Source organism: Pezoporus wallicus, unplaced genomic scaffold (genome assembly GCF_028554395.1).
Source record: "Pezoporus wallicus isolate ANWC-B61680 ecotype Strahan unplaced genomic scaffold, APGP_CSIRO_Pwel_v1 contig_2132, whole genome shotgun sequence".
Classification (NCBI taxonomy): Eukaryota; Metazoa; Chordata; class Aves; order Psittaciformes; family Psittacidae; genus Pezoporus; species Pezoporus wallicus.
In genome coordinates this window covers 525,944-598,032 of record NW_026637551.1, presented here as the reverse complement: position 1 = coordinate 598,032, position 72,089 = coordinate 525,944, and the positions used below count along the sequence as shown (strand labels likewise).

At 38.1% G+C, this 72,089-nt stretch overlaps 1 protein-coding gene and 1 pseudogene across 1 annotated transcript; one reads left to right on the top strand and one right to left on the bottom strand.

Annotated features, from left to right (window-relative positions):
- Nucleotides 1–40,951: 40,951 nt before the first annotated feature.
- LOC130597603 (U2 spliceosomal RNA) lies at nt 40,952–41,081 on the top strand (annotated as a pseudogene).
- Nucleotides 41,082–44,782: 3,701 nt separating this feature from the next.
- LURAP1L (leucine rich adaptor protein 1 like) lies at nt 44,783–66,544 on the bottom strand. Its single transcript, XM_057406237.1, has 2 exons — nt 66,139–66,544; nt 44,783–45,236 (listed from the first exon to the last, which is right to left on the bottom strand). The coding sequence occupies exons 1-2, from the start codon at nt 66,340–66,342 to the stop codon at nt 44,862–44,864; spliced, it is 579 nt and encodes a 192-aa protein (XP_057262220.1). The 5' UTR covers nt 66,343–66,544; the 3' UTR covers nt 44,783–44,861.
- Between the last annotated feature and the right edge of the window lie 5,545 nt (nt 66,545–72,089).

Here is a 72,089-nt window from a genome sequence, read left to right as displayed (position 1 = left end):
CACTCCAGGGTGAAGAACAAACTGAGGGAAATGGGGGGAGAAATATTTTGGCATTCCAAATTTTTCTGCTTTGCTACTTAAGGATTCCTGTAATGCAATAACAGTCAGACTTACTGCTGAATTTAGACTTCTGCCACAAGGGTCTCATGTGTAACATTATCATGATAATGTTCTCATACTGGAAACCTTCTGAAAAGAAGCATTTTATACTCTTAATTAAACTGTCACTTAAACATGAGTCAGAATCTTATTTGAGCTTATTTTTCTTTTACAGATATTAGAAATTGAGTTTTAAGTGAGTTTTTACAGCAAATATTGCTGAGAAAATCACAAAAGCATAAATGAAAGTAACCAGAGGCTGTAGACATCATGTTCTTAGGAAAGACAGAGTGAGTTCTCTGTTGTGAAAATTGTGAAATAGGTTTAATTTTGTCACTAGGGGTAAATAACTAGGCCTTATTTAAGATTAGTTTCTTTTCTTTTTTTGTGTGTTTTAAGAGTGAAACATCAAAGTTCAAAAATAGTCATTGTCTCTGGATTCTGCAAGTTAGTTGTGGAAAGTACTTTAAAGAACCATCTGTAAGAGAAGCTGTAAACTAATATCACAGTCTGTCTCCAGTAAAAAGAGCTGTACAATGAGTAACTGCACTTCTGTTTTCCAGATTAGACACAGCCTTCCTTAATTTTAGATCCTGTTTCCTATAGGAAAACAGCTGAACACCAGTCACCCTGTAGCAAAATGTAATGAGAAAAAACATGCTGATTTTCCAACAGTTTAAGGCTAGGAAACATGCTGTGTCTTTCAACTATTCAAAGTACTTCAGGTGGTTAAGTAGTAATTGATATTTAAGTACTCAACCACTTTTACAAAATTACTTTGATGAATTAGGTGTTGTTTTTTTAGTTTATTTTTACCTCGATACAGCAATAAGATCCCTACCACATACTTGATTGTTATTTTTTATGCCAAAAGGAAGACAATGCTTCTTGCTGCTCTTGGTCACTTCCCTAAAGTAAAAATAAAACAAAAGGAAACAAAATTTCTAAGTGATTTGTTAGATATTTCAGCACTAGGCTTATTGTCTGCTGGCACAATTGGCAGCAGAAAACTAATGAAGATCCAGCTCAGTCTGGTGATATATCTGGCAGGGTGAAAAGCATTAATGCAAAGGAAGACAGCACACCCATGAAGTAGATTGGCATCTTTTATGGATGCATTCTTTGTTCAAGGTACTTATACCTATTAATGTCATTACTGGCATTTGGTGATATAGATTGATGGATTTAGTGATACAGTGCAGAAAATCTTGGTTTAAGACCCCAAAAGAGAGAATGAACTGCATTAAGCTGTTTTCCAAGAGATCTAGCTGCAGGTAAGGCTAGTAGCCTTAACTAAGGCCGTTGCTGAGGTAATAAACCTATATTTTACACATAAATCTGTCATGTGTTTCCTTCTTGTAAGGGTAGGGAAAGAACAAAAGGTACAGTAAGCACTGAACTTATTGTCTTTTCTTGAAATATTCTCTAGGTAGATGAATTGCATTTGCTAGCCTTTCTTTTTTATTTTCTAACCTGAAATCTGAGTTAAAAAGATGATTACTTCTGGAGTTGAGTTGGTCTTATAATAGCACAGAAAAAATATAATACATGGTTTTATATGGAAATGTGAAAATCATCTCCATGATGATTTGAAGTATTTGAGGAGGAACGTATTTTGCCATTGGAAACCAAACTTCAAAATATTAGGCTTTACTCCAAATTGGGTGCAAGGTACTGGCAGGTATAACAATTTAAGAAGTCATCTCTTCCACATGCTTTGCTCTTGACAGACTTTACATAGGATTCGGACAGTCAGATCACATCTAGTAAAGGATCTGGGGAGACAGCCAGAATATAAAGACGAAACAAATCTGTTTGGCCAGGTAAACTTCACCTTTAATTACATTTGTCTGAATTTGTATTAACTGCACTCATATGGGATTTAGTTTAAATTTACATTCGTATAACCCATGGCAGAGCTTGAGTCCAAATGCCCAAAGTAAATAAATAAAGACATTGCATTTTAATGGAGAAGGCTTTGTCCCATGTATACCATAAGCAACCAGTGAATATTATGTTAACTTACAACAGCTGCTTATCCCTTTTTTGGTGCTTATTATCAGCATATAAGTTTCTATAATTATTTAAATACTTTAGCTTCCATGGAACTTCCAGTGACTGTACATCCTATTGCAGAGGGGAATATGAAATATGTTGTTGGCTCTGAGGATAGAGAAAATCTTAAGTTCATGAATGTTCTGATTTTTCATTAAACATGTCTGAGAACTAGAGCAAGAAAAAATGTAGAGTTCTAATTCCATTCCACTCTAGAGGCTTAATTCATGTCATTATGACATCAGTAATGCATCAGTAATGGTGTAGGTCAGTCTTTCCAGCTGTGGGGACATAGGCAGAACCACAGATATATGTGTCAACACTATTGACACTACTGACCCTTTAGGTTTGTGAACAGATGTCTCACTATGCTTTACTTCTCTATAAAATGGCATGATACATATTACTTTACAAGGAAAACGTGCAAAATCTAGCAGGCTGAAATCCATTTCTTGTTAGTGGGCTTACTGATAAAGAGTGGTTATTTAGGTTTCAGTCTTCAACTACCCATGACTGTGATCATCTTTTTATTTTTCAGTAAGCTTAACTAAGCTTGGCCTGTTTCAGACCAAGTTTTCGTTTGGGCTCAGACAATGATTTTTCTTCCTTTGTTTTAGAGAACTGCAAGCTCTGAAGTCTTCTGTCTTTTGATGGTAAGTGGAATTCTACATGTGACTATATTAGTTCCATTTTTTACTTGTCTTGTCTGTACCTTATACTATATTCAATTCATAATTAAGCTTTATGTATACATTTAATATACAAATTATAAATCACATTTGTCTTTTCCCTCCACTGAGGTCCACTACCAGGAGCCATATTTGTCCAACTCCTACTTCTTACCCAAGAACAGATTTGCAAAATGCAGTTCACAGGAGAACAAAACAACTGCAAACTATCTGTATATAAGGCTAAGCAAGGCTCAGGATTATTTTTTACAAAACAGGATTTATATACCACAGTAGCTGCCTGTGAACAGTTTTTGAAGATATGATAAATGCATCACAAGAAAAAATCTGTATGTTAAAAGTTCCCATCACAGTTTCTGGTCTTTCCAACAAAGGAAAATATAGTTGTCTTCCTGTTTACCCTTGGACATCCTGAGACTGTTTTCTAAGACAACTTATACAGAATCAACTTTAGACTTCTTTGTGCTGTGAAGTTTGATATGTTGGTGATTATATTTCTGAGTGTGGGATCCTTTGTCTGCCATCACAAGTATGTCAGTGTCCTGGGTGAAACCAAAGCAACAGGCTCAGTTCTATGTTTACTGGATGAGAGATTATGCTATGTTGCATGTAGTGAAAATCTATCTTCCACATACACAGTGAACCAGGGAAAGTGCATTTGGAGACTTTTCATCTGACTGCTTGTATCAATCTGTGAACAGTGGTCTCTTGGTTTCTAGGAAAGCATAAGAGGGGTATACTTATAAAATGAAAAATTATTTGTAATCATAGAATCATGGATTCATAGAATGGTTTGGGTTGGAAGGGACCTTAAAGATCAGCTAGTTCCAACCCCTCTGCCATGGACACCTTCCACTAGATGAGGTTGCTCAAAGCCCTGTCCAATCTGACCTTGAACACTACCAGGTGTGAAGCAGCCACAACTTCTGTGGGCAATTTGTTCTCACAATAAAGAACTTCTTCCTAGTATCTAAGCTAAATCTAACTTGTTTCAGCTTAAAGCTGTTACACCTTGTCCTATCCCTTCATGACCTCATAAAAAGTCCCTCTCCAAATTTCTTGTCAGCCTCATTTAGGTATTAAAAGACTACTGTAAAGTCTTCCCTGAGCCCTCTCTTCTCTGGGTTGAAAACCCCCTGCTCTCTCATCCTGTTTTCACAGGAGAAGGTGCTCCATTCCTCTCATCATCTTTGTGGCCTCCTTTGGACTCTCTCAAGCATGTTCACATCCCTCTTGTGTTGGGGCTTCCAGAGCTGGATGAATATTGAGGTAGGGTCTCATGAGAGTGGAGGAGAGGGGGAGAATCACTTCATCCACCTAATGGTCACACTGCTTTTGATGCAGCCTAGGACATGGTTGAATTCCTGTGCTGCAAGTATGCACTGCCCGGTCATGTTGAACTTCTCATCAACAAACACCCCCAAATGCTTCTCCTCAAGGCTGCAATGTTTAATGCTTTCTTTTGTTTCTCCCAAGAAACCACTCTGTATTTGATATTTGCAGTCCTTTATTCTCTCACATTTCTCTGGCTCACTTAAGCTTTTTAAAGGAAAGGACTGTCATCTGATTAAGCAGCACTAAACAACGGAATTCAAGCTGATTCAATCAGTACCTGGTTAACTAGGCTCAAAAGAGAAAAGCATGAGTTTTACTAATTTTGGACCAGCACTTTATTTTATATGAGTCATACAGACTATATTTTCTGAAGCAGCTTTGTTGTCTATAGTTAAAATGCATGAGTAAAATTATGTGACTGAACAGTTTCTGTCTAGAAAAGTATGAATTCCTTCTCCCTATCCTCTCCTGCTATCCTCACCTCCTTGCCATGCCTTGTCTCCAAGAAATAAATTAATACTGGTTAATAGCCACTCATGACTAAAATAATGGAAGTAGAATAGCAATATAATGCTTTTATGCAGGACTGAACCTAGATTTCTTCACTCTACACATAGTCTTTGGAAGGCATATGTTTAACTAGCTTTGATTATGTTAGCACCCTTTCCTCCCCACCACATCATTAAAATTTGAAGGGCGGAGGGGGAAATGCTTCCTCTGTCATTTGCTGTTCCATTATTTTAAGAGCTTTCTAGTGTAATGATTAGAAAGTGAATAACTTAAATTCATTTAGCCTAAAATTGCATGTCTGTGCTTCAGTGCTAAGGCCCTTAATATGTGTTTCATGTAACTCTATTCTATACTGATAGATAAATATCAGATAAATAGACAGAGAGACTGAGATACAGGCATGGCATTTGTGTGGTCTCATAGATGTCATGTATATGTAAGTATATGTTTGTGTATGTATATGTGTAGGTATGTATATATCTCTGTATCTAGATATCTAGAAATATAGATAGATAGATAGATAGATAGATAGATAGATAGATAGATAGATAGATAGATAAAATGACATAAATCATAGAATCATAGGATCATAGAATCATTAGGGTTGGAAAGCACCTTAAGATCTTTCCAACCCCCCTGCCATGGGCAGGGACACCTCACAGTAAACCATGTCATAGAATCATAGAATTGTTAGGGTTGGAAAGAACCTTAAGATCATCTAGTTCCAACACCCCTGCTGTGGGCAGGGACACCTTACGCTAAATCGTATCACCCGAGGCCTCGTCCAACCTGGTCTTGAACACTGCCAGGGATGGAGCATTCACAACCTCCCTGGACAACCTATTCCAGTGCCTCACCACCCTAACAGGAAAGAATTTCCTTCTTATATCCAACCTAAACTTCCCCTGTTTAAGTTTTAACCCGTTACCCCTTGTCCTGTCACTACAGTCTCTAATGAAGAGTCCCTCCCCAGCATCCCTATAGGCCCCCTTCAGATACTGGAAGGCTGCTATGAGGTCTCCACGCAGCCTTCTCTTCTCCAGGTTGAACACCCCCAACTTCCTCAGCCTGCCTTCATACCCAGGATTCCATCCAACCTGGCCTTGAACACTGCCAGGGATAGAGCATTTATCACGTCTCTGGACAACCTGTTCCAGTGCTTCGCCACCCTCACAGTAAAGAACTTCTTTCTTACCTCTAACCGGAACTTCCCCTGTTTAAGTTTTAACCCATTACCCCTTGTCCTATCACTGCAGTCCCTAATGAAGAGTCCCTCCGCAGGATCCCTGTTGGCCCCTTTCAGATACTTGTAGCCTGCTATGAGGTCTCCACACAACTTCTCTTCCCCAGGCTGAACACCCCCAACTTTCTCAGCCTGTCCTCATACAGCAGGTGCTCCAGTTCCCTGATCATCCTTGTGGCCCTCCTCTGGACTTGTTCCAACAGTTCCGTGTCCTTTTTATGTTGAAGGCACCAGAACTCCACACAATACTCCAAATGAGGTCTCACAAGACCAGAATAGAGAGGCAGGACCACCTCCTTTGACCTGCTGGTCACATTTCTTTTGATGAAGCCCAGGTCACAGTTGGCTTTCTCGGCTGTGAGTGCCAAATATACAAGACCAAAACATAAATCAGATGAGCTAGCTCCTTTTTCTTCACCAACTATCAGAAACAGAATAAACAGTTTCGCTAATGTAGATTTTCACACATTCATGCAGGCTGTCAGAGAATCATGGAAAGTTTTAACTTTCCTGTTTGCCAGAATAAGTCTATGATGTCAAGCTTGATGCTGCCTTGCAAATGCAGCATATGCTTTGCCCTTAGGTTGTTCTATTAACTCACAAATTATATCCTGATAATCAGGTATTATTAATGTTAGCAGTCTAGACACAGATCAACTCAAAAGTAAGACAATTAGCCAAGAGTGTAGCCATATGATCCGATAAATACGGACAATCACTCACTTCAGGTTGAATGAAAATTGTGTACTCTGCAATGAAGAAGTGCTTTACACAGTTTCAGATCAGAGCATCAGTAAACACTGCATAACCACTTGTCTTCTAAAAAGCTAACTTTTTTTGTGCTACGTAGATGTGCCTTGCTGGTTTTCAAGGTCTCCTGACACACAGCACTGAAAGAAAAGGTGAGTTGCAATTAAGATTTAATATAAATTTTACTGCAGAGGCATTCAGTCATTTTGAAGGCTTAAACCAAAGCTTTACATGTTGAAGGTCAGAAGAACTATCAAGAACTTTCCTCCAGTGACTTTTATATCTCTTATACAGTGCAATTTGAGAAACAAAGCGTCATGTTCTGTTTGTTCTTGTGAGCCTTTCTGTTTGGTAGCCTCCCTTCAGTGCATGTTCTCCATTCTTGATAATATAATGCTTGCACATTAAGTTTCTGAAGGGAGGGAAGGCAGTCAGCAGGCAGCTCTGGAGGGAATAGATTGATTACACCCTAATAATGACACAAATGCTTCAGAGGTCTGAAGTAATGAGAACCCAAGGGCTGATGCTAAAAAATCATGTGGGGGAAACTCTCAAACAAAGCTTGTATTTCATGACTTCCTCACCCACTGATAAAGTAAGATGAGACTCTTAGCCTGGTAGAGTGACCCTTCCATTATGTCATCCTAGAGTTTGCTGTAGCACCAAAGAAGGTCACAGGGCATTTAGGGCCAAAACAAGAGAAGATCTCAATCTAGAAGATGCTGGTGAACAAAATTACTAGTGAGGTGACATAGTTCTCAATTGACATACCTCAATAAGCTACAGAGGAGAAAATCAAACAGACCTTGACCATTACTTCTGTGGGGTATGATAATTCTGCTGCTACAACTTGTTTTTTATCTATGGGTTAGAGTAAGAGTTATGAGGAAGATGGTTGTTGAAGAGGCCAATCGATCAATTTCTCACAACCTTTGAAGTTACTTATTAGGAATTTTCAGGCCTCAATTCCTAATAATGTTTTCTGAGTTATGATGGTGGAGATTAATGAGTTACAGGAATGTCTGTCTGTCTGACAGGAGTGTCAGGATCGGCTTTAGTACCTCCTCAGTGAGTTCATTCAGTTTGACATTTTCATACTTAGTTTAATCACAGATACACGAAGTAGAAAGGAATCATCAGATTGTCCTGAACGATAATTCAAATTACTCAGTATTCTAGCTTACAATTTATGGCTCATTGGAATTATTCCAGATATCAGTAAATAAAATATTTTTACTATAAATATAATTTACTATATTTTTACTCTATTCATTGTAGAAAAGTGATTAATGGGAGGAAATACTTCCTACATAAATAATTTTATGTTCCTCCCCAACTCCGTTAAGCAGGTTTACCATTTCAAGTAAATCTTAGTAAAACCTAAAAAAAAAAAAAAACAAAAACGAGTGACAGCAGGTGATGGACCAGTTGTGACAGAGGATTATTTACAAGTGAGTTGGTAGGACAGAAGAGGGGACATTCCAGCAAGATTACAAATTGGGCTGATTATCAGAAAATTAATTTTTATCTGAAATGTCAGTTGTTACATTTGGCTTGTGGTATAGCATACAGGTTTTCTAATAGCTTGGTCTGTATTACATTAGCTGTCAGTATTAAACTAAAAGTCAGCTAGGAGGATCATTTGTTACAAGAGCTCTTGCAAGAGGCAGTGACCTCTTGTCTGCTGATTTCATAGTCAGCGTTTGTTTTCTTAAGCAGTTCCAATGGCAAAAGAGCTCAATAGTAAATACCAAGAAGCCGCTTACTAAAAGTGCATGTTCCTAAATAAATCAGAATATTTGGAAACACTGATATATGATAGCTGGCCCTAGCATTTTGGTTATGTATTCAAGGCTGATGCTGTTGGCCAGGCCTCTCAGTGCTCAAGACACTGGCATCGTATCTTCCATCATTATTATGGCTTTCTAGTATTTCTAGTGTATGGCTCTTTAAGTCAGTCAGGAAAAGATACTTCTGACATTTAGTTAATTCAAATACTTTTTGTCAAGCACTTGTGAGTAGACTAGCATATTCAAGTCTTAATCTATGAGTAACTGTTTTCCTAGGGTTTTTTCATAGAGCTTTTTTCATTTGTTTTGGTATTCAGAAGGCATTGACTTAAAATATTGAACCTTTCCAGAGCACAGGGAGTTTTGGCAGTGAAGTTTAGCTGGAAGAACATACGTCCATAGTTAACATTTTGAGAGCATAACCCCAGATAAACAAACCGTTGTTCTTTCTACTGAGTCAACCAAAAGGCCTCCTCTCTGCATATATTACAAATGCCAGCTACTTACAATTTGTGTTTATTGCTTTGCTTCTTGCATTCCAAACTCCACATGTAAGACTTTATTGTTGACACATTTTCCTTGTCTGCAGCTGAATCTCTTCAGCGTATTTTTTTTTTTTCTTCTAATTTTTTGGAAAATATGTTTGCTAATCTAAAAATATTTTAGCTGCCAATTGTCAATAGTCTTTTTAAATAAAATCTTATAAAAAGTGATTGATTAAAAAAAAAGTCCACTACATCATTCTGAAATTATTTATCTATTTAACACAGCTCTTCTCTATACTGACAGAAAAAGAGGATCTCCCACTCAGCCTGTTCTCTGTCTGTAAATTGGAGCTGTTCTGCCTTATCTTGGGAATAGTATATTAAGCCTTTGCCTTTCATTGGATCACTGCCACTTCCTTTCTTGACACCAACCAGTCACTCTTATTATGGAAATGAAATCATAACTGGGCAAAACTTATTTCACACTCATCCAAAGTTCAGAGGAAAAAAAACTTTCAGCCCTTATATTTAGGTTGTGAAAATAAACTGATTATCTGTTGCCAGTTTAACTTAAAGGAAAATGGGATTTAGTGCTGAATGGATGCAAGTCCCAGTATTTGGGTCAACACAGGGGTTTGTTTGACTGTAGATACACAGATTCAAAATCTCCATTTAAAAAAAAAAACACAAAACCCAAAAAACAACCTGATGAAAAACTGGAAGTTGTATGTTACTTAAGCTACCATAGCTTACTTCAAGGATGGGTGTACCAGAAGGAGAAACTGTCAGACATAGACTGTTTCATGGAGCTCAATTTACGTTCATTGAGACCTATGTCTCAAAGAAGATCTGCAAAAGTTCTGTAGACCTGTGTTTGTTCTTAACAGTGGAACATTTCCAGGGTGATAAGATACTCTCAGCTGTACCAAACCTTGACATCATTGTGTTGGTTTTCAGAGATAATCACTGAGATTAGCACTTCCTGTGACTGATTTTATCTCAGGCTGGGATTGACTAGGACCCCAAATATGATGTTTGCCAATGATTAAACTGGGAATCTATGCAGGTGCTTAACTTCCTTTTGCACAACTGAACTTGGGTGAGATCAACTCCATCCTTAGTGCAAAGTCTTGGATCTAAGAAATCCAACCTGCTAATGTTTAGGCCTTATAAAATCAACCCACAGGTTGGGATGCAACTGAAGAATATTCAGTACTAACTCCTGGGTATAAATTGTAAATTATGAGTGCTCTATTTAGCCCTATATTAATAAATGGTTTATTATGTATTAACATATGCTTATGTTGCCACATAGCCAGTGCTTAGTTAAGAGGAAAACAATATAGTAGTAATGCAGAGGAAAGACAACCTGGACAGTAAAAATTAAGTGCTAAACCAGAAAACTGCTGGCATCCTTCCTGAACACCTCAGTGCCTGCTCCTTCATTTATTCTTGCTGTTATGTACAAACTGAATGTGGAAGAAAGGGTGGCATCAGAGAAGGCATCGTAGCTCAACACACAGCCTGCATTCAGCTTTGTGAAATGTAAACTTTTTGCCGTAATTTGAAATAAAACTGGATTTAATCATCCTAAAAGATTGATCAGCATCTTATATGATTTTGAGTCTTTATCTGTTGCCAGTTAAACTCAAAGAAAGATGGGATTTAGTGCTGAATGGATGCAGGTCCTGGAATTTTGGTCCTGACATTTGGGTTTTTTTTTGACTCTAGATATGCAGATGTAAATCTCCGTTATTTTCAATAATAAGCAATGGTTCTGGCGATGAGCTTATTGTATCCAAAGGAAAACCTCTTCCTCGGTCATTCAGCTAAGTAAACATGGAGGTAAAGAATGGCGAGATTATTTTGGACAGTCGTATGACAGTTGTGACTGTTTGTTATAAGCCATCAAGTGACCTTGGCCTTCACTGATACAAAATCCAAGAGTTTCTTTATACTGCTGCTAGAAGAAATATTTTTGTTCACAAAGGGCAAAGGCATGTTGCAGCGTTGACTTCAGACATGAGGTCTGTTTGACCCCATGTTTTTTCTTTGCAAAGGTCATCTGACTCTTCTTATGTTTACAACTGTTGACATCAATCAGCCTTTGACTTGCTTGGAAAGGTCAGCCTTAACGGGACTGGATCAAGAGGCATGTCTGAAGCTGTGATGCTTGCTTTCAGGCACAGGTGTCATGCTAGCAGGGACTGTGCTGAAAGGCTTTTGATAGCAACTGTCCTCCTCTCTGCAGGAGGGCTGAACACTGTTTCTACACTGTAAAGACCTGTAATTCAGACATACAGGACAGCAGGGCTACTTACCTTCACTGGTTAGTCTTAATGAAGTTTGTCATCAAAAAATATCAAGACTTGGTACTAGCCAGGTGAAGGATTTAAATATCAGAGAGACCTACTTAAAAGGAAAACTAGTAAGCAAGTTGCTTGTAACTTGTGAGCTATAAGCAACTTCCAGAGGAACAATTAAGCATAATTTCTCAGAGTGTTAAAGGATCCAAAAGAGGATGCCTCAGCTGTGTATCCATGCCACTGAGAGCAGTGCTACTCTGCTACAGCAAGGCTGGTATCTGTTAAAGTTACCAAAGAACTTCTTACACTTAAAGCACAGTTCTGAGCAAAAGTACATCACAAAGATTCAGCAGGTTGCTCAGTTTCACCTTGCACATTTCATGCTTTAGTTAGAAAAGCTGATGGTCTTGTTTGCATGAAACAACTACCCCAACATAACAGTAAGTGAGAGGGGCAAGAGAAAATAACAGCATGTGTTCAGGCTGTAATATGAATTAGGGTTTCTCCTTTATAGCTTTAACTGATTATGTGTCATATATCAAAACATATATATAAAGAAAACCAAATAAATAAGTACATACAGTATATATATGTATGCAGGCTACAGAAAAAAAAGGAAAATGACTTCAAATGAACCTGGTCCTTTCACAATTCTGGAGAAACTAAATTTCCAAACATTTCTTAGTAGAGTCACTGAGACTCTTTAGAAGCACACTGATGAACTAAACTTACAAATTTATCTGAAAAAGCAAGATTTTATATATACCGTGTTCATCGATTTCATGCACTGTAAGACACTGGCACCAGGAAAAGTTGATCACAGATAATATAACTCAATCTTCTTAACTGCAGGGTTGGACACACAAAACATGATCAAACTGTAGCTGTGCTTTCAAAGCTGAGGAATTCAACAAGCAGGGAAAGAAGGAGCAAAAGAAATGTCTTTTTTGGTTAGCCATCTAAACACAGGGCTTCAGGCTATGTTAAAAAATGTTACCAAATCACTGACTACAGTTATCACAGATCCAGGTAAACTGTATGATCACACAGCCCATTCCTTCCTCCTGCCAAATCTGTAACATTTCCTTATTTATATTTACAGATGTTTTACTCTTGCCAGTATTCAAATGTCATGTTCAGGAAATCTTCCCTTCAAATTTAAACCTGGATTCTTTAAGTATAAGATTGTTGTAATATAATAAATTAACATAAAAATGTTAAATATCCAGTCAAGTAGTATTTTAAATGGTCCCATGAATGTTCTTCATGATTTCATAGACAAAAGAATTGACAATTATTATCCCTAAGCTGAAATGCCACAACTCTTTAGCAAAAAATTGCTTCTGACCTCTGCTGGCATGCTGCACGATTGAGGGACAGCTTTCCTACAAAGCTGACTTATAAAGTACACACATCAAATAGCAGGTGGAGAGCATCACAGGTTATTTCAAGTGGATAGAACAAATTCATCTGGATGGAAAGCACTTTTAATAATTAGCACTTTTAATAATCACTACTTTTTATGACTTGCTAATTATATCTAGAAAGAGCAAATGATTCAAGGGGGATCCATTTAAGAAATATTCACCTGTGGCCATGTTCTGTAAAGCAGCAGATTGCTAAGAGTGTAACAGAAAAAGGACTGAAGATTAGACAGCATCATCCCGTGGTGTCCCATCTCCCAGTCTGATCGGAAACCCTGACCTGTGCTGAAGTCAAACTAAGGTAGTCTTCTGAGTGAGCATGAAGAGAGTAAACTAAGACTTCTTCCACTTCCATAAGCAAATTAATTTGGGTATCGGCTGTCACTTCAGCCATAGAGATAAGGTAAGTAGAAGGAAGAACAAAAGGAATGTAATGGAAAATACAAGTGTTTATGCCTAGGGATGTGGACCGCTGAACCATGAATTTCTAAAAAGATACTTTAAAAGACATCTGTAGCTCTAAGGGTAAGAATTCTATTTTCAAATGAACCAACAATTCAAGTCTTTAACAACTTGATCACAACAATTTCTGTGTTAAATCCCTTTAAACCCCTTCAAACACTAGCTTGAGAAGAAATCTAGCGTAAATCTTAATCTCCATATTCTACTGTCAGCCTTCCTGAGAAATGTAGTGAGCAGCTGTACACGTGCAAGCATATATGTAACGATGTGTAATGAACATGCAATACATGATATACACTTATCTATCTGTCTGTCTGTCTGCCCGACTATCTATCTATAATGTCCTTTAAGAAAAAGGCAAAAACTAATATAGCTGGTCCAAATAAAATGAACTCTGAAGGAAGATTATTATCTTCTTTTTCTAAGCAATTCATTGTATGCTGAGCTCCATACTTCCAAAGAAACAGAGGTACTATTAATCAGGATATTCCACAACAGATCACCTTCAGATGTTAAATGAACTGTTGGCAGGGAAAAAAAAATGAAGGGAATATAAACTACCATTGCTTAAATGTTTATTGATCATGCAAAAACTTTTCACTTTTCCTGAAAGAGATCTAATAAATAGCTCTCCGGGACAGCTGAAAAACACTGATAAATGGTAACATTAGCTCTCCTATTTCACCAAATTGAAATCTATATAAATGAGACCAAACTAGAAAGCAAGGTTGCTTTCTTGCCAAGGGTTCTAGAATAAATAACACTGCAGAAGACAGAAATACAGAAACATGAAGAATAGAATGAATGTTCTGCATGTACAGAATTTTTACTCCTTCTGCACTTCTGCAAAAGTTGCATGCTTTGGCACTGAGTATGAAAACTTTAAGCTAGGTAACATCTGTGACTCTAAGGATCCTAAAACCACACTTCCTTATAAAGGATTAAATGATAAAACTGCAAAACCTCAGTGAACATAGACATCCATTGCATTTTCTTACTATACCTGGCAAACTAACTATCATACACCTGTGTTACAAGTATCTAAAGCAGATTGAAGCAAAGGAATGGATTTGTTTTTTCTCTAACATGGTCAGCAGTTAAATGGGCTCATAAATATCTCAGTGAACAGCAACTTCAGCTTTGGTTCCAGATGCTCCATTGTAAAAGAGACGCTAGCAGACTGCACAGCAGCAGAGTGAAGAGGAGAACTGGCAAAGGTCAACTGAAGGTAAAGGTAGACAGTTTTGTTTATATGTATCACCATATATAGTCTTCACTTCACCAAAGTGAAGACTAGAAATAATATTGAAACGGTTAAAGACAAAAATCTACAGATTATGCTACTCTTGTCTTATAGGTAACTTTTTTCCCTCATGGAGCCTTTGCTCCTTCCTCACAAAATCTAGTCCTTAGAGACAATTCCATTCCACATACTTATGAATAAGAGAATGAAGGAAAGGATGAAATATTTTAATTTAGAATATTTTCTGCCCCCAAACTCACCTATATTCACAAGATTTTCTATGACCAAATTGCACTTTACATAGCTTTGATACTCTTCGATTATACTGTGCTTTATTTTGGCTCTCAGGGGTAGCTATCAATGATAATTTCACATGTGACTTACTAATGCTGTGCTCTGGCTCTGTATAAGTGTCTCTGACAGTAATAAACTGAAACAAGATGGAAGTATTTCTCAAATTCACAATAGTTGTGGCCTTGCATTTCGGTAGCCATAACAAAAATACATTCAGTTTTCAGTGTTAACCTCTGCAGTCTTCCTATACATCAGCATTTTAAATAGAGTCTGGGAAAAGAAAGTAAGATTAAATAATAATGGTGCTAATATGAGCAGAATTTCAAGATATGTCTCTATTCTAACTCTCTGGGATTCTAAACCAGAAATGTGTTTAGGTCTTCTGTACCTTTGCATTTGAGAAGACAGAAAATACAAAGTCGTGCGTGTTACGCAAGGAGTAAAGCTGCTTAAATAAGGATATAGATTCAAACTCTTGCTTGTTTCAAGTTGATGGTCATAAGAAATTGTATTAGAAATTGTGGTTTGTTTGTTTGTTTGTTTTTTATTTTTGAAAATCAAATGGTGTCATATTGAAAGTAACAAGATTTTCCTAGCTTTCCTGTATTTGACTACTTACGTTTTATTTCTTGGATGTCAGAAACATTTTCAAGGTCATTCAAAAAAGATCTCTTAGGTTTCTTACATATTCTACTTAGCTACATCCTTTCTGTTCTGTTTATAGCTTCAGTATGCACACTTTGATCTTGAAAGCATCAACAGTCAAAGTACAGAACACATAAAAGGTCAAATATATTGGTAGGAAGGCATCAGTGTTTGCAGACTCACTGTCGCAGAATACTCTCTAAAGAGACAAAATTCTGTGATGAACTTGCTAACAAATAAACATCTAAATTATTCCACTAAAAAAGATCAAGTAGTCACAAATTTAGGTAAATATTCAAAAAAAGTTTTTGTGAGTATGTGCAGAAATCACTGCAGTTGAAGGAATCAAATACAATGGCTTGTACCCGAAATATATGCATTAAACCAGTATCCATTATAATGTGCTTATTAGGTGTGGCATAATTTCATAGGTGGTGGTTTTAGCCTGATAAATATTGCTGCATCACAGTATCTTTATGTCAGTCTTAAGAATAAAATCAGAGGTATCTTAACAGGATCATGTATTAAGACTGTTTTTCTTTATTTTTTTTTTTTTTAGTGTTAAAGATACTTGTATTAGGCCAAGACAGTATAGAGTATTGGATTATTTGGTTTATTGGGAATATTGGGCTAGTGTGCTTGGACTTGGTGGTTCTGTGGATGAGAAAGAACTCCAGATGAATGGAAAATATTTCAGAGAGGTTTTTTTGTTTGTTTTTTTTTTAAATCACAGAAATCTCTCTGGTTCACCAGAATCTGCAGCCCTGTATGTAAAATTAATGTTTCTTTCTACAAGGAGAATGCATAATATAAAATGGAGGGGAACATCTATGTTAAGCAGTATTAAAATTAGTTGCTTTGTGAGCAAAGAAGCAAGATTTCTTCAAGGACGTTTATTCCTGAGAAACTTTAGAGCTTATTTAGACCTTGCTTCTACACAGACTTTTGTTTCTATGTTTGTCCTTTCACTACTGGCTCACATGGAGGCAAAGCATTTCATCCACATCAGTGCTCTTTCAGTACAGTAATTGCACTGTCCTAGATTCTTGTTCTGTTGCTTTCAATGAATGTCCCACTTTTTTTTTTTGTAAGAATGTAAGAAGAAAAGCTCTTTCCTAACAGATGTAAAACTTTGTCTTCTGCCCTTAGTTTTCCAGCTGTGACAGTTGAATATTCTAATGCCCCCAAAGCAGAAACTGGGCTCAGGCACATCACCATTTTTATGCCCTTTAAGTCACTTTTATCCTGACCTCAGTGATTAGTTTTGTGCCACTGAACAGTGAATGCTATGCAGATTAATTGTACATGTAGGCATAATTTTAACTACAATAATTAAAAGTTTATTAATACTGTTTGCATCCTTTAAGCCCAGAATAGGCAAGTACATAGGAAACAAGTTAAACATTTCTGCATGTGAATATTAATAAAAGAATGCTTATGAATGGATATTGATTGTGGAAGTCAGAAAGAATCAGACAAGAAGAATGTTGTATTTTCAAATTGCTGTACAAAATATGAGGTCACAATGCATTGGACTTAATGTATTTATTAGAGGATCAGATGCTTCCCACATATCTTCACCTGAGTTCACCCTAAGGTCTTTCACTCACCAGCTGTCACACAGAAGACCATGATTATTGTGCTTTTTGCTGCAGCACAGAAAGCCAGACCATTTGTGGTAGGTGCCTGTGTTATGTTGCTAGCGCCTCTCCTGCTTCATGGCATCCAAGTCTGAACAAAACAACCTGCGTGTTCCCACAGCATCGTGGTCACTTAGCTTTCTGAAGCCATGGCATTTCAGCTTCTTCTTCCTTGTTTCTTAAATCAAAGGGTATTTTAATGGTTCATGAGCCTCAGACAATTCTTTCAGCTCTGGTTTCAGCTCAGTGCAATACCAAAATACTATGCTGTATGCAACCACAGACTAAACTATTTCTTTTAGACAGACAACTTTGACTGGCAAAAATGAAAAATTCCTTAGCTTATTCTTTTATGTTCTCCTAATACTTTCTCCTTTCTCAGACACTGGAGACATTCCCTTCTTAATCTTAGACTAGCTTCTGAGCTATCTTGACAGTTTGCCAATCTTTTCCAGACTTTCAATAATTAGGAAAACTAGAGACCTCTGGCAAACGCTACATTATAAAAATTAGTCATAAAATTCAGGCTTCTTTCAAAGTCACAGTGATGGAGAAACCAACTATGTCACATGCACATCATTTTCAGACTGCAAAAACTCCTTTCTATGTGGAAAATTTTAGATTTTCCTCTCATGTAAACTGACGAATCTGAAACTTAATCTGCTCAGGAGACATAGATGTGCCAAAGAAATGGAAAAGAAAAGGGAAAAAAGTGAAAAGAGAAAAGTTATGAACCTTTCATGGTCTGATTTATTTCACATACATTCCTACTACTTTGACTGCTATTTTAAGAAAGCTGGCATCAAATTGTTTTTCTTCTATCTTCAAATATCTTTGACAAACCAGTCAGACAGACACTATAAAAATCAGAATGGATAAGCCTCTTCAGCAGTGGGATTTCTGATATTTCAGTGTTTACACAGAAAGGAGTTTCAGGACGTGTTATTCAATGGAAAATAGTACCAAGGCTGTCAGACATCTAGTTACCCTCAGTGAACTGAAAGTGTTGGGAATCTAAAGGCAGAAAGTGAAGAAACAACACATTTATCCTAATGACACAAACTGTTTTCCTGTTACATTGTTAAGTCATGAGGGTGGTGCACCTCTAAACAGCTAAACACAGTGGAGCTTTGAAGGAGTCCTTAAAGAAACATCCAGTGAAGATTTACCTTCCTAACACTTGCTCAGTCCTTTTGAACATCATCTGCATTACCGCAAGTTTTGTGGAATGTTGTGCGGCTGTGGGGCTACTAACAAGGGAGAAAATGAGAAAAGTAAATTTGCAAGAGGTGCAGTGAGAGCTCCTTGAAGTCATTGCTTTTGGAACACTTCATGGTGCCATGGTAGGCAGATGGATTTCATGGAGCTGTGAAGGGAAGCTGTTTTGGATGAAGGTTTTTATGTATACATTTAAAAGCAGTTTCAAAATGAAAGGAAACTTTGGATGCTTTACTCTTTCCATCCAATTATTATTCAGTACTTAAAGGACATGCCTACCAGGTGCTTAAATACTCAAAGATGTACCTAAGTGGATAGTGACTTTTTTTAAAAGTGTGCAGCTTCACAAAGGTGTTCAAGATAAACTTGACCTTAATGTGGTCCTTAACTTCACTGACATCTCCTAGAAATGCATAACAAGATGCTTCTCAAACTCTGTAGGTCTGTAGGAATCTTCAGATACCTAGATCCAGTTTAAACCTTTAAATAAATCTACTTGCCTAAAAATTACCTTCCTTTCATATTATTAAAGGTACCAACCATGTGTCGATGTACTAACATGCCAGAAGTAATCCACCTGAATTCCCTATTTGATGACATCAGAGAGAGCCATCTTCTAAGAGAGCCTACAAACATGAGAATCCTGTAGTCCTTGCCACTAGCTCTTGAAATCAGCATGGCCAACCCTGAAGAAATCCAGAGAAACAGAAAAGGTTGAAAAACATTGATACTAAACAATTTCCATTAAGTTTAAACACTCAGTTTGAATCATAATATGGGAACGAAAACCTTATCATTTTTACATACAGATCTACCTGTATATGTATGATAATGAGTTCTGAAACAAATAACTGTTTCTATAGGAGATTTTTTTTTTCCTGTTTATATATTTAATTCTAAAGGGAATATTTCAGTTATTCTTTTCTAGAGGTTTCCTGGGTGAGCTAATATGGGACATCAGTGGTGGCAACATCAACCTGGAAGTTCACAGGTTACTGCAGAAGCAAATGTAATCCTATAGTACTTTAAAGCTAGATGTTCTGCTGGGATTTATGTATAAATGATATGTTGCATTCCACAATAATTGCATTTATTAAATGAGACAAAGCACAGTATGCGTATTGATTCTTGGCAGGACTAGAAAGCAGTAAACTTTATCTGAACTACAGCTAGTGCTTTATAGCATTAGTAATTAGGGCAGTCATCAATTTCCAGTTGCTTTGGTCAGTTTGTTTTCTTCTGGCTCTCCTCCTACCCATTGCTTTCAGAATCATGATAATGACAGAATCATAGAATAGTTAGTGTTGGAAAGGACCTCATTCCCACCTCTAGTTCATCAGACTAAATTTTATGATGTCTAAACCAGCAGGTGAGGGCTATGTTACAAGCGAGTTCAAGGTGTGCCATACTTTGAAAAGAATATGCTCTGGATCAACGATTTCAAAAATGTACTTAATCTGATGCTAGCTAATCACCAGTGACAGTCCAGATGCAAGAAAACCTGGAAAGTGCTGTACAAAGTTCTGTTACATGAGAGCTGCAGTTAGCTTACACTACTTTATGGCCTGTAGAAAATACAGCTAACTGGTAACAGGTTCTCCTGTGTTAAAGGCAGAGACTTTCATTATGCAACACGTCAAAATTATTCTCATGCATACTATTACTCATTTTAGATGGAGAAAAATAGAAGTGACATTTGACAAATACCGAACTTCACAGATTACAAAAATGAAAATCAGCTAGGAATGCAAGTTGCTGTTTACAAGTCTGAATTCACAAAATCTATTGCAACAAAAAAAAACCAAAAAGACATTTTTCAGAGGAAAAAAAGCCAGCCAGCAATCTTTCCTGGGGGCTGAAATTACATTTGTAAGAAAGGTCCCTGTTGAAAACCAGGATTTTATGTCACAGTCAAAACATGGTCTGTGATTTCTTTATTTTGAAGCACAGCCCATTTGACTCTGACTCATTGCTAAAGCACAGGTCAAAGTATATGTACTCTTCCTGTAGAGAACTGTGGGGCCACACCTTCATACTACACTTAACTCATTTACTTTCTGAGTCTAGTGACCCAGGAATTGTGATCTAAGAAACTGCAGATGATAGAAGCTGATAATGAAAAATCAAAGTGTGGTGGACAGGAAAACAACCTTGTGTTGCCTTGAGATGGCTGACTAACTTTTCTTACATTTAAAGTCATTCATCATGTTATTACATATTGTTTAAATGTTGCACAGGATAAAATATTATTCAGGTTCAGTTCCACTCTTAGTTCACAAGGATTTCATGTTACAGTTCATTAGTCTACTCAATCTATTTTTAATTAAAACTACTTGCTGCCCTAGGTTTAGGCTAATCTCTGTGAATTATAGACACAAACAGATATATAAACCAGAAAAAAAGAAAATAGTTACTGACAGCTTCTCATGGAGAACAAATCTGGGCTCTTCAGGTTATTATGTGTGAGTTTCAGAAGTGAGGATTCACACACAGGTGGCATCTAAGATTTTGTTTCATCTTGTAATAAAGTAATCTTGAAGCATGAAGATCTGCAGTTTCTCACTCATCTTGATTTAAATAGATACAGCAAATCAATACAAGGGAGTAAGGTGAGGTGAGAGGCAGTGGAGAAAGGAGGAAGAAAAAGAGAGGAAAGGAGGGAAGGAAACTCACTTAGCAGCCTGTTTATGTCTTTGCAATTTCCTTCATTAAACATGCCTGAGCCTTCCTCCTTCAGTATAAACAGTCCTGTTTCTCTTCAGGGCTGGTGTAGTTTGCAGTGAGGCAGGCAGACAGACAGGGACCATTCTGGTAGCATGTTTCATGAATTTTTAAGTAATAATGGTTTCAGTTTTTTGTTTTCTTCTTGCAGATAGCACAAAAAAATGCCAGGTAAAATATCTATTAAGTCTAAATTGTATTTACTTCATCGATGTTGTAAATTAAAATGGGTCTTCTTGCTTTTTTCTTATTTTGGGGTGGGGACAGCCAAGATATGTAGCATTATCTCAACCTAAGGTTGACTTTAAAATCCTCATGTCACCTAGGCTAGGTGTGTACCATGAGAACCAAAAGATGAGATGAATCACAGATATGAGGTAATGTTGAGCTCATCTAGATGTACACAGTGTTTTGCTCCCCAAGGATTCTCATGGTGACAGTTAACATGCACAAATAACTTCAGTGTGTAAAAGATGGAAAGAAAGACCTAAATTCATGCTATTAAATGATAACAGGATCACTTATTGAGACAGGGCTTTTTTCATACTTTTGAGCTAGCATAAAATGAAAACACCACGCATATTTATAAGGATATTTAAAAAACATACCTGCTGCTGCCAGTAGAACACAGAGCAGGGAAGAAACTGTTTATGAGAGCATGACTGCTTCCTTTCTTATCTTCTCAAGCTACTGTTGAAGAAGGCATTTTAGACAGGTAGCTGGTAAATGATGTGAGAAATGGCGTTGTACTTTCTTCTTTATTAGATGGTTATCAAGGAGAAGCTTTTCCATCAGTAAATAACTTTGGATTCTCCACTGATTAAGATGAATGGTTTCCATAAGATGTTGTCTAAAAAAAAAGTTCTTTATCTGATCCCAAGTATATGGATTAAAATTGGAACAAATTGTCAGCAAAATTTTTGTTGTTCCTTGCCAACGTGTTGGCAGAAAACAGAAACATTTGTCACATCAACATTTGGCTTATGGAAGCCAAAGAAGCTGCTAAAATGAAGAATTATTCCTATACTGTTTATCATCTCTCTCTGAGTAAGACCTCTTTTTTTTTTTTTAATAGAAAATAAAGACAAAGTAACTGTGACATCAAACCAATTAAGAGAAACAGAGAGAAAAGATAAACCTTGAAAAAAGAAACAGGTACCTTAAACTTCCCACTCTAAAGTAACCTTGCTTAAAATAATGACTTTCAAAAAGTTCCTGGCTTAGGATATTGGAATGCGATGCACCTGATTTGTTTAGCTCCTTCACCAGCCACTAGGATGCCAAAGTTTGATAACCGTATGTTATTATTTGGTGGAAAAGTCTTCCTACTGCTTCCTGATGAAAAGTTGTGATAGCAGCCTCATGAGATCACTGTTCTCTGTCAGTCTCCCCTTTCTTGTCTCCATGTTATTTTGTCAATAAAGATTTAGTGTACCGACTTGAATAATTGTGCCTTCAATTTCATGTATCAAAGCAATTTACAAGCAAGCATTCATTAATATGGAACAAATGAATAGGGAATTAAATATTATAGTTTATTAGTTTTTAGCATCCTTATTACTCATTTGGAATACTAAGCCAACACAAGCACATTTGAAGCCACAGTCAAATAGAAATACAGTATGAATTCACCATATATGTTATTCATTCCTTCACTTTCCACCATATAATTAAAATTATGCATGGACATACTGTAACAATAATTCAGTAATTCTTACTTGTTTGGAACATTTTACTGTCTTCTAGCTCAAACTGTTACAAAGATAAAATCTTGTATTATAAACACACCAAAAAAAAAGAATTAGGAGCATGAAATTTTAAGTAACAAATACTTCAAAAAGGAAGAGATACCACATTTTTTTTTAGATATGCCTTGGCTATGGAACAGTCTTTCAGAGCATTTTGATTTCTCTTACAATAGAGTTATTTAGAAAGACTATCAGGAAACAGATTTAAAAGTCTATTTAAAATTGATTTACTGAGATTAGTTGTCTAAATAATCTGTATGTACCAAATGTACACTGAATAGCTGAAGAAGACTATTACAGAGTAGCATCTTAGTCTTCCTAACTTGAGACATAATACTTATGATCTCTAGGCTCTCCACCAATAAACAGGTGATTTCTAACAGGTGATAGAGCAGTTATTCTTGTAAGAGTTATGGAGGTTTGTTTAACATCAAAAATGTCTTAATTGTTGAAAGAAAGACTGATGATAAATCCTTCTGGAAGCCACTAAGGAGCCTAAAGCTATTCAAAAGGTTAAGACATAACAAGAAGCTATCCATTGCTGGGGAAATGAATAGCAGTTTGGAAAAAACACAAACCCTGGGATACAACACTGCTGCTGCTGCTACTACATAAATCATGTTTTTTTAAAGTTCAGAGAAGCTTTTCCACAATTTCACCTCCATTATCTCTGCTTTGAGGAATAGAAGCCTGAATGACTTGAGAGCTTATTCCTGAGGCTGTCTCCAGTTCAAGAGATCAAATCCCATGTGATGTCTTAGTACTTAGAATAATTTCCTATAACTTGACCAGTCCCTACTTCAAAACTGAAGAACTGCCTACTAGGTAACATGCAAGAAGCAAAGTGACCCCTGTCAGTGTTAGCTTGTTGATATCAGAAACATCAGTATCCACAGCACAGATGTACAGGACTTCTGGCCTGTGGCTTTCTGACTCCTTAGAGGTATCATACCAAAAGTAAAGAAATCTTAGCCACAAGTAGTGCAACAGGCTAAGCTCTGGAAAACAACCTGAAACTTTCCCAGTCTGCACAGAAGAAATTAAGTTCTGAACAACTGCATAACAGTCGTGGGTTTGCAGTAAACCCATAATTTCTGTTTGAATTATAGTGTATCTTTTGAAAAGACAGCTTGTATTGATTTAATAGTTTAAGGTGGCTTGAAAACCACTCCACTGTTAATGAAGTGCTTTATTTTTAGTTTGCATTCACCTCTACCAGCTTGCTTCTCTTGATCTCTTTATGCTTTTTTTTTTTACTGCTAAAATCCATAAATCTCTCCTATGTAGGTATTTTAAAAATGAGATCAAGCCACCGGATAACCTCCTGTTGGATTATTTGATGGATTGATACCTTAAATCTCCCACAGCAGAAGGATCTTAAATCTTACCCTATATAGTCCATTATTCAGACTTCAGACCTTCAGATCTCAGCAGACCTTTTCCAATTTTATATATTACTTTTAAATATGTCTGTCAGACACAGTTAATAGCCTCACTGATGCTATAAAGGGTGAAATTTTGCTCTTCCTCCTAATATTCTCCGCCTGCTTTAAGACTGTATCTGAGGCATGTTTTTCAAGCTTCTTTTTAAATCAAAGGACGCTTTTTTCAAGAAAGATGGACCTTTTAAGAAAGCATGTCATCCATGGATGAGAATTGCCATTTATCTTTTTGACCAAGTTTGCCCATTCAATAGGGTTTATATGGTATGTTTTAAAAATCAGAATGTGTGAACTGAGCCAAAAATATTCTTGGTCTCACTCCTGTACAGTGAAGGTATGTTTCTATTGTGCAGCCCTGTTTTAAGTATTAAAAAATAAGGTCTTAAGTGTATACAGGACCACAGCATACTCTGTAACACTTTCTTCTCAAGCAGGTTATAAATACTTCTTCAACTCTAGACTCATGTGAACCACAGAAAGAAAGATGCAATAGTGTTTGTATCAGAGCTCTGATTAATACACAGGGGACAATCCCTTGAGGTTGAAATGAAAACTGTCCAACCAGCCTCACACTGGTATTCAAACAAATGGGAAAACCAAAACCATGTCAGTAAGCATAGCTAGTGCAGTCGTTCCCTCAAACATCTTTTCTCTCTGCAGGCTAAGAGAAACACAGGACGAAGAGGCTCCTTCCTCTGCCTATCAGACAAAAGCCTCTTGTTGTATGCATTAAAATGTTGCATCCTCCAAGAGGTAGTGCCTCACTGCACACCCAGAACCATGATGAAACACCATGGTGGTTTTCTGAGGCCAAGAAGGGAAAAAGCAATGAGGAAATCTGCATGGAAATACAAAAAAAAAAAGTAAATATATATATATATTTTTTTATCTTGTAGTGCTTTACAAATATACACTTTTAGACATAGATCACCACATTAAAACCTGGAGATGGAACTACTTGTCCAAGATCTGAAAAAAGCTCAAGACAGGGCTGCTTGCAGTAGCATTCAAGCTTCAGGATCTTCCTTTAGGAACTATCAGCAGGATATTAGTAAATTACTCAGATTTAATTCCTTGGGAAAAAGACTGTTGCTCTGGCATATTAGGAAAAGCATCTAACATATTTAGACAAAGAATCACTATGTTTAAATAATATAGTAAACACTCTAAAATCTGTGGCATGCTGTAGAAAATGCAAACCATTTGTTCAGAACAGTGAAGAACTTCGTAAAATGACACTGAGTGATAAAACTCTGGTTTAGAGAAAAATAGATAAGGATACTTCCTTCAGAATTCCTGAACCAGTGTCTATATCTCTCGTGATTTTTTGCTTGGAGATTGAACTTTCCCTACTCTACCTCATTTCAGAATCATAGGCACCAAAGAACATTTTAATGTTATTTATTATTAGGTCTGCTTAAACATTTTCTCTGGAAGAGTTCTGCTGGAAAACACTCTTTTTTAGAACATGAAATATTTTGGTTCTGTGAATTCTTGCTGAGCAAGCAGCAAGCAGCAGACCTTTACCTGTCTTCTGTAGTAAACTACAAGTCACCTTGTTCCCAGTTGTATGCCACAGCTGCAGCCCAAACTAGTGGGGTCTGGTGAAGGAGTCAAGCAAGATTCCAGGGACTTGTTCTGATGTTTGTTTCTATAAGGTGGATTAGTGGTTTTGAAAAATTCTGTTACCAGTCTATCTTGGAAACGGATCTGTTAAAGTATCTAGTGAAAAAAGAGGACATGTGAGATAACAGGATAAAATAATATACAGCAATTTGCTGATCTATAAGGGACAACTCAGACTTTTCCACTGAACAAGTAGGTGTGGAATACTTTCATCAATGTATGTATATATTGTATATGTATTAATAACAGACTAACATCTAACTATGAGTAATGCCTTTCAAGGAAAGAAGTCTTCACTTTCCTGAAGTCCTTTTTGACATGTTACAGGTTTTTGTCAATATGCATGGCAGCTCATATCAGATTCCATGGTACAAGTTAAGGTTTCAGACCTACAGTTTTTAGAGGTACCACTCCAAGACTTCATTTTCTTTTCTCCTTAAAAAAAAAACAAAACAAACAACAAAAACCTAAACCCCCTTATCCAATAAATCTACCCTTCAAAAATTTAACTTTAAACCATTCTTTCTATTTCTGATGAAAACCATTTGGTATGTTCTTTGCTGATGAAGCAAACATATAGAACATTTTAGGGCACATTTCTCCATTTGTAATAGAGTGTCAAATAAAATATTGTTCACTCTTTACGTAATAGACACCCATCTCATCAGTGGTCCTCCATTAACAACAAAATGAAAACCAGACCTCTACTCAATAAAACTGACACCTTCCCACATTCCAAGTAAAGCTATATCAACCGTCTCTCATTCCTTAAGAAATAACAACTCTTTTCATGGTTATTATTCATCTACAATGTCTTTGCAAGTACTGTTATTAAACTCCTTTTGATGCTTGTGTAGAGTGGTTTTGGGTTTTTGTTTTTTTTTTTTGCATTGCCCCAACCTCCTTTTTCAACAGCACAGTGATTACAGAGCAAATATTTGAAGTAAGCCTTGGAATTAATGTTCCTTTGGACAAATTAAAACTTTCTGAAACATTACTGTTATTTGTATATATGAATGGAAGTTTTTAACTCACTGGAAACATATCTCTATAATAGAAATTGAAGCTTCTTAATTTTTGCTTTTTCCATGACTACTTTTTCAACTGTTCCATTATTTTATTTTAATGAAATCATATTATTGATTCTCTCAAATGATTTTAATTTCTATGAGAGCAATTTAGGACAAAGAATCCTAATTCACTAATATCCTGTAGTGGTTAGGGTCCAAGATAAGTCATAGATTCAGTCTTTTTTCCCCGCGTCCTGCATTTGCATTAGATGGAAGTAATGACAAGTTAATTAAATTTAAAATTTGAAGATTCTTATATACAAAAATAATCCATACATATGAATTCTTACAGTAGCATGCATTGAAACAGTTTTGCCTCTAAGTTCGAAACTCGTTATATTGATCTGAATTTCCATCTTACTAGCTACCAAAGGACAGAAGTTAGGCAAGAATGAGGTACTGATAGCACATACTCACACTTTGCTAAGGGCTCTGGTAAAAATATAAATCAAGAATTAATGCTTTAAGTGACAAAATGGTCAGTAGGAGGGAGAGGTTGGTAGATATAAAAGAGATCCACCTTAATTTTTTTCTCAGTAAACTTGCTTATTGATGAAATAAAAAAAAAATGAGGAATTGGATGTAAATGCTATTTACACATTATGCGGTCTGATGTGCTAAAAGAGGAACATTAAAGCCAGAAGAGAAATTAGAAAGACCAGAGACTTGGGCAGGAAATAAGAAAATGAAGCTCAATCTGGAAAATATGCAAGCTATTGCATCTAGGGGAAAACTAACCCGAAACACAGATATTTAGCAGCAGAGGGGTTCAGCCAAAATCTCTTAGGGTGACACTGAATAGCAAATTATAAGGGAGCTTGCAAAGGAACACAGCAACAAAAACTGCCAGTATAAATTTAGGCTTCACATGTAGAGCTACAATACTGTGAATTAGGGAGAAGATAGCTCCAATCTATGTAGTATAAAGGAGACCTCACCACAGATACTGCTTATGGTTGCAAACACTTTTGTGATAAAAAATATCAGCAAGCTGGAGGGAGTTCAGAGAGAGCAACAGAAATAAACGTGGTTGTAGGGATTCATTTATGAGGAAAGCTCAAATGAAATAAATACCTCGGTTTAGTTAATAGTAATTAGGAGGGGATATATTTACATTCTTCAAACACTTTAGGACAGTTATCATCAAGGAAGAACATAAATATGATGCATAGAAGATCTGGCTCTACATCTTCTTTCATAATGTCTGTGTGCTGGAAAGAACCTTCTGTTCTCTCTTTCAAATGACCACTTTCATCCTTCAAATCCCCCTTAAAATAGATGTGTTAGTATAGAGGTCAAACTGGGGGAGGACGGGGGAATCAAACAAAACAACAACAACAACAACAACAACAAAACCCAACCCCCTCAAAAAAGCCAACCCTCCCCTCCCCCCCCACCCCCCAAAAAAAGAAAAAATCCACAACCAACCAAAACCAACCAACCAAAACCAAATCAACTGACCACACAAAAACAGCAACAGAAAAATTTCAGGTCAAATTAAACAATTTATAAAGCCTGAAATATTGTTTTAACTTTACTTCTCTTTCAGCTTGGTTTAGAGAAGACATTAGGACAAAGTTTAGCTGTTTCATAGAAGAATGCCCTTAGAAGCAAGTGAGGAGGTATTCTGTATATGAGTCCTTCAATTTCTCCTGATAATATGGTTCCAGTTTGTACAAAATACATATACATGTATTAACAGCAGGACTGAAACTCAAATGTTTCAGTTCCCGGGGTATTGATTTTATCTGTCAACGATATCACCCAACAAACAAGTACCTAGAGGCAAAGGAATTGAAGTCAGGGTTAGGATGGATCTGAATCAGATTTTCACATCTGAATAGTAGGCTGAAAAATGGGCTTTAAGAAGAAAAGTCTGTTGTAAGAACTTCTTTCCTATTCATTTAGAATATCAGGATTTGGTCCCCTTTCTAAGGCTGTCTTGGAAACTTGAAACAGAAAGTTCACAAAAAGTCAAAGTTAACTGTCTTGAGATCTCCAAAATAATTCTCCTTTCAGTTCAACCTAAACAGTTAAGTGAATTAGGGCTGGATTTATAAATAGCTTTAATGTGGCAAAATTGGTATTTCTCAATGAAGATGACTTTTAAACAAGACAGGAAGCAATAGATCCCAAACATAAAACTCATTTCAGCTGTATCCAAGTCATATCCACAGCTTAACTGATGCTTATAAAGTCCAAGTTAATTTTGAATTTGATGGAGTTAAATCATTAATGAAGCTGCTTAGTCATGTGCATGGTTAATTGATTAATATGAAGTTAATGGGCATTCTGAACTTAGCTTCACCACTGGGGCTTACAGCTGGTAAAATCAATCTTTCTCAGTGGAAAGACCTTAAATCTGGGTATGAGTCACACAACTTGCCAGAGTTAAATTAAGTAGCCAGTGTCACATTAGTAGGACTCCTCATGAACACAACTGAGTCAAAATATCTTCAAGCTACCAGCATTTTGGTGCCTGTTTATAAGTTTGTTAGAGAGGGTGAAGTTTTTACAATAAAATTATATAAAATAGTAGAAATGATTATGTTTGAGAAATTTATAAATCAGTAGTGAGGTTTTGTATATTAGAAAATGTAACTTTTCAATTTTGTATCACGGCTGTTCTGTAATCAGTGTTGCAATGATATGTGTATGGGTGGATTTAGAAAGGTATGTACTGGAGACTATACCCAAATGGAACCTATGCATAAGGTAGCCAGAAGAGCATACCAGAAGCTGATAAGAAAATGCTAGCGTCCACACAAGGATATCCAAGTAAGGAAAAGGTCCTGAGGAAGACTTCTTACTTCATCTGAGGAAGACTCCTTACTTCATCAGGACAACCACCAGAGGGGGCGACGCAGGCGCAGAAGAGGCTGATGTCGTAATAGATTGATGTAGCAATCTTTGATTCATATGTATTAGTCAATGATGTAATCTGTGTTGAATATGTATTAGTTTTAGTGTATAAATTGCGAACGCGATGTGACGGGAATCGGAACCAGATTTGGGTGCGTACCCCTGGCTCCTGATGCCTCAATAAAGCACCTCATATAACCATTCCGGTGGTTATGTGTTTGTCTCGACGCTAACAAGTTCAAGGACTTCACTGTGTGCACCTCATTTGTGCACTTACCATACATTTCAAGACACAGAGAATTTAATATGTTAATACCTTTCTGCTAAGATGCTGGAAATAACTTTCTGCTAAGTAAAAGTGTAACTGTGATGAGTATGTATTTTCATATTGCTGCTCAATGCTTTGGGAAACTAAACCACTTCCTTGTGTACGAAAATGTGAATTTATTTGCTGAATTTTAGTCTTTATAGTTTTAAGTAGTTGACCTTTATTTTAGGGCAACTCATTCGAGTCTAAGGAAAACTCTCAACAGAATTCAATAAAAGTAGTTAAACTGTATCTCACAATACTGACAAGAACATCGATATTCATCTAGTTCTGTTGGCTGAGGAAGTCAATCAACCATATGAGAGAATCACATTTAAAAAATAATTGACTCTAGCTGCCTGTTTTTTTTAAAGCATCAGGCTACATCCTTGTTATAGGGAAGACATAAATATGAAAACCTCACACACAGAAATATCTCGAAAAAGCAGTACAAAATGTCAAGGACACTTCTATGTCAGATTTTTTTGACAAGAGGGTATAAGAGTTTCTGTTTGCACTTTTTTTTGGCCAAGCAAATTGTGTTTTGTCTATCTACAGTGACACTGTTTATGATTCAGTCCTACACTTCTGTGAGATGCTGGCCCAAAATCTTCCTGATTTCTTCAACAATTATCTGGAAGCCTTTCCTGCGTAATCAGCATGGAACCCCCTGGAGCCATTTTACTCATAGCTTTTCATAGTGAAATGAGTATAAATTGATGTTCTTGTCCTAATGCAATTACAGACATTCCAGCTCTTGTCAGACTAGATCAGGCCCTTGTAAACATTTAGACAATTCTGGAAAAACTTACGCCACCCATATTTTTTTTTGCCACAAAGATATGATCATATTTTGACAAAAATAACTGTCCCTGTCCTGCTTCTTCTTCTCAGTGAAAGCAACAGTCAGATCGGATAATAATTCCAAGGGTTTTCCTTCTATTGTTGGGCTCCAGTGCCTAAACAGAAAAAAAACTTGAAAAGCGCAAACAATTGCATGTGCTTATATGCTTATACCCTGAGGATGCAATCTACTGTAATCATTCTTTTTTCAACAGCCATTGATTTCTTCTGCACTGGTCAATACTTATTTAATTCCACAATTTATTATATAAGTTTTATGGTTCTTGCATTCTATTTGGTGTACACTATTAAATATGATCACACCGACCATTTTTCTGAATGTCCTTGAACTTCTTAATGATATAAACAAACATTCCCTAAACAATCTTGCATTTTGGGTGAAAACAAAACACATACAGAGTCTGGTAAGCATGAATCAACTTTTTAATTAAAATGTGAATTACATGAAAGTAATCAGGATTAATTATCTTGAACTTCCCTTGCAAGATAGTTTTTTATTTAAAATAAAATAACCAATGAATAATAGAAATGGATTTGAGCCACAAAATGCGGGCTTGGGTCTCCTTTCTCTTTTGTAAGAAGAGTGGCAGTTCCAAGCCTGCCGACACCTTCTGGATTTACAGTAATTAGATAATTATGATTTCAGATTAAGGCTTGATTTTGCATACCAGATTTATGATTTTTAGAAGTCACAGCACATGAGTGCAAGGAGGAGACAGAATAACACTAAACTTTGGTATACTGTATGACGTTCGTTGTCACACACAAATCACTTTATCAAATTCCCTGGGAATATTTGGATAAATAAATTCTAGCAAGTGTGTAGCTGTTGACAGAAAGAGGGTTAGTCCTCAAACATTTATGAATGATGTAGTTCATGCAAAGATCTTATTGCTATATTTTCATCTTAAAAGCCAGCTATTCCTATACATTTCTCCTTCCTCATTCCTAGAACTACCAAGACTATTTTCTGCTTACAGGGCCTGGGAAAAAGCATGAAGATAGTTAGGACACATTTAACTTTTTCTTCTAATTTTAAAAGAAAAAAGAAATGTTCTTTTGTTAATCCATACCCAGCTCCAGATATACTGTATCAAAAGTCCAATAGCATGAGCTTTGTGAATAATGATCGCAAGACACATGTAGTCCTCCGCAGTGAAACTGCTTCTTTTGTATATCCCTACTAGAACCTTCTGCTGCGTTTCTCTCCCTTTGTGTGTTATAGTCTCATGACTTCACAGGTTCTCTAGGTCTTTCTCCCATGACTTCTTAGGAGACAATAAAAAAGAAGAGGCTTTTGTTGCTTGTTTTGTGCAGACAAAAATGGAAATCCAGCAGTAAAAGCAGCATTGGCAAAAAAAAAAAAGCACCTTTGCCTACAGTCCAATCTAAGTCACTACCAGTTGACTATTCATGGAATGAGGATATCAGTTAAATATAATAGGGACTTAGCAACAGTATCCATACAGGCAGTTAGAGAATTACAGATAGTTTTATCCTTCCTTCTCCTGCTCTCACTTTTCTGGATTTTAACACCACATGTAATGTCTTCAGGCACAAAACTACACTTATGTTAGTGCACAATTCACAGGAGTACATACTAGCAATGTGAAGGGCAGCTCTTCAGTGAAAGAACTGAGAAGTGCAGTCTACTACTCAGTATGATGAAACAGCTTCTCTTATCCTTTAATAACAATAATAATAGGAAAAAGACAAAGAAAGCTGTTGATACTTTTTTTTTTTTTTTTCCATGGGGCTAATTTGAAGGTATCTGGCAAGCTGACAAAGAAACTAGAACTGTAAAACGTTTTAAGCAGGTGCTATGATGGAAAGTAGTACTGATTTAGGAATGGATGAACAATTAGCATTTTTCCCTACTCCTGGCCAAATAGATCTTTTCCATTTGTTTAGAATGACTGTCTGAAAAATTGGCCTAGATTATCACAACCCTTAAAAGAAATACTGGTTCTTAAAAGAGAAAACTAACTCATACCCTGACTAATAAACCCCCTGCTTTTTGGTTGAACCTTGGTAGGGTCACAATTTCAGTGACAGGGTTATCAGAGAATATTGCTGCATGATGATCTCTGTGAAGATTAAGGAAACATTTGAAAGTTGAACTATCTTCCTAAACTATCTGTGTAATGTGATGATTACACAGGAATTTCAAAGGCAGTGAAAACAATGAACTCTGGATACCAACTGAAGACTGTTTGGCAAAGTTTCATTTGGAAAGCTTCTGCTCTGTGCAGGCTGAAAGGATAACCAGGAAGATTTAGTTCCTGATTCAGACAGGCATTTAGGGACATGAATAGTCCCATTGAAGTTAACGAGATTACTCACTTCCTTGAAGTTAACCACATGCTTAAGTATCTTTCTGAAATGGATGCCTACACTTGTAGAGCAGTTGATGGAAACTGGTTTGCCAGAGACTGGCTACGAATCAGCTTTGTAATGTTTGTTTAGAAAGTCTGTCAGAGCTTTCCCAGGAAAAGGCATATTTCTCCACCCCACTGAGCTGCCAGGATAGCTAGGGGCAAGTAGGTAAAACAGATAAAAGAGTCCTTTGCCTTGTTCTTTAAGAAGATTATGCTGGGGCATAGATTAATCTCCTTCCACTTTGCCTTGTGTGTCAAGAAAGCCAGTTGTTTTCTGGATTTGACTTTCTCATATTTGAATATAAATGAGTGAGCTTATTACTGTACCAAATCGTCGTCCTGGGAAGTACTTCTGAAATGAAATTAAAGAACAAGTGTTGATTGATTTGCAAGATTTTCAAAATGTTATTCATGTCGGTTATTTTTCAAGAAAGCCAGAATATCTCAACAACATTATTCCAGAAGCTTGAAAGGTAGCCCTCTATCACTGTCAACGATCAGCATTGTCAGCTGAAATGAAATTGAAGTCGAAAGTGTGTTGTTCTTTTTTAAATTCAATTAGATCAATAGAAGAGAGAAGCCAATGTCCATGCTTTAGTGTTATGGAAACAAGATGCTCCAAAGAAATAGAGAAGTAATTCATTTAGAACAATTTTAAACACCTGAAACAAGGAGGCACAAAAGTACAAAATGTAATCAGTTCTAAGTAATGTTAAGTTTGATGGCTTTGTAATGGAAAATAACTGCGGTGCTTGAAGGTAGTTGACATAGTTTCAGACCCTCAGGAACTAAGTACAAAAGGTGTGAGAAAAGCAGAACAGAAGGACAAGACCTGGGGATGGGGAGTACCTGGGACTAGCAGATGTCCAGGGTGGGCACAGATAAACTAACTGATGAGTAAAAGGACAGGATGATTGCTATGCTTGAGGTGTTAATAAACCCATTAAGCTGGTGTAAGCATCTACTAGGGAGTAACCCGGACTAGCAGATGTCCAGGATGAGAGCAGTTAAACTAACTGATAAGTAGAAGGCCAGGATGATTGCTATGTCTGTAATGTTAATTAAGCTTGTTGGGAAAAGTAAACGACCCTTAAAGACCACCACATTTTTCTATGCATGCCGGAAACTTTTTGGAAAATGATGTAATATGCTCAGTGACCATATAAGGGTGACCTGTATAGCAATTCGGGGACACACGTTAGCAGGAGCTATCCCCCGTGTCTCCCGGCGCCGCAATAAAGAATACCTGCTTGTCAACTTGAAACTCTGCTGGCGAATTTGTTCCTGGAGTTTTCTCCTAATCACACCAGAAGGACAATGTGGCTGTAAGCAGATCAAAAACCTGCCTAATCTGCAAAATGAGGCTTGCTGTCCAAGAAACAAGTATGACTTATTCATGTGAAAAAAAAAAAAATTTACATGTGAAGGATAAGGAAAAAAAAAACTTAGAAAACATCAAGATTTATACAGTACATCACTTTTTCCTTTAGAGGATGAAAGTCATATGCCAAGGGTTTAAACATAAGCAGGGGAAGTTCAGGTTAGATATTAGAAAGAAATTCTTTACTGTGAGGGTGGTGAGGCACTGGAAGGGGTTGCCCAAAGAAATGGTAAATGCTCCATCCCTGGCAGTGTTCAAGGCCAGGATGGACAAGGCTTTGGGTGACACAGTCTAGTGTGAGGCGTTCCTGCCCATGGCAGGGGGACTGGAACTAGATGATCTTAAGGTCATTTCCAACCCTAACTATTCTATGATTCTATGTTAGAAAGTGAGATACCTACAGCAGAGAATGGTGAATAGGTAAAATGGTAAATAGGAAAAGCTAGTCCTTGATAAAGTTACGTTACTTCAGATACTCTGGGCTTTATTCCAAAATGTACTTTGAACTCCCCTCATGGTAAGGGAAAAGATTCTTTTTTCTTTTTTTTTTTTTTTCCCCCCTAATTTCTTCATGGCAAAGCTCAGTGCTTCTTACCTGCTACTATGATATTTGACACAAAATTTTTCATACAAGCTGCTGAAACATAAACAGAATATAGACTGTTGCTGAATTAGAGAATTACCAAACCTATAAGCTTTGTCCCCTCACCACTACTTTTTGACTAATAAAGCTCTTTTACTGCACTGGTTGACATAAATCAGCATCTGGAAAAGCAGCCTGCAGTGCAGTTCCGAGAAGGGAAGGTTAGTTGACCAGTGGACAATGCTCTCTCTGCTAGGATTCCTTCCCTGAGTGTTAAAAGGTTAAGGTTTCTTCCAGGCTCTTCCCAAGGTGAAAAAGGAAAGTGGTTTGGGACATGATGTAGAAAAGATAAGCAAGCTGTAGTATTTTAATGTGTTTATGAAGTTATCACCTATATGTGTAGAAACAGCCAGTGAAAAAGGACGATGCCTTGTGATTGCCCTGCAAGTGTAAATAGCTATGAGATCTGCAGAGGTGGAAAGAAGATGGATTGGACATTGAAATTTAATTCTTTTGCTGGTTCCTGTCTTTCATGACTGATCCCTCTCTGTCCTGTTGGTTGTCAAGAACCATCTACATGACATCAGCGTCACTTGCTATTGTCTATGTTGTAATCCTTTTCCCTCCTTTGTCTCTAATTCCTAATCTTTCTTGCTGAACAGTTCTCTTCAATATCATACACATGCCAACAGCCTCTGTAGTTTTGCATCAAATAATCTGACACTGATGGAAATGTGTGTTCTTTTTCCAGGCCTGTGAGAAAGCCCAGAAAAGCAAGCCATGATTTTATATCCGAGAACATGGCTTCTCTCCAATAACATGTCAAGTTTGTCATAAGTGTCCAACTGAAGGCCTTTATTATCACACACTGGTGAAATGATTTGCCTGAAGGGGAAACAGAGCATTAATAAATTGAATGAATTGCACATTGTTCATGAAATACTGTAGTGGTACAGTCTTCTGTGTGCTCTGCATTCCAGATACCACCCCAGGTTCTATCTGATTAATATTCATCTGTGTAAAAGAATCAACTTGGGATTGGTTGCACAAATCAGCCGTTCTTAGGATGCCTCACTGAAAGCATTTCCCAAGCTAGATCGTATACCACTTAGTCTTCAACTATGGCAATATATCATGTTTACATTGTCAATGCCTCATCAGTCTGACAACATAGCAAACCTGGCAATTCAGGCTTTAAATATTCCTGTCATAGTATCTAGATCAACATCCACTTAGAAATGAGGAGTAAACTAAACTTGTACTTTTTACTGCCCTAATTGCCACGATAAAGGCTCTGATGAGATGAATGTTGCTTTGCAAGTCTTATGCAATTTTTGAATGCCTTGAGAAAAAAAGACAAGCAGTAAATTTCTCTTTTTAAATGATCCTCACATCTTGATGAAATAAGAAGAGCTTCGCAGTATTGCTAGAATTTCATTGGCAAAAATGGCAAAGGGAAGGGAAAAAAACCCTCTATAATTTATAGTATTACAGACTCAGTATTGCGGAAAAGAGTGCTACAAGAATCAAAGAATTTACATTGTGCAGAAATGTAAGGAAACCTTGGTACAAGCATAACTTCCTCAGTGAATCTGTTTCAAGTTGATTTTCTGCTAAGGAAATTCAAATATATACTAAATTATTTCATGCATACTTATTTAAAGATACAGAAATGTCAGTAAGTTAACAGAAAGCCCAACTCCAGTCATGGTGTTATTTACAGATTAGTATTATTCCATGAATGTTTTACTGGCTCTGACAGCCAAGCACTTGAAAATACAGTTAGAAAAAGGGGAGGAGGTATCTGATTTCCTAAACCATAAGAAACTTTGGTAGAAAAGTACGGTATTTACCTACCATTCAGTAAGGAAAAAAACAACAAAACCAAAAACCATCAAACAACAACAAAACAACGAAAGAACCAAAAAATCCTCAAACCCTGAAAACCACAGCCACCAAACCTTTACCCAGAAGGAAGTCTCTAAAAATACTGTATCAAATTCCCTATCCTTTTCAAGGTTCACCCCTGGAAATCCATTAACGTTTTAATTAGCTTCCAGGACCACTATTAGTGCATACTTCAATGGGATCAGTGGCCTAGTCTGTTATTCAAATTATTCTTTCTGTATTCATTGATTCACTCCTTCATCTGTGTGTTCCATTTCATCACAAAACTACACTCCCTGGAAAGCTTATGTTACCTCTCTTCTGATTTTGAATTCATGTCAGACGAAAAAGTATCATGATAATATTTTCATAACAGTTTTGAGGGGTAGCTTTCTTTTTTTACTTATGCTTCCACAGAAAGGCTCATTAATAAATCACAGTTTTCTTATTACAACCTGAAGCTCCCAGTTCAGCTTTCTTCAGTTGCCAAAGTAATTTAACCTACAGTATGACAAGTGGAATAAGACTGAAATCTTTATGTTTACAATAATTTTTTGAAAAATATTATCTAAAAGCCTTTCTTAACTCTACCTTTGCTGATGGTAGTATTCTGAAGAAGGAATCTGTTCTATGTGAAATTTAATATAAGTTGGTAGCTTGCCATACAGCACTATGACTTATTTTGGATGATATCAGCATGTTGAATACCAGAAAGAAAGTGACCCAGTAATGACTTCGGGTAGCTTCATGGACTGAAGCAAATATTTACATTTCTTCAGGCAACGGGGAGGTGGGGTGCCACAATGAAAGACATATTTGTCCTAAGGATTATGTCACTGTTCCAAACACAGCCTCTCTGTGCAAAAAGTGAGGAACATTTTAATTACCCTTCTCCTCCCTCATCGTCAAAATATTTTTAGGGTTACTTGGCTGTGCAAACTGTGACAGCCAGTTGTCAGGAAACAAAGGGCACAGTATTCCTGAGGGAAAGGGTAGTCTTCAGAGCAATGAAAATTCTCAGGGAGGCACAAAATTTGATAATTTGTGATATCAACTGGGCTGATGATAACTTTGCTGAATTAATTTGATTGTAAAATATATAAATATTGGAAAAGTCTTCTCATGTTCACAGGAAAAATCTGCCTTTTAGAAAAAAAGTCACGTACTATGAGTAAATTATGGCTCTCAAAAAATGGATAGGGGAAAAGTAAATACCAAATACTCCTGTTAAATCGTTTTTCATATATTCATGTACTACTTTAAGACAACTGTAGCACTTTTTCTTCAAACATTTGAGCAGTCCCCTTGAAATCACTGTTTCTTAGGCCTAGAACGAGCAATCTAGGAAGCCAGACTACCAAATGCTAGGCTCATAATTTTTTTTGCTCTGTTTAGCAAACAGTTTTAGGTGGGGTTTGGAAAATGGTTTGCTGTGGAAAATGCAGAGGAGGCATTCAGATTTGTTTTCTGTGTGTAGGACATTTAGGCTGCCTCCTGCAAGCTTGGTCATAGGGTCAGATCTGTCCAAGTACTGAGGTCCACTATCATTTGAACGCACACAGGACTGGATACAGCTACTTTGCTATTGTCTCTCTTCCTTCTCTTCCTAGAGAAATGCTTGTGGCTTTTTTTTTTTTTCTTTCTAAAAAGGCAGCACAGTCTCTTTATTACAAGCACTACTTTGTGCTGTATTGCTTAATTCTGATTTCCCTGATCAGTCATATACTACTTTTTAGACACTTATCTGGTAAAATGATGGGAACATTTCTGATAGTAAAACTTGAACAAAGAATTAACAAATAATTCCCTACAAATACTCTCACATATAGCATTTGTGGTTCTCTTTCTGCAGTGCTGGTTCTTGGAATTTGACTTGAAATGTGAATAAAAAAAGAACTTGAGAGTCAAAAATGAGGGTTTTTACTTTAAAATCAAGTTAGTAGCAATAGCAATATTGCCCAGCAATAGTTAGTTTACAGCTAAAATTTCTAAAGTTTACAATCCATTAACTTAGATGTTTAATGCATTCTTTTAAATAAGGAATTATAACTGCTCTTGCCAATACCTTTGAACAGTTGTGACAAAATCTCAGTATCTCAAAAAAAGTAAACTGCTTTTATTTTCAGGTTGTATAACAAACATTGAAGAGAAACACTGTCTCCAACAACACTGAAGTTGAACAGAGTCTACTACAGTAGAACTAACACAAAAGATTTTTCATTTCATTGTATACTTTTCCTTTGAGTTCATAATTCATAGACCAAAATTTAGGGTGTTATAAAGTTTTCCTTCACAAAATCAAAGCAGTATCCTTTGTAAATAAAAAAAGTTTCAGTGGTCTCAAGTTTTCCAGAAGATGATCAATAAAGTGATCCCATGGAATGATTTTAATGCATTATGTTATAGCCAGTAACTGTAGACCCAGCAATTCTGACAAGTTTGTACTGAGGATAACTGGTTGTTCCACAGGTAAAAGCATGATTTCAGACCTCTGGACTCAATTTGTTGCTATCTAGATTTTAAACAAAAATGGGGGAAAAAAAAAAAAAATTGCTCAGAAATACCAACATAGTTTCTTCAGCCAAAATAAAACCCAAAATGCAACCCAACCAACTCCAAACCCCAAGATAAATTTTGTTACCAATACCTATTTTTACCATTTACATTAACTAAAAGACGTACCTTTCAAATATGTTTCAGGACTGAGCCAATAAAACCAAGCGAGACTACAGTAAATGCTAGTCCTGAAGGACAAACATGTTTGCAGGAAGAATATGCTTTTAAAAAGGCTTCATGAAGGTTGTTTATCTTATTAGTGGCATGCCATAGCATAGAAAATTCCAGGGGAAAGTTCTTTTATTTTCACTCAGGATATACTTACCAGGGAAATTTAATCTCTGAACAATGTACAAGTGGTCAACTGCAGGCAGAATTAACCTCTTGTTTATTTATGTAAGAGAAAACGTTTTATTTGTTTCAGGGCAGGGTGTTCTTATACTGTTTCTATACTAAACTCATAGCTATTCTAACAAAGACAAATAGAGCACATTTAAAGTGAAACAAAGTCTCCTTTGCTGTAGGGTGATGGACGCTTTCTACTGATCTCATGTTTATTGGGTATATGTTAATTCTTTATATCAAAGACATATTTTAGGCTTCATTCAGAAGGAGTATTTGCAACATGAGAAACATTAGCACAGGCTTCTTAGACAGCTAAGTAACTCTTTAAGATTACTAAACAAAACCCCCATAGTTTCATGTGGATTATATAGGGTTATATGAGATACAGCTACACGGTGTATCCAGACATTATTTCATACTGTATTTCACCCACCTTAACTAACCAGTTCTCTTTTTCAAAGGGAAATGCAAAGAAAGATTTTTGAACTTCAAACTTTCAAATATTTTAATAGCACTTTCAGCATTTTATTACTCTTGAAAAGACAGGGCTCGTTTTAACAAAACATACCAGATGTCACTGCCTTTTTAAACCATCCTTTTTCAATTCAGAGGATAATGGTAGTGCATCTTCCTATGGCACAGATGCTATTCTGTCTTCAGTGTCCTAGTACAATGTTTCTGGCCTACTGATGGATCCAAGAGCTCCTGCTTCGTTCTTTATCCTGTCACAGCATTTGTGGAGACACATTTAGGCTACCTTGACATCAAGCAGCTGGCAGGGTATTTCAAAGAATTTTAATTGCTCTTTTGAAAGTGCATCAAAACTTCATAGTGAGACTGTCTTGGCAGGATCTTTAAAGCACCACAGTTTTCACAAGTGAAAATTTGAGTTTCTTTTTTTTCTTTCTCCTTATGAAGTTTGCTTATGAAGCAGAGCACACAATTCACTAGCTGCTTCCTACTATTAGCAGCAAACACTTTTATACAGAAAGCATACTACTCAGCCTTTTGGCTAAGATCAAGTGTAGTACCTGTTCTTATCAGCTTAGCATCTGATGTGTCCTTTGTTGGAGCAAGTCCAGAGAAGGGCCACGAGGATGATCAGGGGACTGGAGCACCTCCCGTATGAAGAGAGGCTGAGAAAGTTGGGGCTGTCCAGCCTGGAGAAGAGAAGGCTGCGTGGAGACCTCATAGCACCCTTCCAGTATCTGAAGGGGGCCTATAAGGATGCTGAGGAGGGACTCTTCGTTACAGACTGTAGTGACAGGACAAGGGGTAACGGGTCAAAACTTAAACAGGGGAAGTTTAGATTGGATATAAAGAGGAAATTCTTTACTGTAAGGGTGGTGAGGCACGGGAATGGGTTGCCCAGAGAAGCTGCGAATGCTCCATCCCTGGTGGTGTTCCAAGGCCAGGTTGGACAGAGCCTTTGCTGACATTGTTTAGTGTGAGGTATCCCTGCCCATGGCAGGGGGTTGGAACTTGATGATCTTATGGTCCTTTCCAACCCTAACTATTCTATGATTCTATGAATATATCTTTTTGGACTGTCCCTTATTGTCTCTGAATTACACAGCTTACATAGTGGAATGTCTTTCAAAGACAAAGCTTCAGCAGTATGGAAATAATGGACTGGCTGTTGCTTATTGGCTACGATTTTGCAAATTATCTTGAAATTGCTTGTCATGTCTGGAAGCAAGCTGAGTGACAGAAGAGCCAAGATGTTAGGAAATGTCAGGGCATACATGATTTATATTTGCTATTTCTCTACTTTTTTTTTCTTCTTTTTATCCATCTGAAACAGACATAGCTTTGTAAAGTGCTTTCATATACTCTGCCCTAGTCTACTGAATATTGATTTTTAGATCTGTAAATCAGAAAAAAATATTACAGGGAAACCCAGGGGAAAACAGAGCACAGCTCTCTAAAATGCCAGAAGAGGGCATCCAGAGCCCCTTTTGGTGGACAAAGATTTTGCAAGACCAAAGTCAAGTCAAGTCAAGAGAAAGCTGGAAGAAATACGTAAAATGTTCAAAAGCAAAACTATTCCTAATGGGAATATACTTTTAAGGAGCATTGAACATTCTCTAAATAGTGAAGTCATAGTTTAATTGTAAGTTACTTATTTTAGGAGATTCTCAAATTTCATGTCTTAAACTAGAAGTCAGAGTAAATTATTATCTTTTCACTATGAATTAATTCAATTAAGGAATCTAAGTCAAACCTAAATCTTTGAAGATTTTATGCTTCTAAACTAAAACTCAAGGTGTTCATGTTCCTGGAGAAACATAACACCTGGAAATTCTTGCTCACTTCTCAGTCTCCTGGAATCTCTGTTTTGTCATTTGTACTTTTTCTCCACCTCCAGTCAGGAACAGAAGCTTCTAATCACATAGCATTTTTATCTCACCACCTCTAGCAGTAAGCTTTTTTTTTTTTTGCCAGGTTTGATTCCCATATAAATGGAGTTTTTAAATCATAACAGGATAAACCTATCATTGATGTAATTGTTATCTAGTATTACAGCTGTGAGTGGGTGGTGACAGCTACAGCCTGTATTTTTCTTGCAGTCGTTTCAGCATAACTTTAGGGGATATTTGAGAAGATACGTTAAGAGGACTTTTGAATTCCCTTCATAGTAGAAAAAATTTATGCGCGTCTTGGCCTACTGCCCAAAGTCTCAGCTGGAGAAGAAAAGGCTGTATATACTGCACGTTCATTACCTTCAGAGGGAGTATACATCCTGATGTCTAACTTCCATGCCAAGCAATAAGGCTAGAAAAACTTTCAAGAGAGTCACAGTTTTATATCAGGGAGTTAGTTCTGCTCCCTAGATTCAAATAATTTAAAGCAATACAACCTATTTTTAATTCAGAGTTGATGTTCTGTTTAATGGTGCACAGAGAAATAATTTTTCCATATTTTTTCCTTGAAGCTTTTTTTTTTTTTTCCAAATTATGTGCAGCAGTCATAAGCTGGGGAAGGAATTAAAAATCCTAAAAATGTTACATCAGCACAGCATTGTCATTTGAGGGTTTGCCTCTGTTTTCCTTCAAGCTATCTGCAGTACCCTGGCTGACCTCAAAAGTCGAATTGAAAAGCCTCATGCTTGGTAGCCCTACAGTTCTCCACTCTCACTGTATTTGAATAAATCATGATGTGCGAAGCAAAATATACATAACTTGGTTTTTAATTCTGAGGGACACACACATCTATTCTGTTGAGAACTAATGGAACTAACCACAAAGCACAAACTGCCACTTTCAATTTCTTTTTATCTTTCTCCACATTTGATACTGATCAAGGCTGGACAAGACAGAGCCATGGCAACGTGGCTTGTAAGAGCAGAACCTTATTGAACTACTACTTTCTCTCAAATTAACCAAACCAACATATGTCGACACCTGCATATACTAGCTTTATTCCTTCAGAATGTGTAAAATATATTTTAAAGAGGAAGCCTGTATTATACTTGGCAAACATTAGTTTCTTTGGTGAGAAATTTCACATTTTACTGCAAGTAGAAATACAGACATGGCAAGACTTTTAGATTATGTGTAAGTATGAACATCTCTTTCACAATCTGTTAGCTGGAAATACGTTCATTAACCTGTTAGTGTCCAGTTCAACGCTATTTCTTTTATTCTTATTTTTTATTCACTGTAGAAGGATAAAAACTTGTTTCTTTTCAATTCTGAAGCAATTAAAAGAAAAATCTGCCTCCTAGTCTTCCGCATGAAAGCATGGGCCACGGAAGCTAAGGACTTTCCACACAGCAGTTGACCTGTTTTTCTGCTTCCAGTATGAATGACTAGATGCAGCTCTCAACTGTACCAGTAGGCACGAAAAGGTTAAAGCAAATTTTTATTTGTAAATCAGGAAACAAAAAGACAGCAGGGCAAGACTTTCTCTTAGCAATAATATTTGGCAAAATCAAAGTAAACTTGTTAAGGAGGAGGGGTGTGCATACAAAAGCAAAACAGGTCATGCCTTCCAGCATGTTGCCTCCTGTAAAATGCTTCACAGGAGCCCTCTATATCCCACAAAACTTCAAGGTAAAAATTCTAATCAAGACTTTATATTACATTTTTTAAACAACTTTGCTGATAAATTTTAGCATCCAATGGATATCCATGAATATTTTTAATGTGGGATGCCTTTTTTTTTTTTTTTACAGATGTAGACTGCACCTATAAAACAGCAGGTTCAATGAAAATGAAAGACATGAAGCACAAAAGTGAAATACACTCTTATGCAGAGCTTCCAGTATTGGAATGCATCACTGCAAGACACCAATGAATCCCAAAATTTAAAACCGTAACTCAAGAAAGATAAGAATATTCAAGAAGAAAGAAACTTCACACAGAAAAGTTTAGGATACTTTGTATTCCAACCGAAGACAGCTTAACAGAATCAAATATCATTGATTATAAAAGGAAAATATATTCTGCAGAGGTATTTTCAAGATTCAGATTTAAGGCTCAATAAGAACAGTGTCACTGGAAAGGCCAAACCTGGTAGTCAAGAAAATTTACCACAATGTATATTTATTAGAAGATATTTTATTGCCAACAAATACAAAATTGTTGATCTCATTCCCTGATGTCTCATTTTAAAGATAAAGCTTTACCTTCACCACTTACAAAGACCTGTAAATATAGTGTTGTAAAAAAATTAAAACAAAAATGAAAAATTGCAACAATAAATTAAGAAAAACAAAAGGAGGAGGAAAGCCCAACTCACCAAGGAGAAAATGTATTAGAAGCAATAGACAAGTTATGAAGTGGAACTGAAGTATCATACTATGTTTTACTTCCAAGAGAAGTTTGCACACAAAATAAAATAGCAGCAAAGAAAAAGGGTAAATACAAGTGCATTTGCGTCCCTCTGGAATGTATTCTCATTAACCGAAACAGTAGTACTCATCCGAATCAATTTTGGGATGCTTATGCAGAGGCTGTGAGTCCTCCATAACGGAAGAATCACTGAACTTGTCCATGTCTGAAGGAGTGTTATGACCCGGGACATCATCCACTAAGGTGTCCAAATAACTCCCCACTGATATTCCATCCAGTCCATCACTACAGTCTTGTAAACTGTTACAGCTGCCGTGGAGGGATGTCTCCTGACTTTCCAGCAAGCTGCACAGGCTGCCACTCAAACTGCTACCTCTGCTCGCAATGGTCTTCTCTTCAATAATCCACTTGATTGATTCAATACTTTCATTGATGATGAGTAGCTGGCGCATAAGCTTCACATCAGTGGCTCGGAGATTAACCTACAAGGCAAAAGTGACTTTAAAAATTACTCATTTTCTTCAAACTGTAAACAGTAAGCTGGAGGCAATAAGTGTGTTAAAAAAAATACACAAAAAATCCACCTTTCACATCTAGGACAAATACATTTAAGTAATTAGGAAAAGAAAAAAAAAACACTATTGCTATACTAATGCTACACTTCCAATGAAGTTGAAGTGGAATCTGATCAGACTACAAAAGCAGTCCATTAACACGAACACTAGTCAATGAGAAGACTTGTACACACACCAACCAGTACAATGCCATTTATATAAGAAACACAGCTGCTATGACAAATCTTGGGGACAGCTTTTTACTATTCAGAGACGATAAACCCCATTTCCATTTACAGCTACACTAGGCTACTCAGCAGATACAGGCAGCTGAGCATTCACCCTAAACTACCCTTATTTTATGTCTATTTGGGCAATCTAAAATTTTCATATGTGCATAATTTGGAAAAAGGTTTGTAGCCTTGCAACTTTTATTCATACTACCCCTCAGTTTAGGTTGCAAACTGCTGTATAAACATCTAAGAGTTGAAATACTGAACTTACTGAAACTGTAAATTTGAAATTATTTAAACCCATTAGCTGAGGATGATGAGTTCACCATCAACCACTTATTACAGATTAACAAAAAAAGCAACAATTTGCAAAAAAACCCCACACCTAAATAAAAAAGACGCATTAAGAACCAAGTCTTACTTTCCAACTTAGTTGTGGTGATGATGCACACACAGAGAAGTGTTAATTTTAATTATAAAGCACAATGCATTACAGTGCTGCATTTCACACACATTGTGAAGTTAACTGCAAGTTTTCCTTAACAGACATTTTATAAGCTATTTTTTTACTCAAATTTCCACAGTGAGATGACACATAAAGGTGATCCCCAAGGGGTTTAGTTCATGATTTTTTCCTTTTCATCTGAAACATCACAAGCTGTGATGTTATCACAGCCTACCACAAGTCAATAAAAATCTGTGTGACCTCCTATTCATCACACAAGTGAAAATACTGAAAATTCAGTCTGAAAAACTGAGGAAGTTTCTGGGTTTGACCAAGTTTGGAGAGCCAGAAGCTACTTCCACCCATGCTGTGAGAAGATGCTGGTTTGTGACCTTTCCAACAGCACCTCAGGACCACTGAATGTTTGACATCACAACACACTTTCAGTCTCATCACTTCCATAGTAAGACCTTTACCTAGATGAACTTTTGCCGCAGTGTCAGCATAGGGCATACGTGCTTAAAACCACTGGAAAAAAGATGCCAGCCATTTCAGATTAACTCACAGGGATACCATATATAGCATGTAATTTGTGTCATATTTTATCTGTGTTCTTACATCTTTTAATTGTACTAATCGAGTATACTCGGTGCAGATATGTCACTCTTAAGCATTTAGAAAATACTTTCCTTTATATGTAATTTGAGTGTATTTTACAAAAATGTGTGCCATTGTATCTAATATGTACATATACACTGCATGCTTTTCTTCCATAGGGCACTAACATCTTACCTTCTAGATTATTAATTCAAAAAAGACAATACAGTATATCAAATATTTGAATATCTTCAGTCAATTGAGAAATAAGGAAGAAGAAAACAATTAAGATCTGTGATGCCAGACAACAGACATTTTATGCTATTCTCTAAGTCCACAACTGTCACACAGAAATATAGCACCTGTACTGTTCATACACAATGGACTAGGATGGAATCACTATTCTCAGGAAGCAAAGACTGCATCTTGTTTTGCCAAGAGTATGATCTGGACATGGTACTTTCCATACACAAACACCATTTTCTCAACATCCTAAATTACACTGACACAGCACAGTTGTTCAAAAAGCTATTTTTATGTATTTTTATTCTGTTAGATATTGCAGAATATTTTATTGGTTCTAGCTGGGATGCTTCATAGCAGCCAGTATGGTGCCATATTCTTTTATCTGTGATTAAAACAGCATTGATAGCATACCACTGTTTCATCTGATGCTGAACAGTGACAGCACAGCATCAAGGACTTTGCTGTTCTTCACGGTGTACACTCATCAAGTAGGCTGGGGCTGGGAAAGATGTCTGGAAAGGACAAAGATGTGGCAGTAGGCCAGAACTGACCAAAGGGATGTTCCCTGCCATATAATGTCGTGCTTAGCAATAAAATCTGTGGGCTTGGTCTTTCCAATGCAAACATTGCTTGGGAGCTGGCTGGACATCAGTCTGTTGGTGGGAGATAGTGCATCACTTTGCATCACTTGTTTTGCTTTTTTTTTTTTTTTTTATTTCCTTCACTTTTTAAACTGATTTTATTACAACCCATAAGTTTTTCTCACTTTTCTTCTTCCAATTCTTTCCCCTATCCCACTGGAGGGAAGAGGGAAATGAGTGAATAGACAGTGGGTGCTTAGTTACCAGCTAGGGTTAACGCAACACTAACACAGTGTCATAAAATTATAGAACAGCTACAGTTGGCGTATTTCAAACTTTTCTAGCAACAGACTGACATACGCATTCACAGTCTCCTTCCCCAGTCCCCAGAATGAGTTCTGAGTTATCCTCAATTTAGTATCACACGATTTAACACAGCCAACCAGGTACTGTGCAGAACAGCTTTACCATTCAGTTTTAACAATACTGTCCATCTGTCATAGTTTCAGATATGAGGTTCTGAAAACAGATTGACCATTTTGTAGCAACTCTTGCTCAAGCTAGTTCCTCTACTCCTATCCATAAATCACTACAAACTATTTGCTCAGCAACTAGACTGCCATGAAAGCAGTAAATTACCCAACTACTCAAATGCAAGTACAGATGTCAGCAACTTGCTTATGCAAGCTCAGAGACAGCAAATTGCCCAAAAGGCTGATTAAGTGTTTAAAAGAGCTAGCACCAACACCTTTCTAATGAAATAGCCCCTTTTAGAGAAAATAGACATATATTTCAGATTCAGTTCACAGGAAGTATTTGTTCTGTTCTTGTTCTAAATACACCCCCAGTTTCAACATTTCTGTGGAACAGCCTTGCTGGGAGTAAATTTTGCATTCCTGTGTACCTGAGTCCTCTTCCTCCAAGCTACCATGTTGTCCTAAGTCTCATATATTAAGATTTTCCTAAAGCAAACATTAAAAAGTAGTTCACCAGGTGTCATCTTTCTTTAATAGGGATTACTTTATCATCTGCTTGATAACACATAAATGTCACTGCAACATTTCTTGCCTCTTATCTGCTTTAGCCCAGACACAATCACATTGGTTCATACGCACTTACGCAGCTGCAACTCATGTAACTGTTGGAGTAAAGAAGTAATTTCCAAGATGGTTCAATTAAACGGACTAACCACAATTAAATCTCATCATGTTTGACAGCTCAATTCCTTATGCACAGGAACAAGTGCATTCCAGAAATAATCTAAACAGAGTGTATCATAGCTAATACAGGTATTTAAGAACAGTTTCTTTTCTGAATGAAGCTGCTTTTTGAGTTAAAGGTAGAGCACCGCACCACCAGAGGGAAGGTGCATGTGAGCATGTATCAGTCCTCAGCACAAACTTGAGGTTTACAGAGGAAACGAACTGTGACAAGAGTGAATAAGAAATTCTGGTTACAGGCGAGCTTTTATATCTTTTTGCTTAGTTTGTACATTCACACTAGCACAGGTCCTCAGGAAGGATCATAAATGCTTAACATCAGCTATTCATGGCAAGAGAAAAGAATTAAATTAAAGCAACGGCATCTTTCAATTGATGCAGTCCGGCAGCACTGGTGGACAGAACAGATCAGCATTTAGACACACCAGACCTTCAGATATGTAACAGGTAACCGGCTTAAACACCTCTCTGTGCCTCCCTCCCTCTCATACTGGTTGTTCTAACAAGGTATTTCTTCCTTACACAGCTAGCCTATGGTCTTCCATTATAACTTGTGCAACACAGTAATAATTTATTCAAGAGAATTTTTATATATACAAACGTATGGACACCTGTGTACATGTATGTATATGCAGATATATACAGATATTCATGGTTTTTATGCTTTTCAAAAAGAACTCGACTAGAATATTGCTTCTAGAATAAAACTCTCAGTGACCTGGGCTGTTAATAAAGATAATTATCACTTCCTGGCAGCCACTGAAAATAGTGCATTAGCTGTCCCTAGCCTAGTCACTTTTATTTTTGGCTTCCAGTCAGCTCCAAACACAGAGGGTCCCCTTCCCCTTTAAAAATGACAAAGCTAAATATTCTGTTCACTATATCATTTTAATCTGTCAAAGATATCTGCAACTCTAGTGCCTTTCTGCAGATTACTTTCTTTTAGATTCCTGAGGTCACATGCTGCTGCTGCTTATTTTAACAAGAAGTCTGCAGGGATTGTACTGATAACCCTAAAATGCGGTCTGAGGAAAAGATACTCCTAGGTTTATTTAAAATATATTAGTTTCATTTTTTTTCCATAGCACCTTGAAGTTGTGTGCTGCAAAGAGCCCACTAGCAAAAGGAAAGGAAATGACAGTCTGAATAATAAGGCATTTCCTTCGAGACACATCTTTTAGCCAGAGCACAGTGAAGTAAGTCTCTACAAGATATAAAATCTTAAACTCATTAAGTTAATGTATTCAGGGTACAATTTAAGTCACTCAGCTCAGAAGTTCTGCTCTGCATAGGATCTTAAGCAGGACTCAAGACACTGATTTAGGGTTGGCAACTATGGAATCCATGTTTCGAAAGCAGTATTATTTTTGATGGATATTCCACAATAAATGGAAGTTGGATGGAAACAGTAGCAAAATATGGTACTGCACTGAAAGACACTCAGAGGTTCAGCACATGAGCAGCATTGCGGAAGAGAATTAGCACATGAAGAGTTAGATGAAATGGACAACAGACAGCTCTACTACCATTTCACAAACAGAATTTTAACCCAGTAGAATCTTTCCCTCATCATCATCATCAGCCAAAGAGATGTTTGTGATTACTACGGTTTAGGAATATTAATGCTACTGCTGTTTTCTAGGGTATGTCAGAGACAGCTTTCCACTTTCCCATTCAATTTCATTTATTTCCTGTGTCATTCAAGATGAACAGATTTATGGTTATTCAGTTATACCTACTTACCCTTTGTTTTATTAAAGGCAGATTACCTCAGGTTTCCATGGAGCAATGAATTCCAGGAACTCACTTGAGATGTAATAAAATCAACCAACCAATCAACCAAACTCCTCTAACAATCAATGTCTAAATAGTAATCTGTTTTGGATTCGGAGAAGTCTCTTTCTTCACAAAAGCTAACCTTATTCTACTTTCTCCTGGTGTTACTTTGCTATTACAAACACCGAGTAATAATTTTTAAAGTAACTGAAAAAAATAGTTCCCAAGGAGAAAGCTGAGAGTATGAAAAATCAAATAAACATTGTCTGGCAATGATGAATTAGTTGAGCCTTATGGAGACTCAAATTTGTAAGCAGATATGAAAGTATATAAAACTCATCAATAAAGCCTCATCAAAAATTTCGGTAGGAGAATATACGTAACATGCTAAAAAGACCATAAGCAACATATTCAAAATCCAAAATTCAGACTATTTTGCAAGCATTATTTAATTGGAGTCACTCAGCTACCACATTACAACAGGGATGAGTGTGATCACACACACAGGCTTTGTTTATTAAGCAACCACCATAAAGCATGCCACTTGAAGGTTAGGAAGCTCAGAATATCATTAAAATAGCTTTTTAGCACCAGTGAGTAAAATAAATGCTTTCTCTTCCATTTAACATGTCTAAAATATAACCACAAATGACAGATGAAGAACAATGTGTGCTCCTTAAACACACAGAATGATTAATAGGCTGTGCTCGAGCTTCACAGTACTTTAATTAGCACATATGCATCATGTTAAACCTCTTCAAGCCTACTTCAAAATTGCCCCACTGATTGAGGATGGTTGCACTGTTTTATTCATGTAATTAAGCCACTTTGGGCAATGTTATTTCAGGATCAAGATGAAAAAGCAGAATACCTAGAATGACTTCTGAATTTGAATGCAATCTTCATCATCACCTGCCAAAAAGCCAAGGAGCTTTTATGCTGCAGAGAGTAAGAGCACAGGTTTACTGCCTGTGCTGGAAGGGATCATGTACGCACAGGTGGATCTGTAACTGCTTGTGGAATGCTCCATGTCCACCTCACTGCAAAGTCAACTAGTTTGGTTTAATTCAGGCACAATGATAATTCAATCTAACCCAATCAACTTTACGCTATATGTGAGGTCTCTCATTTGTTCAATTTCTTCATATGCATAAACAATGGAGGTGGTGACCAAAGTCTGGCAGAGATGAGACTGTCAGTGACTTGAAATAGGTGCTCCAGTGTTTGTCATTATGTCATGTCTGTCTGACTATGGGTTACCTCATTTTATGATATAGGTAAACTAAATTTCAGTCAACAGTGGTATATATATATGTAGATCAACAGGAGTTTTTGTGTATCTGGTTTCTTTCAGCATGGACTTATGGGACATTTTGGAATACTTGCTGGTACATTTTCCCATTTCTTTCCCTTTGTTTTCTAGGCTTGTGGCAATTTTCAAACAAGGGAGTACATACAAAAGCTACAGATACAAAAGCTAAATTTTTGTGAGCCGTGGCTGATTTGCAGTTGCAGTTTGCTGATAGAGCTTATTTCTACAAGTTGAGCACGTCACACTGAACTTTCTCAGCTGTACTTCCATGATGAGTCGCAATAAAAACATTATAGCAGGTTACAGAGGTTATCTTGATTGCTTATTTTCTGCCTTCTTTTACAAAATATATTATTTATATTCTTACTTCTCCGGAAGGCACCAAAACTGTAAAAATCCTCACTGCAGATTTCTAGGCAGCATTCATTACAATCACTGAAGTCCCAGCTGTTCAGAAAGTGAGCAGTCACTAAGACTTCAGCTTCTGTCTGCACCCTTAGAATCATAGAATAGTTAGGGCTGGAAAAGACCTTAAGATCATCTAGTTCCAACCCCCCTGCCATGGGCAGGGACACCTCACACTAAACCATCTCACCCAAGGCTCTGTCCAACATTGCCTTGAACACCGCCAGGGATGGAGCATTCACAACCTCCCTGGGCAACCCATTCCAGTGCCTCACCACCCTTAAGAACTTCCTCCTTATATCCAATCTAAACTTCCCTGTTTTAGTTTTAACCCGTTACCCCTTGTCCTATCACTACAGTCCCTAAGGAAGAGCACCCCTATAGGCCCCCCTTCAGATACTGGAAGGCTGCTAGGAGGTCTCCACACAGCCTTCTCTTCTCCAGGCTGAACAGCCCCAACTTTCTCAGCCTCTCTTCATACGGGAGGTGCTCCAGTCCCCTGCTCATCCTCGTGGCCCTCCTCTGGACTTGTTCCAACAGTTCCATGTCCTTTTTATGTTGAGGACACCAGAACTGCACACAATACTCCAAGTGAGGTCTCATGAGAGCAGAGTAGAGAGGCAGGATCACCTCCTTCGACCTGCTGGTCACACTCCTTTTGATGCAGCCCAGGATATGGTTGGCTTTCTGGGCTGCAAGCGCACACTGAAGCCAGCTCATGTTCATTTTCTCATCGACCAGCACCCCCCCAAGTCCTTCTGCGCAGCACTGCTTGCTCTGAATCTCTTCTCTGTCCAACCTGTAGCTGTGCCTGGGATTGCTCCGACCCAGGTGTAGGACCTTGCATTTGGCATGGTTAAACTTCATAAGGTTGGCATCAGCCCACCTCACAAGCGTGGCGAGGTCCCTCTGGATGGCATTCCTTCCCTCCAGTGTATCAACCGAACCACACAGCTTGGTGTCATTGGCAAACTTGCTGAGGGCACACTCAATCCCACTGTCCATGTCAGCGACAAAGATGTTGAACAAGACTGGTCCCAACACCGATCCCTGAGGGACACTACTCATTACTGGTCTCCAGCTGGACACTGAGCCACTGACCACAACTCTTTGTGTGCAGCCATCCAGCCAGTTCTTTATTCACCACGTGGTCCATCCATCAAATTGATGTCTCTCCAATTTAGAGACAAGGATGTTGTGTGGGACAGTGTCAAATGCTTTACACAAGTCCAGGTAGATGACATCAACTGCTCTACCCTCGTCTATCAGTTCCTTAACCCCACCATAGAAGGCCACCAAATTGGTCAGGCAGGATTTCCCCTTAGTGAAGCCATGCTGGCTGTCACCAAGCACCTCCTTGTTTTTCATGTGCCTTAGCATGCCTTCCAGGAAAAAAAAAAAAAAATAATGGAAAGAAAAAAATAATGGGTCCCTTGACTTTGCTAGTTTAAAAACCACTCACCTACTCATGACCTTGTTTCAACCTGGTGCAGTCCCACCACAATCCTGCACCAAATGCGTACAATAATTATTTCTACACATCCTTCTGTACAATTTGGCAGCAACATAACATAACTTTGTGAACAGTGCTTTCTAACTGTGAAGGAGAAGAAAGAGTGTGATGTCACATCAGCAAGAAAAGGATTCTCCTGTAAGCAGAGCTTACCATTAGCTAAAGCAAGGAAGTGGGCAGATCTGATCTGAGCCACCACCTGAATAATGAGGAGTCAGAGCTACTTTATAAGGGAACAAGTTAGCTCAGTAAGCAACGAATGTAAATACATTAATGAACAGGGCTCAAGGAAATTACTTGCAAGTCTATGAGCAAAATATTATGCCAGTGTGGTTATCTTCTGGTATAGGAAATTACAGTATTGGTGATTTACATTTCTCTTACAACACTCTATTTTAATACATAAATTTTATACATACTAATTGATCTCCTTCAGACTTACCAGGAAAATGCATAACACCAAGCTGTGCAATTGTTTAATTACATTATCTCCATAATAAAATAATGGCTTTCAAGGCCTTTTTCCACCTCCCTAAAATATGGATGATCCTTTTCTTTGGCGTATGTGTGGTCAGCCTCCTGTTTGCATTAATACCTAGTAAAATCTCAATGATTTGGATGAATCATTCACCCAGTAGAGTACAGTCGTGGGGTTTCAGTTTGTGTGTTTTTTAAGATCACACTATTTGAGGTCTCTTGTATGCTTAACTGTAACACAAAATTCTCATGGGGAAATATTTTTTGTTCGTTCATTGTATTTTAATTTTTTGGCCATCCCTTTATTTTACTGTGAAAAATGGCAGTTTAAATACCTACTAAGTAGATATGACAGTCATTATTGGAGAGAAACGTGCTATACATCAGAGAGCAAGGGGCAGGAAAAAAATAAAGGTTAGTTAAGTCCCTATTTCATCACTTCCTGCCCAAATAAAAAATGCTAAATCACCTTTTATATATGGATGCATCATAGAATTCAGAGACAGAAACATCCAGCCTCAGGAGTAAGAATGAATATAAAAGGAAGGTTTATAAAAGGGTCCTGATTATTTTAGAGGTTAGTCGAATGAACAAGAGAGGGAGCAGTGAGGAAATGCTGGGGTTTGAGAAGAGCAAAAAGGTTCTAATACGATGGGAAGTTTTAGGTGCATGCTTCCAAGTATGTCATACTGCTGTCATAAAAGCAGCATCTGACCATAGAAATGTATCTAGTATGACAGAGGTGAAGACGTCCAGAAAAATCCATAGTAGGGACTCACATATGTCGACAGACAAGATAACACCACTGCAAACACTGAGGTGAATATTCAGTGGTAACAATCGGCTATGGGTGTCAGAAAGTGTTACCGTGAATGGATGATCACAGCATCATTCTAATGTGCTCTGGACACCAGCCACAGCACAGAACTGTGTCTTCCCCACAGACATGAGGCAGCACTGGGGCTCAAGAGCAATATTTAGATTTATTTCTTTTTCGCTGGATTTCACTCTCTGCCTTACTTATGCTTCTCTTGACCAAAACATGCTCTTCAGAATACCATGGAAAATAAAACAAAACAGAAAACATACAGGTTAATTTATGAATTAGGTTTGACTAACAGGCACTCCAGACCTGCTCATCTCTTTAAAAATTAATAGAATTTAATACCGGCAGTGTAGGAGTATGTTTAAAAGCCTAGAACTAAAAAGTCAAAGCAGATCCAGTTTGAAAATGTTGCTTTTACCGAGACAACAGTGCTCCTTGCCTCATTATTATTTTTAAAAGGAAAACAAACAAACAAACAAAAAAACCAACCCAACCAAAACCAGAAACAAAGCAACAAAAGAAAATACCAACAAAACCAAACAAACCAAACAAAAAAACAAAACACAACAAAAAACCCAAAACCAAACCAGAACAACTTGTTCCATTAAGTCAGAACTAAGACATGACAATGTTACTACTGGGGACAAATCTGAACTTTCTTGAAATTCAAGCCTGCTTTTGCGATACCAGCTTTATGAAATGAATTCAGAATGGTCACTGTGAGCTACCTCATCTGCCTACGGGGAAAACAGCAGCTGTGCCTCCACTCCATTGCTCCAGTCACAGCAGCTAGTGCTAGGAGTTAACAATGGAACATGCAAATTCCATGGCCAACTGAAGTTGAAGAAAATTACTGTTGCTTTGACATGCTTGTGGTACTGCTCTTTTCTTGCAAAGAAGCTTTCTCCTCTACTGTTGCAGCATTTAGTTTCCTCCTACAAAACCTATAATGGCAGGAACCTGCCACAGGCCACCACTTGAGACTTAAAATATTTCAGTGTATGGCACAATTCTCCCACAACACATGGACAGCCCATTAACTGTGACAGTTGCTGAGGTGACCCTGTGAAAGCAAAATGCATTTGTAGTTACGGATCAGGAAAAATCTAAAAATTATCACTCTGGTTTTGTGCTCACTCCTCATAACTGTATAGTTTTGAGAAGACTAGAACAACAGTCTATATCAGAGACATTGTAAAACTTGAACGACTTCTCCACCTTGACATATTTTTTAGACCCCTCCAAATACTGTTAGTCAGAAAACCTTCCTGACCATGGAAAGGTTTCTTCAGTAACAAACTACATAAAAAAACTACATTGCCACTATTTTATCATTATGTACTTTATACTCAACACACATCATTTGGCTTTGCCCAACAGAGAAAACGGTCTGTATTAGCAGCCAAACTTGCAGAACAAATTCAGGCTTGCAATGTGGCTGGAACAGTCCTTCTCCAGGCATGCTTCCAAACTCACATGTTAAGTCTTATCCCAGGAAGGATGCTAGGTAGTCACTTCATTAGTTTCCTGAAGAAGTGACAAACTGATGAAGATCCTTCTTATATAGAAACGCTTCACAGTTTCCTCCTTGCTGTCAGAACTGTTTTTCCTAGTCATTTATAATTATTTGAAGGGTCAAAGTCGGAATCTCAAGCTTTGTAGACTAACAAAATCTTTTCAGAAAACACTCCGTATAAAGAGAGTCACGTCCAGTGTCTGTTATGTCCCATAACCACACGAGTTACAAAAAGCAGTACAACCATTTCAAATGGAATTTTTCTTTAAACTATGCCTTCCTATAGAAAAAAAATAATACTCAGAAAAATGGAAAGCAACAGAACTGTTCTATCTTTGCTTCCACCTTGGGAGCTTGGAAACACTCAGCACATTTGTTACAATATAATTGGATGAGTGAAGGAGGTTTCATGGCCAATGCAGCAATGCAGTAAAATGACTGTCCTTCCGGAAGCATTTTAGTCATGAATGCAGCTGATATCTAATAACAGTAAAAAAAATTACAAATTAAGCCAGTAGAGTGTTTATAAAATCTGAAATTCCCAGTAGTCAAATAGCAATTTAACACTGATTTATGGGCACTAAATGCTTTAGCTTCACCTGGCATTGCAGTCAGCAGGGCCTTAGAGTATTGAGAAGAGTTTATTTTACACCATGGCAACTGAAACATTCACATAACTTCTCCTAGCAGCTTAGCTAGTTTGTGTTTCCTGTTAATTAACAAATGTGCCATAGCATTCCCCTGACAAAACATAAGTATTAAGAAATGCCAAATTAGTTCAAAGGGAAGAGAAGGATTAGATTGCCAAGGCTAGGGTTGCATAGTTGTGCCAGTACTGCGCATCTCCATGTTCATGGAAGCTCTGGGGAAGGTTGCATACTTTAACAACTGACATATATATACTCCTTAGTGTCCTTTCCTTATCTCCTCTTTCGGAAAGAGGGAAGCCTTCTTTGGTGCAGCTTCAAGGGCAGAATCCTCAGACACATTTTATTCCTGCTCATCCACAGCACTGGAACCCAACACAGGACATTTCTAAAATAACTCACCATCCAAATATGCTTCTAGATTCGAAAACACTTGAGCTGTGTTGTTTATACTTTTCAAAGCTGTAACACAAGGTGGCTTACAGACCCTCTGGATGTATTTTGGTCACTTATTTTGGTCATCCTTCAGGCTAGGGTTCCTTCCAGATGGTTGTCATGAACACTTCCCTAACACAGGCAAGCATTTCTTCATGCTCGCAAAACTGCTCAGGTACATAGCTGAACAGCTTTTCAGAACCCGAAGCTCTTTATGGGACGACTGGTCACTTTGGACAGAACCCAGCTCTCACCACAGACAAAGACAGACTCGGTAAGACACCCACTGACACCTAAGCTGTAAATGACTGGTGACAAAGAGAAAGCATGTTAAAAGCTGTGACAGGGCTTTCAGCAAAAAAGAGTCCCTGCCCATGGCAGGGGTGTTGTATCTAGATGATCTTTAAGGTCCCTTTCAACCCAAACCATCCTGTGATTCTATCCAGTGACAAGGGTATTTCAAAACTGCTTGAAAACAACTACAGTATGTACAAGACCACAGGACAGCACAAGAGAACAGCTCAAGTGACCTGGAAGTTTCTTAACAAGAACATCCAGACTCTCTTTTTCCTGAAAGGCTGAACTAGATGACCTTTTGAGAAACCTTCCAACCTGGGCTGTTCTATGAAAATCATGCTGTTCATCTGATTTAATCAGAAAGTTTGTAACAGATATGTAAGACATATGTAAGTCTTACAGAGGGTGGGTATTTCTTTTTTTTTTCTTTTTGGGGTGGGGTGGATTTGGTTTTGTTTTACCTATCTGTTAACTAATCAGCCCAAACTGGGTAATCCTGCTCTTCAGAATTTCTGTGCTGATGGACACCCTCACACTTCAGTCCAAATTCACTTTTCTCCTGCCTCCTTCTTCAGTTGCTTTTAACAGCTGCCATTAACAGTTTCATCAGCACTGTAAATAATGCAATAGCTTTTTGACAAGCCTGAAAAGAGCAATTTTTGTTTCAGCTATTTTACAGCAATATTTAGTAAAGCTACTTCTGCATCATCACAGTGTCTAAAGTCATCGCTTTCCTATCTATCTCCAGTACAGGAGGTTTGCATTCACAAAAAAAAACATGCTAAAGTTTCACGCACTGCCTGTTACCTGTGTTTCAGTAAGATTTTAAAAATATCTACACAGATAATTACAGACTGTGTGTGGCACAGAACTTCTGACCTGAGATGGTCTTACTATTGCTATCAAAATAGTTACAGACTTCTCAAATTCAGAAACGAAATTACCTGCTGATGCCATCTCAGGCTCCAGTTGCCCTACTAGATGCCAGCTCCCATTCCACACCAATAAGGGTAAGTGGGTGGTTGAAGCTGAAATTCAACACAATGGCCTGAAGGCAAAAAGTAATCCACCACCGGTAAATGCTCATAACTAGCAGCCCCACATATGAGAGTGATGACTGGAAAACAAAGATTACAAGCCTGCCTTCATAACAAAAATTCCCCTTTTATTATGAGATTACCCACAATTGCCTGTTCAGAGCTCTTTACTTTTAAAAACAGTAACCTGAGAACTCTCTTTTGACACTACTTACATTTAGGAAGCCCAATTTACATGGTTATAAATGCAGATAAAAATCCAAGAGAAATTACACTCAATTTAATTAAATTCTGGTTGCTTTTCAACCGCTCAGGTCCTCTGTCTTTTTACTCCTGTAACTTCACCCTCACTTGCTCCAGATTCCTGTATCCAGCCTCTCTTCCAGAGCACAGACAGAAATGAAATACGAAGGAAATAAACATGTCCATTGTGGAAAGTTTACTGGGGTTTGAGCTTGAAGGCAGCGACCAGACAAAAGACGTTGTAACCCTTAAAAATTACCTGAAAATGTATTATTTTCCTTTAACTATTCACTGTTGGGGGGGGGGGTAAGCGTTGAAGAGTAGAAAGGCACTGGTTGGCCATTACCTCAATACATGTATTTGGTATTCATTTAATTTTTTCTGCTCACAGAACACAAGGTATTTTTTAATTATTGTTAGCCGTAAGTATCTACAGAAAACAAAGTATCCACACAAAATGATGATAATCGAAGTGCTGGAGAAGTCTTGGGTGAAACTTCACCATGGTATTTCAGTACTTACAGGTCGACTACAAAGAGCACAGATACTTTACCTTCACAAGAAGTTACATGGAGAAGAAAAGGATCAATAGGTACAGCTCCTATTGTTTTATCTTGAGGTTTCATTCTGAGGTAAGACTTTTTTTCAAAGTGAGGACAATCAATGACTAGAACAACCTCCACAGGGACATGGTGGAGTCCCCAACACTGAAGGTTTTCAAGATGCAAACAGACACGGTGCTTGATAACCTCATTCAGGCTCCCGTTTCCCTGAAAGGCTGAACCAGATTATCTTTTGCGATTCCTTCCAGTCCGGGCTATCCTATGAAAATCATGCTGTTCTACTGATTTAATCAGAAAGTTTGTAATCTATTTTTTAAAAGCTATTATAAGTCACTTAACTGTAGAGGTCTGTGCAGAAGGGGTTTAGTCTTTATGTCTTTTCATTAAAAATTGTCAGCAATCAGACTTTAAAAAGCATCATCAAAGATTAAAAGCTTTCTCTTCCCTTGAAACAAAGTAATCAGGAAAGAAGCAACATCAAAGTATAACATATACTCTTTGAAATAAGGGCTGGCAAGTGTCTCACCATACATGAGCAGTCTAACTGGAAATCTGAAAATATCTCTGACACTGCTGTGATGATCCATACCTGAGCACTTGTGTATCACATTGATGCTGCTAGGTAAGGGATCAGCAACATTTCACAGACTTTTGGTCCAGCAGTAGCTAATAATGTAAGCATATTCACCTGTACTTCCCAGGGACTTAAAACGTTCAATGGCTGCTATAGCTGAATGAGAACAGCCATAAGCACTGACTGAGTATAACAACATAAAGATGTTCCACAATTTCAATCCTTTTGTCAGGCACTGGATGAGATTTGCCACTCAAAAGATACATTTAAATATGCGTTAATTTAAATAACCTTGCTCACCTTGTCCTTCCAAAGATGGTCTGAAAGATGGAAAACTTGGCAAAGTTCTGGTACTATAACTGGATTGAGATTTTTTCTTGCTAGATTTGATCTTTTTCCCCAAGGTTCAATTTACAAATCCCCTTTAACCCAAGTATCTTGATATCACTGTCCAATCTGCATTATATGTAAAAATTACAAACTCTAGTACATCATGCAAATCAGAGGGTATGAAGGAGAGAACTCATTAGCAAGATCCAAGATTACCTCCTTTTTTAGTGAACTTTCAGGAGGAGTTGGAGAAATAAGTGCGTTATGATTTCTGTATGCTGCCTTTCTACTTCCAAGAAAAGACTCATTTAGTAATTCACTGAATAACTGCTTGCTAGGAAACCAAGCTCAATCAAACTCTCCAATGTAGGCTTGAGGCTTAGCCACTAGTAATTTTATATTTAAGATTTTATCTTCAATCTAGTTTTTAAGCGAAAATTTCAATCTAATAGAAAACCGGCATCTGATACACGGCTTTGTGTTGCTGACTAGACACACTGAACCAGATCTTGGCTTCAGTTAAGTCAATTGATGTTATCATACAAAACACTGAACTTAGCAGCTTGCACCTACAGCATGCGTTGGAGACGTTTCACATCACAGTTGCTGACTTTTTTAAGAAGGTCCTTTAAAGAAACTAATAAAGGCAGACCCCCCCACAACTGTGGATCTAACAAATCTAAGCAAATCTGAAGTTGTCCAAACTTTTAAAAGCTGGTAGAATAGAGTTGCAGCAGCTCTGCCCTCCAGCTTGTGCCTTCATTTACATGCTAAGGGTATGTAACAAAAAAAAAAAAAAAGAAAAAGAAAAAGAAAAGGACTGGCATCACAAAGATCTTACTTCCCTAATTCCAATCAGTGAAAAGTACTTCTGCTTCATTTTGTCAGGACTCCATGCTAATTAGCCTTTTAAAAATTGTTATACTAAGATAGAACTAGGAAAACAAAGGGGAAGAAAACTTAGCTAATGAGAGAGCACAGCAATAAGTCTCTACCCCAAATAGCTCTAGCCTAAATAGGACACACTCAGCCTCCTGGCAATAGGATTGTTTACATTTTCTTTTATTGCTTCACCCTAAAAACTGCTACACTCAGAATACCCAGTTTGGCCTTCAAACTCATTAATATTTGATCCTCAACAGAAGGACTCTCACCTAAAGTCTCAGCACTGCCATTCACCCTTCAATTCCAGGACACGGTTTACCTTTTCTGCCTGTGTTAGTTTTATGCAAAGCATGCTGATTTTTTTTTTTTTTTACTGAATGTAACACAGACTACACTTGATTTAGCCTTTTTAGCTTTCGAAGAGACAATAAAAAGTTGATTTGGGAAACTTTTGAACAAAAACAAAAGAAAGCAAACCCACAAATTTTTTCCATGTGTTAAGGAAAATCTTCCTTTGAGTAATCCTGGAACTTGTGAAGGAGAAATGAGGCTTTTGAAGCAGTATCATTTTGGCCTGCAGAACAAACCTCACTGATTATTTACTGCAGTGTGTAGCTGTTGAAGTCATACATATTGAGTGGTGACCTCAGCAGCATGATACAACAGGAATAAGACTGCAGTTCTAAAAGGCTACTATTAATCCTCTGATGGAAGATTCCACCTAAAATACCACAGGAGCAAAAAGTTTAACATTACTGTTGTGACAAATTTCATACTGAATCAAGGGCATACTGGCTAGTATGAAGTATTCATCACATCCTAGGATGACCAGAGCTCTGGCAATTATGATGACCCACACTGGCAATTACGTTTTGTTTGTCCCTTTTACTTGATGGCCTTATGCCTCAAAGGTCTGCAGGATTTAATACAATCTCCATCATGGCCTTGGTGGGGAAAACAAGGTAAAGAAGGAAAAGGAGGCCTGGCCAAGCAAGTACACATTTTAAGAAAGATACTGTGGTGCCTCGTGTGTGATTCAAACAACTACCAGCAAAACCGGGCTTAAAGTATCAGGCTTAATGGGAAAAGAACCATACACTGGGAACAGCAAAAGTATCTGAAGAAGCAAGATGCAAGCCTCATGGCCACACACACCCACCACCAATCTGTCAGGTGCTTTAACTCACAGTCAAAACCAGCATTTCCAAGTCAAATATTGGCATGGTAATACCCTTATCTCTCAAAAATCCACTGCAGTAGTTGACACAGGAGAGGTAATCACTTCCACCATATCATTCATCTTCTTCCAGCCCAAGGACATGGCAACTTGCTGAGAGTTCTCAAAGCTTACACCATCTCTTCTCTTCCTCCTAAGTATCCAGTTCAACAGATAACGCTACTTTGTTCTGAAGCAAGATATGCACTAGCTTCTCATAAACAAGATGGGTAGAAGAACAGAAGATCGATTTATTTGGAAGGACAAAGTGTGCATTGACAGGAAAGGAGATGGCCCTCCAGTTTTAAATAAACAAAAACTTGCACCTGCTTCCACTCCTGTACATTTTAATTTACTCTGGCCACTGGAAGGATTACATGTTGCCTGAGCTAAAGCTTTCTGTCTACTTCCAAGCTTTACAAACAGGTTCAGGTGTGTTTCCCTTGTTCTTTACTGTCAGGGGACAAACAATGGGATGATGAAGGAACTCAGAGGTATTTTATAGTAGCTATGAGCTGCGAAGTGACAAGAAAACATAGTTAACAGTAAAATACATCCTTAATACAGCCAAGAACTTTGGGATCACCATTATTTAAACATAATGATAAGTCAGAACATACTAAGGCAGTGTCTATAAAACTGCTCTGTCAGATTTAGTGGAAATTTGTCAGCAAAGGCACAGTCATTGTGACAAACAATAGCTGTGGGAAAGGACGGAAGTCAAGCTGCATAATTGCAGAATTTGTATAAGGCCAAGTTTAAAAAAAAACAACCCTCAAAAACTGTTCAAAATATCTTCATTAACAAAAACACAAATACAAGAAAACAATGAGACAGGACCGCTCGAAGATTAAGGTGTCACCACAGTAAACAGCCTTCAGTATTTTATGTATGACTAGACCAGTCATAGATAAAAACAGCCTGGATGACCTTGCTCTGTAAACACTTAAAGGTTTGTCTCAAGTCTGAAGCAAGCAAGCAAAGCACAGATGTGCTTATTCAAAGTGCAGTGAGTAGGCTTCAGAAACTGCCCTCACAGAGCAACTAGAAAAAGATAGCTTGATGACATTTGTTTTTCTTAATTTTTAGTATTTTCCTTTGCATTTGTTTACAACTGCAGCAGCTATAAACTACTTTTCTACATGTTTAAGGCCTTTTAGACCTTACAGTGAAGCCAAAAAATAATGCACTACAGAGGTGAGAAACAAGAAGATAGATAGAAATTTTGGCTCTGTTTTAGGAATGATGTGCAGGAGAAGAAAAAAATAAAGAAACACAGGAAGAAACAGTATGATTTTGACCTGATGCTGTTCTTAAATTGATAATATCTGTACAATGTCAAAAAGAAAACGGCATAGCAGAAGGTGACAGACTAAGAACAAGAAGAATCTTTAACGATAATGGAAAATCCTTAAGTAACCAGTTTCTTTGCTCACTAAAGAGAGCAGGGAAAAACCCCAGGAAGGCAGATCATTTTCATGCTCTGGATTACATAAACTGTCTGAGAGCATGGACACCCACAGACTAGAAATCGAACGGGAAGAGGTATGTAGCAGAACTCCCGTTACTTAGCATGAGCAATGAGTTAGATGTTAAAGTCACTCTGACTGCCAAAGTGACAAAGAACCGGAGCAGTCAAGGATGTTGGGACTAAAACATAGTCATGTTCAGGGTAGGCAGGGAAAAGGGAAACTCTGTGGCAGGGGAAAGAAGAGGCAAACTGAAGACTGTGACATGAAACTTGGAAGTATGAAGTAGGTGAACAACTCAAAGGGTGATGAGGACAAGTCACTTTTCCTCCCCTCCATTAACAAGCCTAACTGTCATGACATGTTGAAACAGTCATGCCAAGAACTCTGCCCACCTTATTTGTTTCCTTTTCGGTCCAACATCCCTAATAGTTTTACATGACATGCTAACGGCAGGCCACTCTACACCCCTTGTGCAGGCTTAAAATTGAAAAACAAACATGACCTATGCTGACAATATAGAGCTTAGCGTTAAAATTGAAATCCACAGTGATCATTAGACTAAAATACATCGATAATTTGTGAGAATCTCTTAAACCATATGAAGCTATACAATAGCAAGTGTGATTTATAAATTATCTCTCCAGATTAACATCATTATCTTGGCTGTTAACTCTCAGAATATCCTTTCCTTATTTCCCTTTTCCCCTAGCAAGCTTATTCTTTAAAAACTCTTGCTAACCCACCTTTTACTTATATATGCGTAAGGTTGCACAGCAACTGATGGTATGGCATTATGCTTGTTCACATAGGATGAGATTACTTTGTTTGCTGTAAACGGCCAAGTTCTAAGATAGTTGCATAAAGCCATCTCAATATGTTGCCAGCAAAATCCTCATTCCAAGCAAGCTCAAATTCCATACTGTTTTCAAATAAGCTAGTGGCAAGAGCTAGGGAAAGAACTGCTACTAAAAAAGTCTTGAAACTTCACCTACCAATTACACTCTAGTAGAAACGGAAGCTAACTATGCTCACACATCTCAAGTATTATGCATTATAAGAATCATTATCTCATGAGTGCTTACTAGTTCTTGCTCACTTGATTGCAGAGGGTTGGGGTTTTTTTCTGCATTAAAAGAATAGAGCCAGCATCATCATTTTACATCATCATCAAAAAATAAGTTTATTGAGATGGTGACATACCAAGTAGGAGAAGTTCCTGGGTTAAAACAGTAAACAAGTCATAAGTTCTGAACTAAATACAGCACAGTCCCACCACAGACCATTGGCAAAAACAAAAACAAAACCAAACCAACCAACCAACCAAATAACCCAACCCTCAAAAAAAAACCAAACCGAAAAAACCCCTCTCAGCCAAATTATAAATGGTCGGTTGTTCAAGAATTACTGTGCATCTTCTGCAGCCTGTTTATAACTAAATAAGCCTCTGAAGACCTCTGTCCAGAAATTTTGTCACTTAATAACAGGTCAAATTTTCAACCTGAAAACATCTAGTGCCTCTTTGGGTATTAGTCACCCGTAAGGAACCGGTGGGATGCAGAAAGGCATTTGCAAGAGAAAGATGAGAGCGCTATTTCGTTTATTGGTACAGCAGCCTTGGGAGCTGGCAGGGGAACACAAGCCAACAGCGAGTCACAGCCGACCAGCCGCACGCCGTTCACAGAGCAGTCCACCGCTCCCGCCGGGCAGCACCCAGGGTACCGCCTCCCTCCTGCCACCCCGGCTGCACATCCCCGCACCGGACCGATGCGAGGCGACAGCTGCTCCCTGGAGCCGTGCAGCACCACTTCCCTGCGCCGGAGCCGGCTCCCAGAGCGGGCGGAAAGCCGCCTCCGTCCCCGGCCGACCCCGCCGGGAGCGCTGCCGGCGGCGGGCCGGTGCCGCCGAAGGGAGGCGGCGGTGCAGGAAGGCTGCAATTGCCCCAAGCGCTGCGGCAGGGCCCGTCGGCCGGCTCTCAGCTACTCACCATCTCCTGCCTCAGGAGGTGAAGTTTTGTCTCCAGCTGGACCAAGGCGGCGGCGCGGCCGCGCCGGGGCCCAGGGGCCGCGGCGGCAGTGGCGGGGCGTTCCGGGAGCTCCTCCCCGCGCAGCGGCCGCGCCAGGCTCTCGGGCACTTTGCGCCCCAGCTTTTGCTCAACGTCGCGCAGGTCTAGCGGGGAGCCGGGCTCCATGGCTTGCCCCGGACGGACCCGCGGCCGCGGCGCCGGCACTACCCGCGGCCACGCGGCCGCGGCACGGGCGCGGAGGCGCGGTAATCCGCAACCGCGCCGGAGCCGGCGGCAGAGCCGCGCAGGTGACCCGCCGCAGGCATGGGGACTTCCTGGGCCAATCAGCCCTCGCTCGCACCGGTTCTTTACCACAGCGTGGAAATTCAAGAGCAGGCGAATGAGGACGATAGGGAAAAAGTCCTCCTAAAAGAAAAGGGGGCGCAGCGGCGCTCCGGCCGCGAGACCGCAGAGCGCCCCAGGAGCAGGACCCAAGTCATCGCTCCGCCTGGCCAGCCTTGACTTTAAAGGCCGGTGGCAAGTGGAAGAGGCGCGGCGGCCCTCCTACCGTAAGGGATAGAGAAGAGGCGCGACACGGCGGCGGGGCGCCCCCGCCCGTCGTGGAGTGCGGCCCTCTCTCGGGAGCTTCCGGGCAGGGCTCGCGGACAGTGTGTGCCTTCGGGAAATGGGAGAGGACAGGGAGGAGAAAAAGCGGACAGAGAGGAAAAGAGAAGGTAGGGAGGAGAGGGGAGGGAAAAGGAGAAGGAAAGAGTAAAAAGAAAATATGGAAGAGGAAAACAAAAAAAGAAAAAAAAAAGGAGAAAAAAGGAAAAAAAAAAGAAAAATGTCTCCAGAGCTCTGTGGCCCTAGATCCCTTTCTAACTGGGATGGGAGTGTACATACAGTATGGATGTTATTTCCACTTGTCAAATAGATTTTATTGCAGGCAGGCTGATTCCCCCTCCTTCCTGCCTTGTAATTTTTTGTACTCCCTTCTCTTTAAAAAGCAAAACTTAAGGCTGAGCCAGTTGCTGTAATTCTGACATTGAGGCATGAAGATAGCAGTGCTGGAAGTGCCCTGTTGCTCCTTGACCCCAGGTGTTGCTGTGTAAACCTCACTGCGCTGAAAAGTCTTTTATGCATGAAACTTGGAGTATGAATAGCCCCAGCTGTGAAGCTGCATGTCGGGGGCTTGAGAGAGTGATGCCAGCCACCCTGTTTGGGTGCCAGCTGCTTTATAATTACTAGAATCACAAAAAGTGGTGTGGTGAGCTTGGGACAACAAAGTATTGTTACAGAAAACCAGGCGTTCTCTGTGAAGTAATTTCATCAGTACTTTAAGAGTTATTGATCAGAGAACTTTGCAAGGGTTTAGTACAGTCCAGCAAAAATCCCACAGACGTGAAAATCTTATAGCTGCATTGATTTTAGGCCAGGACCCTTATTGTATCAATATAATCAGACCATGTTAAAATCCTTTGCTTGCCATATATGTAAAGACATTTATTGTCTCTCATATGTTCCGTTACTGTTTAGTTTAGATGACAAAAAAAAAAGTCCCAAATATTCCTATAAGAAAGACAAAAGCAGCCACACACACAAAATCAGAATCCTTCTTACTGCCACCACCCCAATGTGTCGTATACCAATGTGTCATATGTTCTATTTTAATCTATGGATATTTGGAGACCAGCTTTTATACAATATCAAATTAATTTTGATTTGTGCCATTCTGTAAATTAGCAAGTTGAAGTTCTTCCTATGTGAACAAAGAACTTCTTGTTAAGTAAAAGCTTAAAATTTATGTTATGGTTGCTACAATATTAAACTACAAAAGGAAGATTCTTTGTTACTTAAGAAATACCTTATAAAAAAAGGTCGTAATTCAACTATATTAAAATTTACGTTTTGAAGAGACTTTTGAAAAACAAGATCTGAAAGATTTAAGATTTCAGGTTACCTGAATTATCAAGCTTTTAAAAGCAAAAAAGGTAAGAAGAAAAAATTAAAAGTTTCATGTTAGTTTTAAAAAAGCGATTCTATTGATGAAAAGTTCCCCAAACCCTACTCTGAAAATAATGAAAATAAGTTCTTTCTGTTGTTCCAGATGAACAACATTCAGAAAGTAAACTATATAATGTACCATATCCATATGCATTCATGAGTTTATGCTTTACTATCTGATGATCTTATTCTCACCTCCCACAGGCTTTTTCATTTGTATAACAACATGCGAGTCAACGGGTTTACTCCTGAATTACAAAGATTAAAAAAATATGCCTATGTTAAATCAACTCTGTTAAATCTTCAGGGTTACCAGATTTGGTAGACTAATTTGCTTTTCAAGGAAATAGGTTTCTCTTTAAGTACATCTTACACCATTTACTGTAACTCTTTGAGCTCTACCAGTTAAACCAGTTGCTGACCTAGTGTATTATGGACTTGTCTCGCTGTACACTGCATATATCATCCAGAAAGACACTGTAAGACAATGCCAAAAGCTTTTCTAAAATGAAAGAAACCCCACATCCACTGCTTTCCCTTTTCAACTAGATGGGTGACCTTGTCATAAAAGGAAATTAAGTTACTTAAGCAGGACTTTCCCTTCACAGTCCTGTGGTGGCTGTGACCAATGCCTGCGTTGTCTCCAAACTGACTTTCAAAAACTCCCAGAATAACCTTCTCTGTAATTTTACCAGTTACTGAAATGAGACTTGACAGGCCTGTAATTACCAGGGTCTCTCTTGAAAACTGGGAAAATATTTGCTGTGCTTCCAGTTGACTGGGACCTCTCCAGACTCCCAAGACTGTTGAAAAATAATGGAGACAGCTCCCTCCCCTGATTACATCAGCTAGCTCTTTCAGTACCCTAGGATGAATCTCATTGGGCATCATAGGTTTTTTCACATCCAGCTGGAGCAGCAGGTATTGAACAAGGTCAGAGTGGGCTGAAACTTTATCATTCCCCCAGTCACAGTCTTCCAACACAGGGCTTTGGGGGTCTCAGGGCCTATCACTGGTGTTAAGGACAGAGGTAAAAAAAACGTTACATGTCTCTGCTTTGCCTATGTCCCTATTTGTGAGGTGACTGAGCTCATTGACTAAAAGACCGATGTTATCTGTTATGCTGTTAACATATTTTAAAAAGCATTTTTGTTGTCCTTTACAATGCTGTCCTTCACAGCTTGAACTCTAATTGATCTTTGGCCACACAAATTTTCTCTCTGCGGTGGCAAACAGCATCTCTGTAGTCCTCCCATGTCCCCGTATTCTCTTCTGCTCTATGCTCTTCACTCTGGGTGAGATTCAGGGCTTTTTGAATCTCTTACCTTGAATTTCTGAATAAGGACATTTAGATCACTCTTTGCTAGCAGATTTATTTTTTTTTTAATTGGTTTGGTTTTCTTTTGTGTGTTTTTTTGGGGGGTTTGTTTGTTTGTTTGTTTTGCCCAGATACCAGATAGATATATTCAGTGATTTTAATGCTTTGCATGCTTTGTTAACTCCTCCTATCAACCACTTTCTCACCTCCCACAGGCTTTTTCTGTAGCCAGAAGACTTGGCAGTTCAGTCCAGCAAAGTGTGGATTCTTGTGTTGACAAGAAGTGAGGCTATTCAGCCTCTTGTTGGATAGGCTCAGTGTTGTCACACCATCTCATCTGCATCTCCTGCTGTCTATAAGAGTCAAGTAATAAAGGTTTCTTCACATGACTCTACTGAGCACTGCCTTAGACTTGCCTTAGGTCAAATCATTTTACATAAGAATTTGGGAGAGTGGATGTTTTGCTAAACATTTTGAAAGTAAACTGGTGATCCTAAAATGACTCCGCTGTGTAGTTTTGCTTGATGCCTGAAACCTATGGGGTCTTTGTCCAGAGAGGTGTGAATACTGTAAACAAAACCATAGTGCTGTCATGTAACACACCTGCATTTTTCAAAGATCACATTGTCAATTTTATGAACTTCAGGTATGTAGTTTAGCCATGTAACTACTATTCAGCCTGTAAGGTAGGATCCTTATTTTAATGGTAGTTCTTTGCAGATTTAGCTCTTGAGTAATTGCTGAGGCTAATCAAATGGGAGATCAGAGGACATCTGAGGATGTTCCCATTAAACAGGACAACAGTGGGCAGCTTGAGAAGGAAGAGGCTTGTTTTCAGTTTTTGCTTGCTTTTGCTTTCTGTAACAGGTGGTGCTTATTGAGGAGTGCTAGAATTCAAAAAATGGAACAGCAAAACAAAAGTAAATTTGTTTGTAAGGATGTTACACTTCAGGGATGAGACACAGCAGCTCAGGTTATTTATAACATTGACTTGGATAATAATCTGTCTCTTTAGAATACATTTATTTTCTATTTTTATTAAATAAAGTCTTCAAGAATTCTTAGAGGTCAAAAGTAGCTGTAAGATGATCCTGCATTGTAGGCATTTTCTTGAAGCCAGATCAAAATGGGACACATATATAGTCAGGCTCCCCCTTGGAAAGAGTGGAGTCCAAGAAGAATTTGACTTGATGTTAGTAATAATAGCCCAATCCAGAGACTGATCAATGTATCCACTTAACTGCATGGGCAATCAGACACATCTCATCCTTTGGCCAACATAAAATGCTTAGCCATACTAATCTGAGTGCTCAGATGTTGTAACCACCAGTTCCCCTTTCTAAAAGTTAATCTGGAAAAATATCTTGGAAAGTAGCTAGTATGTACCTAAGTACATGCAATTTTTCTGTTTCCATAATCTGTTGACGGTGTCAGACAGATTCCTGCAGTACAGCAAAGTTTGGTTGATATTTAACTAGGAGTTATGTCATATCAGACTGTGAATGAGTAAGGGTTTTAAAAAAATGTGTGTGTGTGGGGGTGTATTTCATAATGTCATAAAATAGACTTTTTAATAAGGAAGCTATTTCCAGTAATAAAGTATACTTCCTCATAAGTGCTGGGCAAAGACAATACTGTATATAAAGAGGAGAAAAATATTCTTTTCATAGCTTATGCCAAGGAGCTGGGGGCCCTTATGAATAAACTGTAAGAGGTGAGATTTTAGTAATTTGGGTCCTAGAGGAATCCCACAGTCTCACTGAAGTAAATAAGCTTTACAGAAGTAATTGCTGGCAGAGGATCTTCTCTTAGAATTACAGGCTACAGAAGTGGGACCTTCATCTTGCCTTCAAAGGTTGCAGGAGCATTAAAAGAGCTCCAGGTACGTGACAACACAGGGTGTGGTAGACAGGTCAGGAGTCCTGCCTTTCCTGCTTTTGACTAGTTACCTCACCAATGCCAATATTCTTTGTCAGAAGCTTCTAGGAAGCAATGTTTATTTGTTTATTCAAACCAACACCCAGAGGAGGGTGAGGTGGTTTGAGCCAGACAGTCATTGGTCATGTGTCAGTGTCATATGGTGTGACTCCTACTTGGGAAGGATAACGCTGAGCTTCTTAAGTAGGTCACTTAGGAGGAATGAAGATACTCTAGAACTACTGCAGATGAGTAAGGTCAGGTAGACTAACAGACGCCATTAGTAATCATCATGGGGGTGACTGTTGCTCAAACCCACTAACAAAGTAAAGCTTCATTCATACTTACATAGGAGAAGTTTTGGTAATACCAACCAAAGTCAAAACTTTCATCTGAGGCAATGTGGTTCGTCAGTATTTCACCCTGAATAGGCTTTCCCTGAATTTAAGACTGTACCCAGCTGTAAGAAAAAGAACTGTGAATGTCTGAAATGGCTATCCAGGGCACCTTGCACTCCCTTGAGCAGCAGCGGGAATACCACTCTGATCCATTGTTCTGTGCCCTATGGTGGTGGTGCACCATGGTGGTGAACAAAGGAGCCGGGCATTTTATATCTGTCAGTTTTGATACATTGTCTCAGCAATGCCTTCTGTAAGTCACTAATCCCCTTTCCTGAGCTCCTTGCCATGGGCTA

Excerpts from the sequence above, each read along its gene's own strand:
- LURAP1L (XM_057406237.1), bottom strand. The coding sequence starts at position 66,342 with ATGGAGCCCGGCTCCCCGCTAGACCTGCGCGACGTTGAGCAAAAGCTG. Across the intron at positions 45,237-66,138 it reads ACCTCCTGAGGCAGGAGATG|GTTAATCTCCGAGCCACTGA; the intron begins GTGAGTAGCTGA and ends TTTGCCTTGTAG.